General features: G+C 32.9%; 1 long non-coding RNA gene across 4 annotated transcripts; it reads right to left on the bottom strand.

The window, feature by feature from the left end:
• Positions 1 to 23624: 23624 nt before the first annotated feature.
• LOC112208961 (uncharacterized) lies at positions 23625 to 51357 on the bottom strand. 4 transcript variants are annotated; one of them, XR_002943560.3, is made up of 5 exons: positions 51152 to 51352; positions 41004 to 41074; positions 40196 to 40303; positions 26599 to 26710; positions 24227 to 25922 (listed from the first exon to the last, which is right to left on the bottom strand). It is a non-coding gene; the product is annotated as an uncharacterized LOC112208961 (long non-coding RNA). The 4 variants fall into 4 exon arrangements; XR_010156678.1 differs by lacking the exon at positions 26599 to 26710 and having other exon boundaries at positions 23625 to 25922; positions 40126 to 40303; XR_008547599.2 differs by lacking the exons at positions 24227 to 25922; positions 26599 to 26710 and adding an exon at positions 37232 to 39909 and having other exon boundaries at positions 51152 to 51357.
• Between the last annotated feature and the right edge of the window lie 20732 nt (positions 51358 to 72089).

Below are 72089 nucleotides of genomic sequence, written 5' to 3'. Positions count from 1 at the left end.
GAAAGCTATAATGAGGTGCCCTAGAGATGGCAACACTAGAAGCTGTTGCCACCACTAGGCTAATGGGGTAAAGAGAGGAGGTATTGCTACCTGAAGATTCAGAGAAGACAGACAGAGAAGCAAGCTAGTCTGCAGGTGAGATCCTGGGCTAAATTACAAGCAGGACTCTTAGTTAAATTTGGATTTCAGGTAACAACTATTGCCACTAAGAGATCATGAGTGTCAAAAATACACTGGCTTCCCCTTTTCTCCTGCCAGTGACTTTCATTGGCTGAACTCAACCAGAAGACTAATGACAAAGAATCCTGAAAAATACAGCTGACAGAGTAAAGCAAATGGGCTATAGAACTAATAAAGGATCATAGACTCATTTTTACTCAAATTTTTAACCAGGGCAATCATCTGTGGGTATTCTACAAAATGATCCAGTCAATGGGGATACTTTCTGCCAATTATATTGGTCACTGTGGAAGAAGGATGTCTTAGTCCATTCTTGCTGCTATAACAAATTACCTTACACAGGACATTTTATAAACACTGGGCATTTATTTCTCACAGTTCTAGAGGTTGGCAAGTCCAAAATAAAGCCACTGGCAGATTTGGTATTTGGTGAGGGATCACTCCTCATAGACAGTGCTTTCCCACAATGACCTCACAGGGCTGAAGGGGCAGGGCAGAAAGGATAATCAGACTTTTTCAAGTGATTTTAAAAGGGCATTTATCCCATTCATGAGAATCACTTTGATGAGTGATTTTGATGAATGAGAATTATCATGACCTAATCACTTTCCAAAGGTTCCACTTCTTAATACCATCATTTTAGAGGCTAAATTCCAATATGTGAACTTTTGGTGGGACACCAACATTCAGACTAAAGCAAGAGCTAAAACAAAAGTAAAAGACTGAAGTTTGGAGCCTATGGTAGGCTGCATAAGAGCCAAAAAGACCTGTGAATTTACCTCAAAATTACCTACATGTAGCATTGGAATCACTTTGTGTTTCTCATTGTGTATTCTGAAGATGCTGTTAATTGCAATTAACCACAAATTTTCACAATCAAGAAAATATGCAATTTTAATTAAAGATAAAATCATATGAGCTACTGTCCACTTAAATGCTTTTCAGGTAATTCATCACCCATGAAATTAGTCCTACTCAGGATTAAATCCTACTGTATGATACTAAGCCAAGTTCACATCAGAACAAATTGAAAGTAAACATCAAACTATCTTTCAAATGCATTTTAAAAGCTTTAGTCTTTAATTTTTAATATTTAGTTATTTGATCAACAAATTAAGGTTTCCACTTTATACCAGGGAATTCTTTCAAGGGTTGGAAATAAATAAAAAATCTATAATCCTTGATTTGCAGATGTCTGTGTGTGTATTTGTTATGTAAGCAAGTATCTTACAATCACAAGTTGTTAATTAGATATTTAAAATATTTACATCAAATACTTTCTATATTCTATACTGTCTCTAAGGCATAATAGAAATGAATGACGTATTTGACTATAAGACTAGACATATACTTTTAATTGATAAGCCAAGGTAAATCATTATATCTTCTAAATTGCATGAGTCCATTATGAAGCTGTCTTAGTCTGTTTTATTTTTATAACAGAATACCTGAAACTGAATATCTATAAATAAAGAAAAATTTATTACAGTTGTGGAAGCTGATAAGTCTAAGGTCTAGGGGCTGATCTGGTGAGAGACTTATTGCTGGTGGGTATTCTTGAAGAGTCCTGAGGTGGCACAGGGCATCACGTGGTGGAAAGTGCTGAGCATGCTAACATGCCAGCTTATGTCTGTTTTCCTCTTCTTATAAAACCGCTAGTTTCAAGCCCATCCATATTTAAGCATTAATCCATTAATTCAAGAATGGATTAATCGATTTCAATGACTTCTTAAGGCCCAATGTCTGAATATTTTCACAATGGGGATTAAGTTTCAACAAGAGTTTTGAAGGCGACGTTCAAACCATAGCAGCACGCAGTCATTGTTTCCTTAGGCAAAGTCTTTCTCAGGTCCAGTCACTTTCATCACTGATGTTTGGGTATGGAGCTTGTGGCATCATTGTTGTGTGAATCAAGTATATTTGAATTGAAATACACACACACACACACATACACACACACACACACACACAATTTTCATACAGCCAAAACAACCTGCAAAGAAAAATGCATTATTTAATTCTTTTTAGAGGTCATGAGTACAGAGGTTAGCATTATTAAGGTTCATTTAGTAGACCTTTTTATTTCAAATTATTTTGAAAAATGAGTGGGTAGATTGTAGAAGAAATTTTCACTATAAAATGTAATTTAAAAGTACTAAACATTAGAAGAAAAAGTCACAGTGGTAAATGTATGAAGTAATCTTGAAAATTTCACTTACTGTGGAAAAAATAACTAAAATAAAAGAATTTAACTTGCAAAATCACTGTTATCATTTGGCACAATCACTGTGCCTAAAGCAGCTTCATATACTGGTGATAAGATATACCTTGAAATTTTTCACATACTTTACAGAAAAACATAAATTTTCTTTGATATTTATTTTAAATTATGCCCAATAGTTACGTCTTAAAAATAATACTTATACTTTATTCATATATATATAAAAGGTACCCAAGTGAAAATATTGTACCTCCTCTTTTTATTTTTATTGTCATTTTAATTAACTTATCATCATTTATGGCACATTCTTCCCAGATCAGGGCATTTTTAATACTTATATTGTTTTGATTAAAGCTTAGTGACTTCCAGCATCTATCTCATCTCAGACATTTAAACTTGAGGTACTAAAGCTGAAAACTGGCTCTCTTAAGAGAACTAATACATTTTCTACTCCTTTCCATGTTATGTAATAATGAGCACATAGACACCAAAAAATAAATATTAAATGAGCTACTCAGGATTAAATAGTAAATATCAATGGCATTTCAGTTCATTAAACAAATTTTGCTGTCTAGTAACAAAAACATGCAATTTTCCACTTTTTTTGTTTTTCTAGTAGCAGATATTGCCTATTTTGAAAATCTAGGGTATAAAGAAAATTTTATGATCACTTTACTCCCTGAAAGGAAATATGTTTTCTCTAAAAAGTCATGAAATAAACATATGATGCAGTTGTTTTGTTTTTCTACTTGAGACTCTATTTCTTCTTGTTTTTTTTTTCCCAAAGAATAAGGAGAAAGAGCTTCTTTGCTTCTTTCAGTTCCCTATAGTTTTACACCTCTAGCAGAGTTAATATACTCCAGTTGTGTCCTGAAACTCTCAAAAACTATTATAGATTGGAAAAACATTTTTCTCCCTGAGCAGCACTTCATGTCATCTATTACCATCTCATAGACCATTCCTGTGATTAATTTCTAATAACAGAATTGATGGTGTGGCTATCTCTTAGAGACTGAAGTGGTACTAAACTGAAAAGGAGAGCCAATTTTGTGACAATGAGTCTATTGCATTACTCCAAAGAGTATGGTTGAAGAAAAGAATCCAAGGATTTCTCTAACCTAATTGATATTAAATAACAAAATTGGTTGAAAAAATTAGTATAACAGAAAAGTTGAGATAAAATGGCAAATTGATATTCAATAACTTTGAACTTAAGATTCAAAATACTTAAAGGTATTATAAAAAAGGAAACTGGGAAATTACAAACCCATGAAGAAATAAAAGAGGTTTAAAATATGATGAAAATGATGCTAAATACCTCCTACTCTACTAACAAATCCATAAGATATGTTAAATTCATTTGTGTTTAGGCTTTAAACTACAACACAGGAATAAAAATAACATTTTTAAATAAATACAAGTGCACAGTATATAAGCATTTAGGTAGATAGTGGTTTTGATAGGATATGATAAGATACAGGTAAGAAACAAAGACCATGAATATAAAAACAATAAAAATAAAATAAAAGGAATTAGAATGGCCATATATTAAATAGATTTTATATTCATATTCAAATGATGTTAAATGCTTCATTAATAAAGGAACAAAGCAAATCTAGTTTAAAGTAGAAAATAAGAAGGCAAAGCCCAATTGTTTATCTTTAAGGCATTAAAGATAACACTATTATATGCACAAAATAGTTTTTTTTAATGCATTTGCAAAGAGATATCATTTTTTCCCCTGGCATCTATCAAAAGACACAAAGCAAAGACAAAGGAACTTTTTCTGAGGTTTTAAAAAATACTAAAGACTGAACAATTATGTTACTTCTACCTAGGAATGTAGACATTTTAACATTTTCTGTTAAAAAGAATCATCTCTTGGTTTTATCAGTGATTTCTGCCACCTAAACTTTTCAAGACAGATATTAGACTTAAATTTTTTACAAGATTTGGAAGTAAGTTTATGTGTAAAAACATATGTGGCACATTGTGTTAATTGCTTTCATGTATTTTCATTCCTTTTCTTTCATTGGTCCTTTCTGTGGGAGGATTACACATCTTTGCCCTGTGGAATTCAGGCATGACTACATGTCCCGTTTTGGGTAGTGCAATGCCAGATGAAATGTCATTTCTTTATATATATATAACCTAAAATATCCTGCCATGACTACTGCTGATGTTTCAGATACAGGCTGCTTCATCAGGTCAATGCAAATTTTCTTTATATACTAGGAGAAATGAAAAGAAATACAAACAGTGTCATACATTCATACTGTTAAAGTAAATTAAAATGGTGACCAGTGCCTGAAGAATCCCAGAGCAGACAATGCCAGTTAGGCTTCAGAAGTGACCTTAACCTTGCTTGATTTGCAAACATAAGAGAAACTTAACTTCAACTATTTCTTGTAAATGCTTGCATTAAAGAAAAATAAAAACCAACCAAAAACCACCAACTTACTTGTAATTATATAACTAAGGACTTTCCAGCAAAATGGACCAATAAGGCATGTGCAACTGTAACCAGTAAAACAGTTTATTTGCTGTACTTCAGTATTCACTCCATAAAAGTCGGTCTCTTGTGTTTCTTCAATGGAGACTGAAACCACCTATGGTTTGTTATAACACTTTCTAATTCATAAATCACTGTTTTCTTAAGTAAATACCTTAAGATTTTACTGTACCTCAACTTATCTTTCTATAGTACACTGTTTTCAATATTTAAATGATTAGGTTATCAGAAACAAATCTAATGATATAAAATTGAAAAGTAAAATTAGAAAGAATACACAGAAGTTTCATACCACACTGACCTAAATAGGCACTAAATCTTGAAAAAATTGTACAATATTTAGTTATTTATAAAATTGCTAAATAGAAAATAGCATTTGGAACAAGAAAGAAGTTAAGTGGCAATTATTGACTATTTTTAAAATAATTTTTCAATTGGGAATAGTATTTCAGAATACATGGATGTGACCTAATCATCACACTCACAGAAAATCTCCCAGCTTTTTAACAAATTCAAATAATACATGTGAAAGAATAAAAGTATAGATAAGTAAGTGGTAGATAAAGAAGACAAAAATAAGAAAATAAAATTGTTGTGAAGAGCTGAGAAAGTTATATTTAAGCCTATTTTAACTGAAGAAAATAATCAAGAGCCATGGAAGAAAGTAAAAACTTTTAAAAAGTGTAACATGTCTAGAAGACATATTATTTTTTAAAACCTTTATCATATCATATTTTATACTTCTTATCTTAAATTAAGGTTTATGCAAAAATAACATTGTTCAAAATTAATAATGTTTATAATTAAAAGCAAGCATAATTGTAAAGCCTTTCTAAATCTAATAGCTGACATCATTTTAATCAGTAAAAATGTGAAACTTCCCCATTAAATCTAAAAGATAATTTAACATACAGAAAATGTAAAGCCAAAATAATGACCATAAAATTGGTAAATATTTAAAAATCCAGTTAATCTATGCAGTATTAAGGAGAGTGATGGGAAACAGTTGTTTTGCTTTTCCTGTCATATATAAATTGTTACAAGTTTTGTAAACATTAATTTGATAATGCATAATAAAAGACTGGAAAATGGGGCAACTTTTAGACTCTGAAATTCTGAGAATTGCTCAAAAATATTTGCGCATATTTATACATAGATATTTATGGTTTTTTGATTGGGTGGGAGATTGATAATGTTTCAGAAGACTTGTACCTTATTTTTGTGATTATAGTTTCTATTTTTCTTTAGGGCACATATATTCATATTATCATCTGAAAAACCAGTAAAGCTGATTGGAAGATAATGTTTATACAGCAATAATGCAAATACTGAAACAAGTGTTATTCAACAAGGGAAAGATAGAGAAAGGAAAAAGAAAGGAGTAAAATTCCATGAAAAATCTATACTTACGGTCTGTCTTGAATTTCTCCTCTCTCATTATTGCTTGAAAATATCCTTTCATTTAATTGCCCTTATTAAGGTTTATCTTATTTATCTCACCTATCTACTGCCTTGATCCAGGTGATCAAGCTTTTGTTCTTAACATGTTGCTTAGCTTCTCAGCACCACGTTGACACTGATTTTCTCCTCTGTCAGGCTCTCCTCCGTCCATCTTGATTTTTCTTCTCCACAGTATCTCATCACTGGCATATCCCAGGGATCTGTCCTTAGGTTTCTCTTTGCAATTAATTGTGTTTTTAGTGACGTAAATACTAGAATATCCCTCCATTTATTTAGATTATTTTAACTTTTCTCAGTAATTTAAATTTTCTATGTAGAGATCTTGCTAACCATTTTTTTAAAATTTGTTGCCATTTTAACATCTTGAAGCTATAGTAGATGTTATTTATTTTTAATTTATGTTCTAAGTGTTTATTTCTGGCATATATAATTTTGAATGTCAATTTTTTTATCTAGGAACTTGACTAAATGTGCTTATTCATTATGTTCGTTCATTGTAGTTTCTTTTTAATTTTCTTTTTTTATTTGATGTTTTTTAATGTTTTTTTAAATTGTGGGTGCATGTAGGTGCATATGTTTACGGGGTAGATGAGATGTTTTAATACAGAAATGCAATGAGAATAAGCACTTCATGGAGAATGGGGTATCCATCCATTCAAGCATTTATCCTTTGAGTTGCAAACAATCCAATTACACTTTTTAAATTATTTTAAAATGTACAATTGTTATTATTGCTTATAGTCACCCTGTTGTGCTACCAATAGTGGGTCTTACTCATTCTTTCTAACTATATTTTTGTACCCATTAACCATTTCCACCTCCCCCCAAACCCCCAACTACTCTTTCCAGTCTCTGGTAACCATCCTTCTACTCTGTGTGTCCACGAGTTCAATCGTTTTGATTTTTAGTTCCCACAAATAAGTGAGAATATGCAATGTTTGTCTTTCTGTGCCTGGCTTATTTCACTTAACAGTATGATCTTCAATTCCATCTATGTTGTTGCGAATGACTAGATCTCATTCTTTTTATGGCAGAATAGTACTCCATTGTGTATAATTACCACATTTCCTTGATCCATTTATCTACTGATGGACACTTAGGTTGCTTCCAAATCTTATCTATTGTAAACAGTGCTGCAAATAACATAGGAGTACAGATATCTCTTCAATATACTGATGCCCTTTCTTTTGGATATATCCAGCAGTGGGATTGCTGGTGCATGTGGTAGCTCAGTTTTTAGTTTTTTGAGGAACTTCAAAATTGTTCTCTATAGTGGTTGTACTAATTCACATTCCAACCAATGGTGTACAAGGGTTTCCTTTTCTCCACATCCTTGCTAGCATTTGTTATTGCCTATCTTTTATACAAGAGATTTGGATAAAAGCAATTTTAACTGGGATGAGATGATATCTCAGAGTAGTTTTGATTTGCATTTCCCCATGGCACATGTAAAACTATGTAACAAACCTGTACGTTCTGCACGTGTCCCATTTTTTTTAGAAGAAATAAAAAAAATAATGAAGAGACATACAAATGGCAAGCAGGCATATGAAAAGGTGCCCAACATCATTGATGATCTTTTTAATTTTCTATGTATGTGATCTTTCATCTAAATTTTAAAACTCTTTTTTTGCATTGTTGCACTTGCTCGGGCTTCTACTACAATGGTAAATAGAAATGGCGATAACATTGTGAAAATACTGGTTTCTATGCTGACCTCATGATATACTTTAAAATTATAGTGCAATATTTTTGTTTGTCTTTCTCTACCCATGATTACATTCAAAAGATCCATTGCATTCTCAGTTTGATAAGATTTAAAAATTTTTTAATGGGTGTTAAATCTTAACAAACTATTTTTCTGTATCTACTGAGATTACCTTGATTGATTTTAAAATTTTGAACCAAACTTGTATTAATTGAGAAAATACAGATTGGTCTTGATGTATTATTTTATTATATTCAGGGTGTTTATTATTTTGTTTAGGATTTCTGCATCTGTGCTCATAACTGAACTTCAATTTTTGGTAATCTTCACATCATGGTTAATATTTGCTATCAAGTTTGTGCTCACCACATATAGTAAGTGGCTAATATTTCATCTTTTTATCATCTTAAGAATTCATTTAAGATTCTTATTTCTTCTTCATTTAATGCATAATAGAATTCATGCGTGAAGCTATTTGGTCTTGGAAATCTCTTTAGTTGGAAGTTTAAAATTTTTATTGAGAGGTAAATTCCTTGAGAGATAGAGAAAGGAAAAAAGAAAGAAAAGAGTAAAATTCTCCTTTACTATCTGTACTATCCAAGCGTTAACAAAACTGACAAATTACTGCTTCTCTTCTTTTACACTCACCCTTTCATGTCTTATATTATCAATTGTGGTACCACCATTTTTATTTCCAGTATTAATTATATGGACTCTCAATTCTCCTAGATTGGCTGTTAACAAATTTATTAGCCTTTCCTGAGAATTAACTTTTTAAATTCTTAATTTTTTCTATTGCTTTATTTTATCCAATATCACTAATTGTTTTTCACTTACCTTGTTACAGTTTCTTCTAGTCTCCGAATTTAATTTCTTCTTATGTATCTGTATTCTTAAGATAAATGTTCACTTACTGTTTTTCAGCATTTCTTCATTACCTATTTGCATAAATCTTTTTAAATCAGCTATATCTTCATCTAATAAGTTTTAAGGTTACATATTTACCACCATAAAATTTTAAAATATTTTATAATTTCTAATTTCATTTTTTGATTCAAGGTAAATAAAAATATGCAGCTTAATTTCTAAACAATTAGAGATGTTCTAAGTAGATCAATGATTTCTAATGTTATTTTCCTATGGTTTGAGAACATATTCTATGTAATTTTTAATCTTTGAAATTTGTTAAGAGCACTTTATGATCCAGCATTTCATCAATTTGGAAAATATTTTATTTGTACTTATAAATAATATTTTTGACACATTATCCTGTAGATGTTGAGACAAATTTTTAATTGCTTAATTTAAATATTTCATGTACTTATTAATTTTTATCCTGTTTCTTCATTTATTGAGAATGATGTGTTAATTTTTTATTCCTATTTTTGGCTTGTCAATATAATTTTTTAATTCCTTCCATTTTTGTTTCCATATTTTAAGTCTATGTTATCAAATGTATGGTAAGAATACAAATTTAGAATACTATGCCTTTCAGATGAATGTAAGCTTTACTCTTAGAAATACAGCTCTTTACTTCTAGTAATTATTATTTTCCTTAAAATCTATTTTGTGTACCTTTACTGAAATTACATCAACTTAAATCAGGTTAAGATTTGTACAAAATATATTTTTATATCATTCTAGTTTAGTATTTTGGGACTCTATATTTTAGAAGAACCGGATTATATTATTTTTTTCTTTTTGAAGTATATATTTTAATCCCATTGGAAAAAATATTTGTTATTATTTACAGTATTTAGTTCATTTCAATATAACAGTTTACTTTAAATTTATCAACTATTTTGTTTTTCTTTGTCTTGATTGTTCTAAGTTGTTTTTTCACCATTTTATTACTTTATTATATTTTATTTCTTTGTCTTTATTGGCTTGTTGATTGCATAATTTTCACTCTTCCACATTTTGTTTTGTTTTTCACTATAGGTTGCGACATTCATTACTCAAGGACAACATAATCAATTTCCAAATACTTCAGCTCCACTTACCCTGGCAAGGCTTATATGTGATTGTTGTTTTATATTTTCTATATGACATATGTTTGTCATATATAAAACCAATATGTATTAATATTTCATACATTACATTAATATATTGAAATATATGTAATATATAAAAATATATATTCTACAAGACTCAATACTCTTACATAGTTAATGTTTACTTAGATTACACATATATTTAGCCTTTCTATTGCTGTTTATTTCTTCATTGTGTTGAGTTTCTTCTCATGAACAACACTGTGGTGCAGTTTGCAGTACATTGTTATTTTTTTAGTAAGATAATATCACAGAATATAAAATTTTAGACAAGGGACTATTGTACTTCAGCACTGTGAAGATACCATTTCAGTGTTTTCTGACTTCCAGTATTTTTTTTTCTGTTGAGAAATCAGCTGTTTATCTGTTTTTTCCCTTTGAAAGTAAATCTATTATTATGCCTTGATACCTCAACAACGTTTATGTTTTCCCTGACTTTTGGAATTTTCATGTGCTGTATTTCAAAATGATTTTATTTGTATTTACTTCCTGGCATTTCATAGAGTTTCTGTTATCGTGACTTGATAACCTTTATTAGTTTCAGAAAATTCTTAGCTCCAAAAATATTGCTGTGCTTTATTTTCTTTTCTATTCTTCTAAAATTTCAATAAAATATGTTCAGCTTTATCTCTTTATTTTTTATATCTCATCTACATTTTCAATCATTTTGTCAACACATGGTTAATTTTGCATATAGTCTTTTGACCTATATTACTATTTTAAAATTAATATTCTACTCTTAATTTCTGTATTGACTTTATAATATTTGTTTTTATATTTCTAGTTATGGAATTTTCTTTGGATTGTTTACCATAATTCCTGTTAGATTGTATCTTACTTCATTACACATATGAAGTAGAGTCATTTTAATGTATATGTCTAATATTTCAATTACCTAATTTCCTGTGGGTTATATTTTCAATCAATTGCAGCACCCGAGGCTACATTTCAAGCAGGCACAGCCAAACTAGGGCCCCAGGAGAAGCCAGTGGACCAAAGAGTGCTCAGGTAAGACCAGCCTTGTCTGATGGACAACACCGCACTGCAGAGTTCAGGTCCAACAGTTCCCCTAGGGCTCCTATGGGAGCAGGTCGAGCCTAGGGAGATGAGCATCCTTGGATATGCTCCACTATACAGGCTCCCACACCAAACCGTCTGGGCTTCACACTTACTGAAGTGCTGCCCCTGCCACTTCTCTAAGCAACTTTGTCTGCCAAATCAAGTGTCCATTGTCATCAAGCGGTCTCCTCCTGGTAGAATTCCAGAGACCTGTGGCAAGAGCGACTTGCTTCTTGCCAGTTCAATTCACCCATTTCCCTGGAGCCATTGGGGGCCAGGAACAAGTCCTAGTGCATGATAGCCCTGTGTAGGGTTCCCAGCTTCCTCCCCCTTCAGCCCAGATTTTGTGTCTTCCTTCTGTCCACTCACAATTCTTTCCCTCTGAAAGACGTCTTAGGAATGTGACAGTCATTTTGATGCCTTGGTGTCAGCTGTTCCAAGATGATCTAGTTGGTCATTTTGCCCTGAAATCTGGACCATTTATTTTAATTATCATTAACATTATTTGAGATAATTATATTAGTTTCATTTTATTGATGAGAAAACTGAGGCTTATAGATGTTAACATGTTGGAGGTGACGTGACTAAAAAGATTATTTCAAATCATTTGTCTCTGGATAAATGAGACGTATCTGTCTCATGGGAAAGATAATCAATTCTATCTCATGCATTTAGATTAATTTTTCGAATCATTACAATAGTAAATTCAACTTTAGATTAATTGATTAATAAATTAAAAATATAACATGATGAATGTATGAATTACTGGGCTTTATGTTTGACTTCTGAATGGGACTGTTTACTCTCTGTACAGAGTAAGCCCCAGGGACTTTTCTGGTTGCAAAAGTAATCCTGGTACTTTCTGGATTTTCACTAGATTAAAGTAAACAAGAACAATATAACAGGCAAACTCCTTAAGTTAGACATCACTTACACATATCATAAGAGGAAAATAATTTATAAATGTTCCCAAATTTTCCTCCATAATACGGAGAATAGTATAAACAGGTATTTTACCTTCAGAGTTCAAACACATACAGTTCACCCATTATTCACATATTATTGGTTGAAAGTCTTTTAAGTGCAATTTTACTGAAATAATGGGACAACTGCATGACTCTACAGTAAAGAATGTGAAGTACATTCCAAAGTATATCACAAAATACAGTTAAGCAAACATGAGTGTTTCAAATACACACTTTTTAAAAATCAGATCTGGGTAAACCTTCCATTTTTGCTGCTGTCAATCTTTTGATAAGAAAGGCTTGTCATTTTTGTTTAAGAAAGTGAAAGTGCTTACAAATGAATGCTCTTGTGACAAAGTAGACTGTTAAATTGTCTTCTGACTCTTGCTGCTGCTATTTGACCATTAATCACATTAATAGGGAACAATAGCATTGGAGATTCATGTTTCTAGCTGTCACAAACACTGGCTTGTCACAAATGTCAGTTATATATTCAGCAAGAAATATGAAAGTGACACAGAATTATTTTGGCTCTAGGAAAGGGATTGCTCATGCTGCTCACTAGAAAATCCACTTTTAGATTTTTTTATCTGCTGACAAATCTGGCAGTTTATCTTTTATTTGCAGTGTCCATATTCTTCATCATCAACCCTACATTTTTGAACCATGTGTCTATGGAAGAAACTGTAGACAATCACCAAAGATATCTTAGAAAGCTATACCTCACTCATCTGTCATTCTTTCTAATATTCACTTTTAGTACCCATACAATGCAAAAATATTTTTAATTAAGACAAAATAAATGAGAAATCTTCAGATGGAATCATAAACCTTGGCATATATTTTTAAAGGCTTCAAAGTACTGTACCTGAAAAAAAAAGACAGAAGACCACAAAGTAACTCAGATTCTTTTGAAGTTCCAGATTAAGTAATCTTAATATAAAATCTCAAATTTATTAAAGATAGAGCTCCAGAAGAATTTGGACCTTCTTGTCCTTTTTTTTAAATTGCTGTAACATCTTATTAGTCAAGCAATGTAATTATTTTACTTGCTCAAGGGAACTGGTCCATTTACATTTATATTAAAAAAAAACTCAAAAGTTTTCTACAAAGTTTATTAACCTAGCCAGTTCCATTATATTTTCTTTATTCTACTAGATTCTGTCTTATAAATGCATTGTCTTGTAGAGCGTCTGGGCACATATTCAGGCTCTTCATTTTCTCTTTGCTATTCTGGTTTCCATTTCTTTATTTGGGCATTTATAATGTAAAAACAAATGTATGGGGATTATCTTAATTATTCAACCATGTGCTCTGTTCATATAGTATCTGTAAACAATATCTAAAGTCATCCTCACCCAGGCATCTCTTCCATAGAACTTAAAATTATTGTTTACATAAATGAAGTAAAATAAATGTTATTTTACTGTAGCTTTATTTGCTACTTCAACACGTGCTCACTTAGAGGATTCACTAAAGCTTTAACATTGTGAATAGTAAACAACTATAATTTTTTCTTACTTTGTTGTAGGCAGTAAGTATAATAAAGCCATATATGAGGAATAGATTCTAGCTCTTGAACCGCTTTTCCTTTATTTTTTTATATTCTTCTCCATGCTTCCTTTAAATAAAATGACTAAATCACAATTCCTTCCCAACTCTTTCTTCCTTGAGTTTTATTTATTGTTTTCAAAAATATATATCAAATCCCAATGCATATTTTACTTCAATATAAGACAAGCTGTTATAAGAACAACATGTGGAAAAGCTTAAAGTGCATGCTCTGAAGTAATAATGGATTACATATAGTCGTATGTATTAATAAATCTCTTACAGTGTTGATAAATCTTAGTGTACCTACAAAAACACAGTTCATTTAGACTTTGCCTCTTTGCACTGCATTTGCCTACATCCTTTTATGAGAAAATTGCTCTACTGCCAAAGTAGTGAATGTAATGATTTTAAAAAAATCTTTCATTTAGATCTTTAATGTCATCTTGAGTGAATTTTTGTATATGGTGAAAGATAGGGGTTCAGTTTCATTCTTCTGTATAAGTTTAGACAGTTTTCCTAGCACCATTTGTTGAATGAGGTGTGCATTCCTTGTTGTTTAGTTTTGATGACTTTGTTGAAGATCAGTTGGTTATAGTTGTGTGGCTTAATTCTGGTTTCTCTATTCTGTTGCATAGATCTATGTGTCTATTTCCTTACCAGTACCATGATGTTTTGGTTACTATAGGCTTGTGGTATAGTTTGAAGTCAAGTAATGTGAAGCTTCTGGCTTTGTTTTTTGTTCTTTTTGCTTAGGCTTGCTTTGGCTATTCAGGCTCTTTTTTCATTCTATACGCATCTTAGAATTGGTTATTTTTTTTCTAATTCTGTGAAAAATGATGGTAATTTGATAAGAATTGTGTTTAATCTGTAAATTGCTTTGGGTAGTGTGGTCATTTTAATAATGATTCTTCTAATCCATGAGCATAGGATATTTTTCCATTTGTTTGGGTGATTTATTATTTCTTTCATAGGTCTTTTATAATTCTCCTACTAGAGATCTTTCACCTCCTTGGTTAAGCCATAAATATCCTAGAAGAAAACATAAGAATGAGTCTTCTGGACATTGGCCTAGAAAATAATTTAAGTCCCAAGACCTCAAAAGCAATTGCAACAAAAACAATAGTTGATAAATGGAACTTAATGAAACGAAAGAGTTGCACAGCAAAAGAAACAAACAACAGAGTAAACACACAACCTACAGAATTGGAGAAAATATCCGCAAACTGTGCATCCAACAAAGGACTACTATCCAGAATCTAAAAGGAATTTAAACAAAAGAACAAGAAAATAAAAAGAAATAACTGCATAAATAGTGGGCAAAGGACATGAACAGACATTTCTCAAAAGAATACGTAGACGTGACCAACAAACATGAAAAAAATTGCAAAACATCACTAATTATCAGAGAAATACAAACTAAGACCACAACGATACATTGGAAGTATATACAAGAAGAAAAAAATAAAATGACAATGATATATTTTCTCACACTAGTCAGATGGCTATTATTAATAAGTCAAAAAACAACATATGTTGGCAAGGAAATGGAGAAAAGGGAATGCTTATACACTGTTGGGAATATAAATTGTTACAGCCTCCATTAAATACAGTATGGGTATTTATCAAAGACACCTGCACTCATATGTTTATTGCAGTACTATTCACAATAGCAAAGACATGAAATAAAACTGTGTCCATCAATGGTGGATTGGATAAAAGTGATACATATAGACCATGTAACACTATGCAGTCATAAAAAAAGCATGAAAATATGTCCTTTGCAGCAACATGGATGCCATTGGAGACCATTATCCTAAGTGACTGAAAGCAGAAATAGAAAATCAAATCCCACATGTTCTCACTTATAAGTGGGAAGTAAAGACTGGATACACATAAAAGTAAAATTGGAAACAACAGACACTGGAGACTCCACAAAGTAGGTGGGAATGAGCAGGGCAAGCGTTGAAAACTGCCTGTTGAGTACTATGTTCACTATTTGAGTGATAGGTTCACCGAAGTCCCACACACAGCATCACGCAATACACCCATTTCACAAAACTACACTTGTGAATCCTTAATCTAAAATTAAAAAAAAGAATTCACCACTACAATTACTCTCCTAAAACTTAATAAACTTCCTGAACTCATTCTGAAAAAACGTTTAAAAATCTTTGAAAATTCTAAAACAATTGTAAAATATCTTTATTCAAGTTAATTAGATCTCAACGCTTCATATTCAGACCATTATTATTTTCTAGAGCAATTAAAAATATTACATCACTTTTACTCAAGGAATTTGGTAATTAAATTATATAACTCGAATTTTACTTCCTCTCAATTATTTTTAAAACCAACATGAGATAAATAAACATGATAATACAATTAACCTAAATTTAATTATAATTGTATTTTAATGTGACTTTCTAATATTATCAAGGAATATTATTCTGGTCTTACTTTAACTGCCAGAATCATAAGTATTCTAATTTTTGAGAAAAAGAAGAAAAATCTTATTTTTTTAATATTCGGAAACTTCTAATTTGTTGCTTACAACAGAAAAATAATAAATTAAGGATTAATTTTATTTTAATGAAAAATGACTTCTCTTGATTGTTTCTCCACTGACCTGGAATGAAATGAAACAGTTAAATAAATAATACGTGTTGTTTTCTAAAACAAAGCCTTTGAAAATCCAGGTGTTCACTGTTGGCTGTTTATTCATTGCATACATTCTAAATATTTAATGGTAGTGTAGGATGGGCTAGTACTAATGGACCCATATTGGGTGTTCTTTTTGATTGTTTATCTTTACTCGAGTAAAAAGCAAAATAATCTGTATATAAAAATAAATTTATGTATTTTATTTTGCCATTTTCTAGTTTATGAACTCCTTCCAGTGCATGTGTACCAGAACATAGGAGTATTAGTGTCCTTAGAATTCTACCTGCTATACTATTGGTAGTCAACTTCTTAATTTATTTTTGCTGTTCTCTTTAGGATTTCCTTCTATTTGCTTTGTTTTGAAATTTTTCTTCGTTTACTAGTTTATTAAGTTGGAATCTTTGATAGCTGATTTTGAATCTTTTTACTTTTCTGATATAATCATTTACAGCATTGCTATATCCGTATCCCACAAATATTGCTTTTTAAATTTCTTATCATTTCACTAAAAAATGTTTCATTATCATTTTTTCTTGTAACCATCAATCTTCATAGTGTTTTTTTTAAATGGTATTTGAGATTTTTAAAATTATTAATTTCCAATGTAATTCTAAACTTGTCCAAGAATATATGTGTATGCTTTAATTCCTTTATATTGATTCAGGCTTATTTTATCACCAGTAATGTAATGTGCACTTGAAATCAATGTGTATTCTGCAGTCATTAGTAATAGTGTCCTATAAAAGTAATTCAGGTCAAGTTGATTGATAGCATAGTTCATGTCTTGTATATCATCTATTGAGTCAGCAGTATTGACATCACTAAAAGTAATTATTATTTTCCTGGTTTTTTCTTTTATTTTTGTGAGTTTTGCTTTTATGGAATTTTAAGCTCTTTTATAAGGAGCAAAAACAGGATTATTATAACTTCTTGTTATATCTGTGAAATATCCATCTTCTTTCATCACATGAAATGTATATCTTTATCTCTGGGAATGCTTCTTTTCCTGAAGTCCATGTTTTGTATTACTATGGCCACTCCAGATTGCTTGTGATTAGTATTTACATATTATATCTTTTTCCATAATTTTATTTTTATCTCTTTATCCTTATATTTAAAGTATACATATTTATTGTTGACAGTTACCATCATTTTATTTACTGATAATCTCTGTATTGTAAACAGTTTTATTATTCCATTTACATTTAATGTAATTATAGATATGATTGGGTATAAGTCTAATAACTTCCTCTTTTTCTAATTAATAGCATCTGGCTTATTAAATATACTATCTGTATCTTATTTTGTATTAGATGCTCTATGATTTATAATATGCAACTTTAACTTACCCAATTTGCCTTCAAATGATAATACTCTACAATATAAGAATTATAGAAATGTATATTCACATTTTTCCTTCTCTCATTCTTTGCACTGCTATTGGCATAAAATTTACATCAAAATACATAATAACTAACTTCTTTGTAGTACAATTTTTACTTTTAACAGTCAGTAGACTTTTTAGGATTTCATAAAAATAGGAAGTAAAATATGTAGTATTAATCCACAGTTATAATTTCCATAATATCCATTCTTTGAGTAAATTTATTTGCATTTCTACCTAATAACATTTTCTTTTTATCCTGAAAGTGAAAATTTAATATTTAAATTTCTTGAAATGCAGATCTGCAGTGGAAAAGTTCTCATAGCTTTTGTTTATCTAGAAACATTTATTTTACCTTATTTTCGGAAGAGATTAACTGGATTTAAATATATATGTTGATATTTTTCCAGCACTTTAATGATGCTGTTCCATTGTCTTCTGGCTAGAATTTTTTTTTTCTGATGACAAGTCAGTGGTCATTCTTACCTTTATTATTTTGCATAAGTAAAACATGATTATTTTGACAAAGAAATTAAAGCCGAAGTGACATTATGCCAGTTTCACTGTAGGAGTTATTTCTGCCTGAAATAATCTTTCCCCAATACCTGTATCTTTCTTGTGTCTTTGATTTAGAATGCTACCCTTATACTCAGAAGTATTCCTACTAATATTTTCCAATAGAATTTGACTAAGGTGGCCAAATGGGGTGGCTCATGCCTGTAATCCCAGCACTTTGGAAGGCCAAGGCAGTCAGATCTCCTGAGGTCAGGAGTTCAAAACCAGCCTGGCCAACATGGTGAAACCCTGTCTCTACTAAAAACACAAAATTTAGCCAGGTGTTGTGGCACACGCCTGTAATCCCAGCTACTCAAGAGGCTGAGGCAGGACAATCACTTGAACCCAGGAGGAGGAGGTTGCAGTGAGCCAAGACCCGAGATCATGCCACTGCACTCCAGCCTGGGTGACAGAGCAAGAATAGGTCTCAAAAAAAATATTGCCTAAGGAGTTTATTATTTGTTTCAAATAATTCATCAATGAAACAAACTGGGTTAGACTTCTCTTCGTTGGAAATCTTGTGAATTTTATTGATTTCACAGTTGTTAAGGTATTCAGATTATCCGTTTCATATTGTGTCAGTTTGGGCAAGTTATTTTTTCAAAAACCTTATTTCATGTAAGTTATTAAGGTTTTTTATTATTCTCTTAATGTCTTTTTAAAATCTATAAGATCTCTGGTGATAACATCTTTCACTATCCAGTCCTGATTTTGTTGATTTGTATTCTTTTTCTTTTGATCAGTCTAGTTAAGGGTTGATTAATTAAATCTATCTATTCAAACAACTAAACTTTAGCTTTCCCAATACTTTAATACGAATAATATTTAATCAAATAAGTAATATTTAATTTAATTTTATGTTATAATTATATGAGAGAACAAACTATATTAGATGTGGGCATATTCAATTGAAGAATTGAATAATCTATACCCATCGTTCTTTGGAAGGCTTTCCAGGTATTCAAAGGTAATTGGGGCTGGGTGCAGTGGCTCATGCCTGTAATCCTAGCACTTTGGGAGGCCGAGGCAGGCAGATCATTTGAAGTCAGGAGTTTGAGACCAGCCTAGCCAACATGGCAAAACCCCATCTCTACTAAAAATACAAAAATTAGCCAGGTGTTGTGGTGTATGCCTGTAGTCCCAGCTACCCAGGAGGCTGAGGAAGGAGAATCACTTCAACCTGGGAGGCAGAGATTACAATGAGCAGAGATTGCGCCATTGCACTATAGTCTGGGTGACAGAGTAAGACTTTATCTCAAAAAAAATAGTGGGGTGGAGGGAGAGGACTTGAGTGTTGTTATATTAGTTTTTGATCACTGCAGCCATATCAGAATTAGGGGCACCCCCAACCCAGTAATGATGTGTCTTTTGCAGACTTGTAGAGGTACTGCCTTAGCTCTTATGATTGCAAGGCAGAGACTCTGATTCCCTTCCCTTCCCTTCTCCCATACAAATGAGGAGTCTCTCTTTGTGCTAAACTGCCTGGATCTGGAAGAGGGGTGACACAATATTCCTGTGGCCACCACTATTGGAACAGTTCTGGATCAGAGCTTAAGGCACCATGGTACTGGGTCTCACCCAAGGTCCTTGGAAACCACTGCCTGGCTACTGTCTATGTTTGTTCAAGGCCTACCTCTCTACAGTCAGCAGGTGGCAAAGTCAGCGAGGCTTGTCCACTTCCCTTTAGGGCAGTGAGCTCCCCCTGGCTCTGTGTGGGTCTAGAGATGCCACTGGGGAGCCAGGGCCTAGACTCCAAAACCTTATGGATCTACCTTTTGCTCCATTTTACTACAGCTGAGCTAGCATCCAACACACAGGAGAAAGTCTTTCTCACTAATTCCTCCCTTTCCACAAGTAGCAAAGTCCCTCCCATGGCCACCACTTCCCCAAGCTCACTGCAAGTACTGCCAGGCTACCACTGATGTTCACTCAAGGCCCAGGGGATCTTTATTCAGCTTGTGGTGAATGCTCCCAGGTCTGCAACTCTCCCTTCAGGGTAGTGAACCCACCTTTGGTTCACAGCATGTCCAGAAATGCCATCCAAGTATCAAGGTCTGGAATTGGGGACCCCAAGTGCCCACTTGGTGCTCTACCCCATTGTGGCGAATCTGGTAGCTAAGCTATAAGACAGAGTCCCCTTTATTCTTCCCTCTTCTTTTCTCAATCAGGAGTCCCTTCCAGTAGTCACCACAGCTGGGAATGTGCTGGGTCACACTCAAAGTCAGCACATGTTTAAGTCCTACCAAAGGCCCGTGATTAGTACTGCCTGACTACCAATGCTGGCTATTCAGGGCCCAAGAGCTCTTTACTTAGCAGGTGATGAATCCTGCCTGGATTTCCGACCCAGGGTGTGGTTAGAAATGTCATCCTGAAGCTAGAACCTGCAACAGGGGTCTCAGGACTCTTCCTGTTGCCCTATCCTACTGTGGCTGACCTGATATCTAAATTTCAAGACAAAGCCCTCTTTACTCTTTCCTCTCCTCTCTTCAAGCAGAAGGAAGGGGTCTCTCCCAAAGCTTTGAGCTGCACTGCCCGGCTTTAGGGGAGTGGTGACACCAGGACTCCCTTGGCCACCGTGGCTGGTGTCTCTAGGTCACATACCCCCTCAAGTACATTGGATTTGAGATCAGCATGGCACCAGAACTTGACCAGGAATTGCAGCCCTTGTTCCCTAGATTGCCTTTCAAGTTTATTTAGAACCCTATAACACTTTGGCTCATGGTGGTGGGGCTTGACGGCCCTCAGGTTCCGAGTGCTAGGATGGGTGATTCTCCTCTGGCTAGAGCTGGTCTAAAAATGCTTCCTCTGTAGGTGTTGAGTAAGTTCTGCTCAGCGTGGCTTTCTGCTGTGCTAGGGAGCGCTGATTTCCAATGAAAAGTTCCGCATTCACTGTGCTCTCTGTCTCCCTAAGTGCATAGATATCTCTCAGCACCAAGTGGCTACTGCTATGGAATAGGGAATGGGTGGAGTTGGCAATTCAAGACTGTCTTTTCTATTCTTGTCACTGCCTCTTTCAGTGATTTGAAGTTAGAACTAGATGTTGTGTTCAGTCACTTAATTTTTGATTCTTATGAAGGTCCTTTTTTTTTGTATGGATAGTTGTTCCATTTGATGTTCTTGTGGGGATAAACTCCTATTCAGCCATTTTTTCTGCCTCTCTCTTGAGCTGTTGTTCTTTTCTCAAATATTTAAAATTGAAAATATAAATAGGTATGGATGAATCAAGCTTTTTCAGGGATACTTGACTGTGAACTTCAAGTATTCTGCTTATTGTCAGTTAAGCTTCTATTTTGTTAATATTTTGATATAAACATTAAAAAGATAATGCTTCTAAAGTGCTAAAAAACTGTTTGACACAGAAAAGTTGGTAATAATTTCTACTTTTATCTTACCTTTCTCCTCAATTTTTTTCCTCTTTGATTCTTCAATTAGTGTTCACAGAGATGTAAACTTACTTTTCAGTAAACATTTGTTTATTGATTAATAGTGGTAGTTTTCAATCTATTATATCAACAGCTCTATTGTTATTGTTGAAAAATAATAAATCTATACATATTTTAAGTGTAGAATTTGATACATTTAGGCTTGTGGATATACTCATGATTCCATCAGCACAATTAAAATAGTGAACACGCCTAGTTCTTCAACAAGACCTTTTTAAATGCCTCTCTCCCTCCCAAAGCTGTCCTTCTCATGTAACCACTGATATGTTTTCTTTCATTATATAGAGTAGTTTGCATTTTCTAGAGTTTTATATAAATGATTTCATGCAGTATGTACTCTTGGTTGCCTGGTTTCTTTCATCTAGTATAATTATTTTGAGATTTATCACAATTGTAGTGTGAAACAACAGTTTATTCCTTTTCTTAATGCTGAGTAGTATTTTTAATATTTTTTATTGAAGAAATAGCCTTTCTCTCAGACCATATCTACAACACTTATAATAATGTTCTAAAAATCATGTTTTCCCCAATGTGATATATTTTGTTAAAAAGATTCATTTCTATGATTTAGCCAAATTAGTGCACTCTTTGAAGTAAGCTAATTTTAGAATTGCATTCGATAGCAGCTTAGAACATTTGATTTTTTTGTTCATGTGTAGCAACTATGGTATATTTAAGCAAATGCACAGTTAAAAATGAAGATTACAAATGTGGTCCTACTGAGAAGGCTGAGGCAGGAGAATGGCGTGAACCCGGGAGGTGGAGCTTGCAGTAAGCCGAGATCACGCCGCTGCACTCCAGCCTGGGCAACAGAGCAAGATTCCGTCTCAAAAAAAAAAAAAAAAAAAAGTGTATTGTAATGAAGTAAAGTGATAAATGGCCAAAGTAAAATAAGAGATAATTTTATTTATTGAGAAATATAACTTGGCATTGCTGGTTTTCAAGCAGTAAAATTGAGATATGTTTCAATTTCCCATTAAGATATTGAAGGTGTGTTTAATTAGTAAAGTCTATTTGCCAGAAAGATCAATGTTTTCCCAAATTTTTCAAATGCAGTTTCAGATATCAATATACTTGCCCCATGTAAAGTAGGAAAAGAAAAGTAAGTGAGATTACTTGAATTGATAATCCGTACAGGGGAACCAAAACCATTTTTAAAATGTTTCCACTAGGAAATGGTTTTGTGCCTGTTAAGCATGCAAAATGTGCCAACATCTGGCTTTTAATAATATTATGCCTCTCCAATGACTCCATGAACAAATCACACTTCAAACAGTTCAAATTAATTATAAAATCCAAACAGTCACAGATAACACTTCTGCTTTTCCATATGATAGGCACAAACTAGAATGATGCAAAATATGGCTGTGCCAATTAAACATAGCAAAATTAGTGGTTAAGGTAGAAGATGTAAAAAGGAAATGAAGGTAAGATTATTAGATAAGAGCAGCTTGCAAATGGAGTATTCAGATTTTGAGAGTTTTGTATATTTATCAAAAATAAAACAGCTATAAAATAAGAATTAAAATATACTAACAAATTTGTGAATATTTACCACAAATGCTTCATATTCTTTGAAATAAGATGCTCCAGTATTAGAATTGGTATGTGATCAATAAATCACTTGCCAGCATGTGAAATGTGTATTTTACTGGTTTGCTAACCTATATTCATTTATCAATGCAAAAATATGTTAAATTCTCATTATGAACAAGTATCAAATTAGGTGTTGATTTTACATTTCTAACTTCATAGAGTTTACAGTGTACTGGTGATTTAGGAAATAAACATTTATACATATAACAAGACATATAATATATAAAAAGTTAATACTGAGGAAGCAGGAAATAACAGATGATTCTACACTGAGCTTTGAAAGCCTGTTTGAGGAGTTTAATTTTAGCTGAGCATTGGAAGACAAGAGTGAAGGGTGAAAAGAAGGTGGAGAGTAGGAGGATGATATTTCCAGGATAGAAAACAGCTTACATGAATAAAATATAAATACAAGAAAAGCATAGCAAGAATTGTTCTTTTTGAGACAATATTTTCAGTCTATTTTCTTGTTTAGTTTATACAATCTTATTTCAATAATATGTTACATCTGTATAAATTTACCAAATATTAAATACGTAGTTATAGGTCCTTCATTAGAATTCAAGATAACAGAATATTTAAGCATGCAGGAAAATTGACTTAATTTAAAGTTGAAAATATCAAACACCACTTTTTGTCCTGAATCAAATTAATTGGTGAAAAGGAGGCTTGAGAACAGAAAGATTCAATTCTTTAAATAAGGGTGAGTAAATCAAATTATTGAAAGAAGATGCTGTACTGTTCAATCTTATGCATCTTAATATCACTTGACATTTTCAGTAAAGGTCCTTTTGAAATCCAGGATCAGATTCATGTCTAAATACTTTAAACCAGAACTAAATCCAACAGCTATCATCAACGTATATTTTCTTTTTTCTCCTAGCTAGTTCTTTTGATAACAACACCTCTCATACAGTTTCAAAGCATCAAGATCTTCAATAGCTTCTCCTTCTCTGCCAATTATAAATTTAAAAGTTGGAGAGATTTACATTTTATGTTACTGCAATTTTTTCCATTAGTTTGAATTAACGAGATCTCTAATGTTGTTAAAATCCTGTTTCTTGCCTCATCACCTCTAGCAGCAGCTTGCTCACTAGTATCCCACTTCTGACCTGAGCCTCTTCTAATAAGCCACTCACATTAGGGCAAAGTAAGGTTGCTAAATCATAGTCACTATCATTAGAACGCCAGGTTGATTAAATAATACTCCCTGAAAACACCCCATACTGTTCTGTTGTCTTGTCTGACGTTACTTTCTGTTATCATCACTCATCTATTAGGGCCCAATATTACGTACGTTTAATTCTTCCTCATCTTGACAACTTTATTATTTTTCTTAAAGGAATACATCTTTTCACTTTCAAATACCAAAAGTTTGGTATATTAATTACCAAAGGTTCTTAATTCTTACAGAATTTAAGGCTTTTCACTTGAATTATACTTATTAGCTTTCATACTATTTTCAATTAAGTTGCAATTTGTTCCAGAGAATGAATCAGAATATTACCTTGTATAGTGTATAAATCAATGATTTTTTGCAGTTAAATTTTAGGAATTAAGTAATAGCCCATGGTTTCATGAATATAAACCATCTAATATTAGCTTGAAGTAGTATGTTTTGATGAATAAAAAATTGTTTAAATGACATATAGAAGGAATGGACTTGCTAATTAATTCTTCCTTAATTTATTCAAACTTTATGTAAAGATCTCCCATTATGTGCAAGGTATTATTTTAAAAACAGATGGTCCCAGATCCTGTAATGAGTAGGAAAACACTACTACTGTACTGAAGAAATTTATAAAATTGCAGTGAAATATCTTACACAGTTAATTTTTTAATGTTTCTGCCAGTGTCCTTTGATCAACTCAGATTGTGCATATATCAAGGACTGTGTTTATTCATAATTCTCTAATATATATGTTTCTACAATGTTAACTGGAAGTTTTAGTACTAATAGAATTTAAGAACATGGGTCTCTCATGCTCTTTGTTTTACATTCAGCCTTTTCATGACTTTCTGATTCTATGAATGTGTGCACATATGTATTGCGTGTTTATTCAGTAAGGTCAGAATATTCTGCAACAACTCATTAATAGTTTGTATTCATTTCCACTCTCCTAACTACCACATGCACTTATTCATATATGTTCTCTAATGACCAACATCTTAGAATATTTGCAAATTACAAATAAGTATCAGATCTCTAAAACTGTCCCAATAAAATCATTAATTTTATAATTTATATTAAGATTCTGGTAAAACTTGATTTTTAAGAAGACAAATCTTAGATGATATTCTGATGTTAATTATATTAGTTAAACATGCGGTATTAAAGTCAATAATTTAATAATCTAAGATTAAATTATTCATATGCACATGACAAGTTTTCCGAAACACAACAGTGGAGTCGCTACAGAGCTCAGAACTGAGCAGACATACCAGGTGTCACACACTCCTGAAGATGTTGAAGTTTCAGCTTAGATAGGAAGAATGGAGGGACCTCACTGAGGACCTCAGGCATTAGGCTGAAGCTCCAGGGAAGGTACACTTTAAGAGGAAGAAATATACCCTGTAAAAAGGCCAACACCCGTATTAAGCACAAAACAGAAACATCCAGTCCCATGCCATTAAATGCCATCTCTATTCTGAGGATTTCCAAAATCATAATTACACCTCAGATCTCTCCATCAAATTTCTTCTCATGTACTTAACTTTCTTTTTGACTCTATTTAAATAATTAATAGCCATCTAATACTGAACTCTGCTCCTGAACTACTCCCCCTTAAAAAATAAAACTAAAACCAAAAAGCATCGTCTTTCTATGTTGCTTTAATTGCTGGAACTTATATGTGTTCAGGTTCAGAATCTTCATGTCATCTTTACTCCGTCATTTCTTACACCTCCCACATTAGCAAATGCAACCATCAACAAACACAATCGTATTTCACTCACTTCACTGCTTGTGCGCATCCATGACACCACTGTTTTCACCAGTTTTTTTTTTCCATCAGTATCATCCTAATATGCTCCCTACTTTCATCTTTGTCCCCATACCAACCCACAGTCTCTTTCTAAATTCAGTGGGCTCTACTTCTTTATTAAACAAAACATGTTTCTGTCTCAGAATCTTTGTTCTGCTTTGTTTTCAGCCTAGAATGCTCAGCCTCAGAGCCTACATGAATTTCCTTTGACAACCTGTGAACAATACGTCTCTTACCCTCTTTATTCTCATCCTTAGCACTTACCATCCGACAAATCATCTTTATATTAGATTATTATTGTCTTTCTCCATATGAATATATGCATCATTAAAAGTAGAGCCGTTTTTGTGTGTATGTTCTTCGGTGACCCAAGCATCTAAAACAGAACACGACACACTAGTAGAGGCTTAATATGTAACAACTAAGTATAAATATAGTCTTTGTGGCTGCAGGTTGGAGAGAGAGGACAAAATGATGAGATGGAAGTTGTAAGCAGAAAAAATGAGAAACCATGCTATGACTTGAAGCATAGAAGTGACATGATTGTTTTAGAATTCTAAATGACTGACTAGGAATGAGGATTTTCTTAGGAGCAAAGATGGAGAAACAATAAGAGCCTATTTGAATAGCTTAGTGAAGAGATGATTTTGACTCAGATGAATACATCATCTGTAGTTTCTGGCTTTTGCAACTAGCTTTTGCATGAACTGAAAACGAAGCTCTTGGGCATCATATATCATACATACAGCTCCTATGGATCTGTATAAATAAGCAATAGTGATGATGGATGTATTTATATATTCATTCCAATTGATTTATAAGATAAATGCCAAGTTATAAAAATGAAAAATATTCCCAATATTGAACTATATTATACCATTTGTATAATAAAAAGAAGGAAAAGAAAGAAATGCACTCACTTGGATATGTATATCTCCAGAATTCTATTTCTTTTAAAAAACTTAATAAAATTGTTTGCCTTTAGGTACAATAAGATACCTGTGTGAAGGAACTGAGAAGAGGGTTTTCCACAATATACCATGGTGTAACTTTTGAATTTTGAACCCCGAAAAGCATTAGCTACATAAAAAATAGGTATCTAACATTTAAATATAAAAATTATAAACCTCAGAAAAATATTCAGCATTTTGGCACTTACTTGCTGTTTATTTGCAGTTTATTTTAGAGAAGTAATTTTAACTGTTGGAAACAATATATGGAAATACATCCTAGTTTGGAGTGGAGGGGCAAACTACCCTTCTCTCTGCTCCCTGTACATTTTTCAAAGTATACCTACTTCCACTGCCTTACCCTTACAGCATTTTCTACTGTACCTCTTGTCACAGTTATTGATGTCAAATTGTTATGCTCTTAGGTTAAGAACAATCATAGTAAACAATCTTATAACTATGTATAGAGAAATATAAATAAGTTTCTAAAAGAGAGTCAGGGCCGGGTGTGGTGGCTCACACTTGTAATCTCAGAAATTTGGGAGGCCGAGATGGGTGGATCACCTGAGGTCAGGAGTTCGAGATCAGCCTGGCCAATATGGTGAAACCCCGTCTCTACTAAAAATACAAAAAATTAGCCGGGTGTGATGGCACACGCATGGAGTACCAGCTACTCACTACATGGGAGGCTGAGGCAGGAGAATGGCGTGAACCCGGGAGGTGGAGCTCGCAGTGAGCCAAGATCACGCCACTAAACTCCAGCCTGGGCAACAGAGCGAGTCTCTGTCTCATAAAAAAACAAAGAAAGTCGGCATCAATGGGATTTTATAAATTATATAATTTTGTGATTATTATTATGGTTTGCTACTGAACCGTGCTCATGGCCAAGTAAGCACTAGAATCTGATTACCCTATGAAAAATTTATTACTTATTTTGGTAGACTGTAATCAGTTTGTTGTTATTAAGTAAGTGCATAAGCAAATTTGCAAACACTGAATATAGAAGAAAATGTATGTAGAGGCTTCATACCGCATAGTTTACCCTTACTTCTGAATTCAGAAAACTTTGATTTGAGTTTAGACCATATCATTTACTGAATGAGTGTTTCTTTTTTGCCACTTGATTAAAAAAAATTAAAAACTTAATTTTTTTTCTTCCTACTGTGGTTGTGATAACATGTAAAATAAATTTTAAAACAAAGAAGCCCTATTTATATTTATACCTTAAATATTGCTTATAACATTGTTTATAAAAATTAAAATAAAACATGGTACATTTATAACCAAGATTTTCTTATGTACAAAAAAGATAAATTTATACTATAAAATATTTAAATATAAGAAAAAGCTCATATTTTATTACTGGATTTAATTTACAATTTTGGGAGTTAAATATGGAAAGGTTTTAATATAGTAAGATATTTAATATGTTAAAACATTTTCAAAAAACAAAATTCTACTGATAGGCTTTTTGGGGAAAGGTTTTTTTGGAGACAATCAGCTATTGAAAGGTCAAATATAATTTGGCATTCATGTGTGCTGGGTAATTAAAACAACTTCATAAGCAGGTTGTACATAATTATATTGCATGAATATTTTAAGTTTTTAAATATATATTTCTAGTAGAATGTGGTTTTGATTGATTTAATTCTCACAGTATTGTGGGTGTATGAGTCTAGTTGGAAATATTCTTTGGCCTGCTCATATAGCAGCAGATGCACTATTTGCATAAGTAGGATGTTATATGTGGGCTTGTATTTTTGGCTGCCTCTAGATTTATGACACCAATTCATTTTTTTTTTTTTTGCACAGATGGAAGAAAGACTGGCAATATGAAAAGAGGAGTTAATCGATTTCATTTTTAAAAATTGTTACAATTACTCTGATTTAAATCTGCATATATGTGAATCTGATTACTTCATTCATAAACATGTATGAAGCAGTAAATTTTCAGTCACATTATGATTGTGCATTATAAAGTTAGCAATTAAACTAGAGGCTGATGCAGGCACATTAATTGTGTTAAAAAATACATTCATTTAATTATGGCGAAAAAAAGTCATTTATAACACTAAACTGAAAAAATAAATGGCTTACCTTTTTCAGAAAAAAATATACTATTTTCTTACATAGAATAGTAAATGGCTAAATAAATGGCCATTTTTATGCAGAAATATATAAATTATACTATACTATAAAATATTGCTATTATATTCTTTAGAAATCTCATGTTATTTTAAAATTTTCTTCACTTAGCATAATATGTTTAGAATCCTTAGTAATAGCACACCGGCTTTCCTGTGTTTTTTCTCTGGTTTTCATACAGTATTTTTCTACTTGACATGAAACAGATACTAATTTAAATAATTTAATTTGAAGTCAGTATAATGTAAAGCATCACACTTTATAATTTTAATATTTTTTTCTAAATGGTACTTTTTTTGTTATAAAGATAAATGGAATATTTGTTTGAAAAAAATTATAGTTTTTAGTAAAGTGTGCAAATTATTCTTATTAATATTTATCTGAAAATGAAATGGTGCTCACCACTGTGGGGAAGGCTAAGAGTGAGAAAAATGGGAGTACATGGCCAAAGGATACAAAATAGCAGATATGTAGAAAGAACAAGGGTAGATAACTAATGTATAAGATGAGCACTAATGTTAATAAAATTATATGGTACTTTTTTTTTTGGATAAGTAGATTTAAGACACTCTTGTCACCAAAAAAGAAATTATGAGATGATAGATGTTAATCTGTTTCAGTGTAGTAACCATTTTACAATCAATATGTATACCATAACATCATGTTGAAAAACTCAAATTTATGCAATAAAATTTATTTTAATAATTGAAAATTTAAAAATTGAAAAACGGAGACAATTCTGATAGCTAAATGAGTAATGAATTTAATGAATTAAGACTGGAAGCGGGGATACCAGATAGAAACTGTTGCCATGAATTAGGAGAAATGTTATAAAGTTTTGAATAAGTCAAGTAGTAATAGAAGGGGGAAAAATTGACAATGTGAGAAATAGTTATAACTGTATATTAAAATTATTTTGTAATTCATTTTTTCAAAAATTAAAATATCACTTTCTAATTTCACTTGACATTTCAAAATATATTATCAACAAATAAAAGTAATGATAATTTTGAAAAAGAAATAGTTAAACTATTAGAAACAGATACGTAGGTATAGATATATTAGATTGATAGATGTCTAGCTAGATATTGATACACTCACAGAGCACTGAAAAATAAAAAATAAAAATAGTAGAATCGCGTTATAAAATTGGCCACGTTCGGGGTTGAGAAGAATATTTAATTCATATTTATTGATTACTGAAGTCAAAATACAATTTCTTTTTTTGTTTTAGAATATAAAATGTCTAAAGCACGTCTAAATTAATTCTAAAATGTAAGTATCTGCTTAGGGAGAGGATGACTGAACTGCTGTATCCCAAATTAGAAATGTCACTGAGCGCTTTACCTTTGTATAAGAAACAAAAGTTTATTTGTAATAAAAATTTGGGGAGTTCATGGTCTTGGAATAACATCTCAAGTGTAAAAATGTATAAAATATTTTTACATAACAATTCTCCAGAATAATTTTCTGAAGAAGGTCCTCATCTGTTTTAATTGCATGATAGGAAAACACAATAGAGATAATATCAAGGACTAATGATAAAAATGTAAATGTTAAATTCTAAACCATTTAGGATTTGAGATGTTAGCTCACAACTTACATTGTTTCTTCACTCTCCAACTGCTAGAATTATTACCCCAGAAAATAAGCAAGTGTTTCCAGGAAGAGAAGAAGAAAGCTTTCCATTTCCAAATTATTCTTGGGGCCTCTATCTAAAAGGAGAGACTCTTTAGTTTTCAAGGTGTCTGTAATACAAATATTCTTGCAATTCCTTTTGCTCAGAATGCCCAGACCATGCAGGAACATAAGAAATCCAGGAAGAATTTCAGCCTAACACTAAACAGAGTCCAATGTTTAATTTACCTAATAATTATTACAACATTACAAATATTTGAAAAAATATTATAATGAAGACATAAATTAATTTCTTTGCTTCATTTAATTTCAATAGTTTGCTTATTTGATTTATATATTTTATTCACTGTGGTAAGCAGAATAATGGTTGCCCAAAGATGTCCACATCCTAATCCAGGAGACCTGTGAATATGATACCTTACAAGGCAGACAAAAAGGATCCCAAAATATGATTAAGTTAAATATCTTGAAATGAGATTACCCTGGATAATCTGAGTGGGCTCAATGTAATCACAAGAATCCTCATAAGAGAAGGGTCAGAGTTGGAGAGAGATGAGAAGATGATAAACTTCTGGCTTTAAAGATGAAGGAAGATGCCCTGTGGCAAGAAATAGTGGCTTCCAGAAGCTGAAGACTAGAGAATGGATTCTCCCTAGAGCATTCAGAAGGAATACGTCTGGACACGTTGAAGCCTAGCAAAAGCCATTTAAAATGCCTGGCTTCCAGAAATTTAAAATAATAAATTTGTGTTATATTAAGCAACTAACTTGGTTGAAATTTGTTACAGCAGATAGGAAACTAATATAAAATAAACTAATATATTCATTGAGGAAAAAAATCAGAGTTGAAGAACTGTATGTGTCCTTATTGAAAATGTTTTCCTTATATTTTATTTAGCTATTATGTTAACATTTTCTCATATTGTTTGAAAATAACTCATATATATTTGATCTTTATTTTCTTTTAAAAGCTTGTGCTCAAAACTCTTAAGTTTTTACAAAGTACTGTACAGGATTTTTAATATTATTCTGTTCTAAATACCATATAATTAATATTTAATGTCTTTGTAGACTATAAATTGTGTGAAGGTATATCTCAATGAATTTCACATATGAATAAAGCCCATAACCAGCACTTAGAAAGAGAATAATGTATAAATGGCACAATAAGTACCCTTTTTTGCCCCCTCTGGCAATTTTTTCCTCTATTAGATTCATAAAAAACTTACTCTTTTATGTCTGGCTTCTTTCTTTTAACATTTTTTTTGTGTGTGAGTTTGACCTATGTTGCTGCATATAGCAATAATTTGCTCATTTTTATTGCTGTATAATATTGAATTATATGCATATACCAGAGTGCATTTATCCATTTTAGATCATTAATACCTAATTTTTTGTACATTGGAATACTTCTGCTATGAATGCCTTGTTATGACTTTTTATGCTAATAGCTGTACATTTCTATTACATATAAAATGAAAATAATTTTGTATCATATAGTGTGGACATTTTCATCTTTGATTGTTACTGACAAATAGTTTTCTAAAGTGTTTGTGTCATTTATTTTACCAACCATTATGTATGAGAATTCCAAATGCCCCATATTCTCTCCAATACTAGGTATTATTCATCTTTTTTCACTTTGACCATTCTAGTTGGTTATAACAGTATTTTATTTTTGTCCTAATTTGCATTCCACAATAAGGAATACATTTTCACATGCTTATTTGCCATTTGAGTACACTCATGTGGGATGTACCTATCAGTTTCTCCTCATTTTTCTATTGAGTCATATATCTTTTTCTTATTAATTTTTGAAAGGTATTTATATAGCCTGTTTACATTTCCTTCTCACACTTGGTGGCTTGCCTGTTTATTCTCTTTATCTTTTCTTTTGATTAACAGAATTGTAATGTACTATAATTTATCAATGTTTTTCATTTATTGTTAGTGCTTCCTGTTGTACCATTTACTAAGTCTTTTCTTACTGAAAGGTTGTAAAAATATTTTCTTATGTTTACTTCTAAATGCACACTTCTAAATACAATAGTGTTTTAACTTTCCCATTTATGTCTACAAAACATCAAAAATTAATTTTGTGTATGTTGTATAGAAGGATAACTAATTTAATTTGTTTAAATTTAAAACAAGTTTAGATTTATAGAATTATGGTGAAGTGACTACAGAGAGCTCTGGTATAGTTTACTCCAGTGTTATTAACATCTACTAACACATCCCTATTATTAACATCTTAAAATAGATAGATCCATTTGTCACAATTTACAAATGACTATTGATACATTATTATTAACAAAAAGTCTATATATTTTGTTTGTTTGCGGTGGAGTCTTGCACTATCACTGGAGCTGGAGTGCAATGGCATGATCTCGGCTCACTGCAACCTCTGTGAACCTTGGGTTCACGTGATTCTCCTGCCTCAGCCTCCTGAGTAGCTGAGGTTACAGGTGCACATGACCACACCCGGCTAATTTTCTGTATTTTTAGTAGAGACGAGGTTTCACTATGTTGGCCAGACTGATCTCGAACTTTTGACCTTATGATCCACCCACCTAGGCCTCCCAAAGTGCTGGTGTGAGCCACCACTCCGGCCCCGAAAGTCTATATTTTATTCAAATTTTCCACTTTTATTTAATGCACTTTTTATGTGAGCTCTCACCAGGATATCACCTTACATTTAGTAGTCATGCCTCCTTAGACTTTTTGTGGTTGTCATAACGTCTTAGACTTTTCTTATTTTTGATTACCCTGACAGTTTTGAGAATTACTGATCAGATATTTTCTAATACATACCTCAAGTGACATTTGTCTGATATTTTTCTGATAATTAGACTGGAGAAATATGTTTTGAGGAGGAGGACAAACGAAGTAAAGTGCCATTCTCATTACATCATATCAGGGTTACACACTATCAATATGACTAATAATTATTCATGTTAATGTTGATTATCTGAGTTAAAGTAGTGTTTGTAAATTTCTCTGCTATAATTCTACTCTTTCTTTCTCTTTCTGTAGTGTATCTTTTAGAAAGAAGCCTTTATGTGCAGCCCACACTTAAAGAGTAGAAAGTTATGCTTTATCTACTAATCGCAGATTATTGGAATTCTTCTGCATAATAGTCTGTTCTCCCCCAATTATTTATGTATTCATTCATTTATTTATATCATGATACACACAAATATATTTATTTTATTTTATGGCTATAATTGAATGTATAATTTTCTTGCTGTTTAAATTGTTCCAACTTTGCTCATTTGGAATGCATTTGTTAGGTCCCTGTATTCTTTTGACATACTGAGATCCTCATGTGTGTGTGTGTGTATGATGTTTCTTTTTTTTTTCCTTTCCTGAGCCTAATTTCGGGCATACAAGATGCTCCAATCTCATCTTGCCTATTTCCAATCCAGTGCTAGATTCAGCTTTTCTCCAAGGTGTACAGATTCCTTTAATTGAATAATGTTATTAGAAACCAAGAACTGGCAACTAAGTGTGTTTGTTGCTATTTGGGTAATGTTCCTTCTAGACCTCAGCTACCAGAGCAAAAGCATACACACACACACACACACACACACACACACACACACACACACACGTATGTATGTGCAAACCTGCGTATATACAAACATCTATAAATATTTCTATATGTAACTATGTGTATATTAAATTAAACATGAATTTATAATGATGTATCTAATCTATTACCACATAGATTATCATTCTAGTCACTGCCCATTGATTATTTGTAACTTCCCATTCTAAATGTAAAAAACATGGCTTCCAACATCTGCCATCCATTTGCTAAACTGACCAATGCCTCTATATATGTAGAATGTTTGTAAAATTGTTGACCTGTACCCTTATAGGGAATAGTTTTATTAACTAGCATACAGTGCTTATCTAAAGCTCCCATTGCCTTTAGTCTTATACATTCTATTCACTTTCAAAGCTACTAACATCAACACCTTATCCCTCATTCTATTAATTTCATACAGTTATATTACATTTAGTTTCTCTGGACAAATTTTGAATTCCATTTCGGTTCCACCGACTACTTAATTTTTTTTTAATTGCATATATTAAAGTGTACTCATTGTGCTGTAAAATTTTATGTGTTTTGAAAAATACTTAATGCTTTTAATTTACCATTATGTATCAAACACAATAATTACATTATCCTAAAGATTCCCTGTGTTTCAGTTATTTAACTGCCTCCCGCTCCAACCCTTAAACACTGGCAACTCTCAATCTGTTTACCATCTCTATAATTTTGTTTTTTCATGAAAGTCATATTAGTATCATGTAGCATGTAGTTTTTCTTTAGACTGGCTTCTTTCATGTAGTAATATAAAGAATAATAAAATAATGTTTGTAAGCAATTGTCGATGTTCATTGGATTAGCATTAGTAGTTATAAATTTCTGTCGGCAGAAGTGTGTCATACTTAAATATCTAGTTTTTCTAAACAGTTTTTGTGGAAGATAAATAGAAGTAAAACTTGAACCATATCATGTCTGAACACTGTTCTTGATAAAAGGTTACTAATGGCTGAAAATACCTAAATGAGAACTTTAAAATGTGATGCAATTTTTATCAGCACACGTTTAATTTTAAGATCTATTTGGAACCCTACCCAAACCATCTGGGGAGAAATACCTTCAGGGAAAATAAAAAAACACTGCAACATGATTCTATTTGCTACCATTAGCAGACATTGCAGACTTGTTAATAGCATCTGTCTTCAACATTTTCTGGCCATATGTTCATGCAGATGAAACATTAACACTCATTGATTGTACAATTCCATTAATCCCTATCATTCTTCTCACAAATAAAATAATCTCCAATTAGGTATCCTTTCAAGTACTATGATTCCTCTATTGATTAAATTTTCATCTCACTGACTTTTCAGTCCTGAATTTGCTATCTCCATCTGAATATCTATTGTTCTCTGAAGCCCCATTCTATGGTGAACACAGAAAAAAAAATTATTCTGTGTCCTCATGCTCTTTCCAGAATCTATGCAAAATCTCCTTGCCTTAGCAGACATTTTCCTCCTTCTCAAAAACATCCATTTGTGGTAATGTTATTTTTCTGTGAACTCCCCTTGGCCTTTGTTTAAATTCCCATGTCATCTGTATACAGCATTACAACCTTCACCCTCGCTTTTCCTCTTAGTCACTCTGTATTTTATTGAGTTTTAAAATTCTGGTCTCAATGTCTTTCTATCTATTTCAATAATCTCTTTATCTGTTTTTCTGTCTCTCTCTCCCAACACATGCACATACACACATACACATAAAATAAAAAGCCATAATTTTTACATGGGTAAATAACACTTTTAAAACTCAACATTATTTTCTCAAAAAAAGACTTTTTTTCATAGTAAATGTCTTTGCTATAGTCTTATAATGTTCTTTAAAGTGACCTTTTGGAACTACATTTTCTTTAGCATGTAAGTTTAGTGACTCAAAATGGAAATCTTGAGAGGTAATTCAAGAATATTCATTCATTTACTTATTCATGAGTTCATTCATTTAAAAATCATTTTATGAGTGATTACATTATTCCAGGTAGTTTCTGAGAATTAAAGAAAAAAAAGACACTGTCTTTATTTGAATAAATTTAATCCAGTAGAGAAATAGACATGCAAATGAAGAATTAAAATGTAATGTGCTTTTTGATGTACTGAATATATGAATGTAGTGTAATTAGTGCTCAGGGAAGGATTTTCCAATTCACTCTACAACTTTGAAACACCGAGAATAACTTGTAAAAAAAAGACACTATGATATAACTGTATTTTCACCCACAAAGACCATATACCTGTGGAAATATACCCATGGAAATGACAAGGATGATGATGACAATCATAGATTATCATTGTACTAAACATGATGGGAATACATAAAGAAGTCTAGACAATAACTAATTTAATTTTTATTTAATGTATCTATTAAATTCACTTCTTTTGTATGAAGAGCTGCTGTTTAAAATAAAATACAGTATTAAAGTCATTTTCTAACAATTAACATTCACTGATTCTGCATCTTATATATAAATCTGAGGATGAATAAAATGTTTTTTTACCTTTAAGGTCTCAGAGAATACTTGTTAAATCATACACAGAAACAAAATAAATCAATGTGTTAAAGATTACAACTTGAGTTTATTAAGCAATGTGTTTAATACACCGTGTTTTAACAATTTGTTAAGGGTTAAAAACGAGGTAAATTAAAGCATGGTTGTGGAAGCTGATTATGAGAAAGGAATGACAAATGATCTTGGCCTGGAGAGGTGAGTAGGAGTTTGCAAGAAAAATGAGGGATTGGAGGTTACTGTAAAAGTTAAAAGAATGTTTTCTAAGCTACGTAATTATAGAAGGGTATTGCAATTTTGGGTAATGGTGAGAAATTCTCTGTAGAATTTTGTGTGAGGAGTAAAAAAAAAAAATTGAGGTTGAGGTATAAGTTAGAGTCAAATTTTCAATGGGTATAATATATCCAATTTTTAGGAAGATCACTGTTTCTGTCCCTAAAAAGAAATGCAGTGGAATCTATTAGGTATTTAAATTATGTAACCGGCTATACTTTTAAACATATATGTACAAACATATATATATATATACACACACACACACACACATATATGTATATATAAAAATTGTTTGTAAGTTTAATTTTTTATCTTTATTTCCTAGAAACTGGTCAAATGTACTGGGTTTTAGATACATTTACCATTTCTCAACCTTTCTAACTATTTCTGTGAGTGTGAGTGCATGTGTGTGTGTGTGCGTGCCTATGTGTCTTCATTTCTCTCTCTTTCTCACTTTCTGTCTTACTGACAGAAGTGATGAATTGATATAGAGCACCATAAATATTTTAGATTTTCACTGTGAGTAAGGAAGACTGTATAAAGTAAATACATGCGATATTTACACAGACAGTAGGTCGTACTTGTTAAATAATTTCACAAAGAGTTATCCTCTGAAAACATACATATGGCTTTCAGTTTTCAGTCCAGCATGTAAGAAGCATGGAAGTCATCAATCTGTCCAAAAAGTAAAAAACTGAAGACATTGATAAATTAATGAGTTTTCTTAGACCATAAGAGCAGTGAGGTGACAGGTCAAACAGCTGTCCTCTAAATTGGAGACAGCAAGAGGTGAATACAGATAATCACAACATACCAGAGCAGCAATGTCCAAAGAACCCCATGCCTATGTGGAAAAACATGAACTATGATTTATGAATTGTTGTAGGTTCAGTGTGGACAACTCTGAGACTTAAAAACTCCAGGGAGACAGTCATAGGTGGTTCCTCACACTCTTGGGATTTTTGCCTCTCAATCTCTACCAGGTTTTTACAGTGAATATCACACACACACACAAAACCTGGACAGAACATATATTACTTATGTGTTTATATATTTGGATACAAAAGAATGATCAATATAAATAATTTACATAAAGTTATTGATATGGTTTGGCTGTGTCCCCAACCAAATCTCAACTTGAATTGTATCTCCCAATTCAATCTTTTCAAAAGTTTAGAAACAAAATGTTTCATGTAAAGTGGCAAAGTTCCTGTTACGCCTTTCACTGTTTAATATATGGAAATGCATATGCTTTTTACATGAATTTTTTTAGCTACAAGTGTCTGTCTTACTCATCAACTGATAGCTCATATTTGTATAAGTAATACATTTTTGAAACATATTTTGATAATTAAAGAATATTATAAACCATGTCTAGGTAGGTAAAAGTTCATGAACTGTAGTTTATGTTAAGCACTCCAAATAACTAAATTTTAAATGAATGTATTTCTTAATTTCTTATTTGTTATTGTTAGTTGTTAATAATTTTTTCTCTTCTTTCTTCTTAAATTGTGTTTTTGCTGTTATTGTTTCAGAAACATTATAAAAAATTACAGCATGGTTTTTTCATTATTTAAACCCTCTGCGTGTGATTGAAAACAAAAATCTTTCTGATCGTTTCAAACTCTAGAAGAATTTTTTGTGTCATTTCTTGTATAGAGTAGACCTAAGGTGGTGTGTATGCAGTAGATTTTTACTGAACTTGTTTTATACTGATATAAATTTTGAAGATGTTATACAAAATATATCACAATTTGAATTTAACTAGATTTAAATGCCTAACTTTAAGAGATTAAAAAATCTTAAGTGCTTCTTTTTCAAAGGACACCATATGCAAATAAAATTTTGTATGTGGAAAACACTTTTAACAAGTAACACTATAACCTATATTTACCAGTTTTTTTTTTCATTTGCATTATGGAAATTATGTTGAGTGAGTAAGAAACTGTTACTATGCTCCAAGGAAATGTCTCAGCAACCAATTTAAAATGAGAGTTATTTGAAAAGAGAATAGAACAACTTTGTAATGCATATCTTACTTTCATTGTGGCAGAGATTATCGAGCTATTGAGTGAATACCTCTCTCTTTTCTTAAGGGAACTAGCTCTATCTTTCTTGCTGTTAAGTGTACACATATGAGTGAATTCCACATCCAGACAATGGAATGTAGGTAGAAGTAATATGCTACACTTGAAGTCATTGCCTATAAAAACCCCTTTTGCAATTTTGTACTCTATCTCTCTCTTCTTTTCCAGGTAGAAATAGATATGAAATCCACAAAGTGAAGATGGTAAAGCTTCCATAGTACTGTTTTCTTGAATAACTACCTGAAGCGGAAATTCTCTAGCATGCTGATTGGTCTTTATGTAAATCAGAAATGAACTTTAATTATAGTAAGTATTCAAGAAAGTAGAGTTGTACAGTGAATGTTTCAGGGAATTCTCTCCAAATTGTCTGGAAAAAAAATACACATGCATAAAAAGTAAGAGTTTTATTCCTGGTAGCTTTCCTGAACTCAATTTCCTAGAGAACCAAAGGGAGGGGATATAAAATGGAGGGGCCACAGAACGTCCCAGCTTCTTTCCAGCAATTAGTCACCAGCAACTTTGTAAATAGCTAGAACCAAGTAAATAATTTATTCTTTACTAGCAAGGCCACTCCCAAACTTACCATATATATATATATGGAACAGCCAAGAATGGGATGCTTTACCAAAGACAAAGTTTCATAGGAAATTCACCTGAGTCATGACCCAAGCATATCTTTCTGCAGAATCCATATAGAAGGGTGCATATATTCTCACTTTGACTCTTCTATCCATGAGTATCAGCCTTAAATAAATGATGTTCTGGGGTTTAAACAAAATAATTTATTAACATTATGTGCTACTGATTTCAGCTTTTATAATTCTAATAGCATTATCTTTAGCAAAACATTATAATTAGAGAATTATAATTAGAATAAATTTTTCTATCTCGTAGTCATTAGAGTTTACTTAATTTATTGCTTATACTTATTCTTTTCTTTTTGTTACCCATTTCTTATTATATTTATAAATAATTTGCATACTACTATTGTATTTCTATGCCTTGATTTTACATGTGATTTTAGGGAAAAAATTTACTTGAAAATGTCAGACATCCTAAGAATAAAAAAAATAAAAAGCAGATGCATATAATAATATATTTTATTTGCATACAACATTCATTAGCTCTAACGCATTAATAGGCTTTAAGTAGATCATTTACATATGAAAACAAGAAATAAAAAATATAAAGGACAAAAAGAAGTTTTAAACTAAATAAGAAGAAAAGCATAGTAAATAAAATATGTTGATTAAGATTATTTTGTGAAGAACATAAGAAAGACAGCAGAATAAGAAGTCTCAGGCTTTACCCCTCACAGAAAAACTGATTTAAAAATAATATACAAACCAAAATACCCTTTTAAGAAGTCCAGAATTTTGTTAAGAAGTTGCAGTAGCCTGGACAACCACAAAATTAATAACAGCTACATTGAAATTGGTAAGAAGAGAAATTTCGCTTTACCTGCATCAGTATTTCCCCAAATCTGGCAAAACTCAGCTCCCAGTGAAATCATCTTGTCTTGTAACATCTCCCTGAAGGAAAAAGAGAGAGGGAAGTATGCATCTAATGTCTCCAGGCTTTTTGTAGTCTGCCCGAGGGAGGGACTGGCTTCTGTCTTGCCTCATCTGGAGTGCTGATGGAATTGGCATAGTTTGGATGTCCAATAACAGCTAAGGAGAGAGGAAAGGAGTGGGTGGCTTACTGCATCCAACATGGCTGTGCAAGAAAGCGGAGAAGGTGCAGAACCTGAGGCTTCTCGACAAGGAAGAAAGAAGAGGAGTGAAATATGCCTTCAACATTCTGGCCATTTGGTGTGTTATCCAAGGAACTACTTTCTCTCTCACCTCACCCTTAGTACTGATGGAACAGGCATAGTTTGGATGCCTGGAGACAGCTAGGAACAAAGAAAACAGGCAGGCATCTTGCTGCATTAGACACAACTCTGCAAGACTGGATGAAGGCATATAACTTAAGGCTTCTCCACAGGGAGGGAAGAAGAGGAGTACAGTATGCCTCCAATGTCTCAGACAGCAGTGCTTTGGTCAGACATTAGAGGGAATAAGAGATTAGAGGTTTTAGAAGAAAAGGAGGAAGAGAAGGAGGAAAAGGAGGAGGAGGAGGAGAACCAAAAACAACTAGAAAATCTCTCATTATAAATCCACGTGCACAAATCCAGACAAGACCTATCTATAAAAAGGGTTCTAGAGATTCCCAGAATCCCTAGCAAAGCTGAATGGTAAACATCTTTCCCTGTCAGTAAAGACTGTGAGAAGTGGCTTTCTATTTCAAATGCACAGAAATTGACACAAAGATACAAGGAACATGAAAAATAAGAAAATATAATACAATCAAAGGAACAAAATAAATCTCCAATAACCAATCTAAAGAAATGGATACTCATGAATTAATTGACAAAGAATTCAAAACAATCATCTTAGTGAATCTCAGTGAGTAACAAGATAACACAGATAAGCAACTAAATGAAATAAGAAAACACTTGAACAAAATGAAAATATTGATAAGGAGACAAAAAAACTGTAAAAGAGGAACAAACCAATTTGGGAGCTAAAAATACAACAAACTAAAATATTAACCAGAGGGGTTCAACAACAGACTTAATCAAAGAGAAGAAAGAATTAGTGAAGTCTAAGAAAGGTCATTTGAAATTATACATCAGAGGAATAAAAATAAAATAAAATAAAGTAACAAAGAGTAACAAAAGCTTAAAAGATTTATGGGAAACCACAAAGAAGCCAATTCATGTATTATGGAAGTATCAGGAAAAGAAGATAAATTGGTTTTGGCAATGATTTTTTTTTCTATTTTGACACCAAAGCACAAGCAACAAAAGCAAAAACAAACAAGTGGGAGTTTTTTGAACCAAAAAGCTTCTGCATAGTCAAGAAAATAATAAACATAGTGAAGAGGCAACCTACAGAATGGGAGAAAATATAATAGTTCCAAACCATATATCTGATAAGGGGTAAATAGTTCCAAACCATATATCTGATAAGGTGTAAATATCTAAAATATATTGGGAATTTATACAACTCAATAGCAAAAACAAACAAACAAAAAAAAAACAAAAAAAATCTTTTTAAAAAATGGATAAATGATGTGAATAGGCATTTTTCAAATGAAGATATACAAATAGCCAATAGGTATATAAAAATATGCTCAGCATCAGTAATGATCAGAGAAATGCAAATAAAACCCACAATGAGATATTATCTTACACTTTTTAGGATGGCTATTATCAAAAAGAAAAAAAGGAAAGTATTGGCAAAGATGTAAGAATTTGGAACTCTTGTATAGTGTAGGTGGGAATGTAAAATGGTGTAGCCACTGTGAAAAACAATATGGAGAGTCCTCAAAAAATTGAAAATAGAACTATCATATGATCCAGCAATCTCACATGTGAGTATATACTCAGTATGTATAAAAGAATTAAAATGAGGATCTTGAAAAGATATATACACTCCCATGTTCATTTCGGCATTATGCACAATAGCCAAGATGTGGAAAAACCTAAATGTCAATTGATGGATTACTGAGTATATAAAATGTGGTATATACAAACAAGGGAATATTATTTATCCTTTAGAAAGAAGGAAATCCTGTCATACATGAGAAAATGGGTGAACCTGCAGGACATCACGCTAAGTGAAATAAGCTAGTTAGAGAAAGATAAACACCACATGATCTCAGTTATATGAGATATACAAAATAGTCTAATTCACAGAAATAGAGAGTAGGATAGTAGTTACCAGGAGCAGGTGGGGCAGGAGGGGAAATGGAGAGTGGGTCAATGGGTATACTTTCAGTTATGCCTAGGGTTAACAATACTGTATTGTGTACTTAAAAATTATAGAGGGTAGCTCTCATGTTAAGTATTCCTACTACAGTAAAAAGAAATTACACAGAATTATTTGCATATTGAATATGTAGAACTATTGTTTCTTTCAACAACAAAAAATTACATCTCCCAATTCTACTGAAATGTCAAATCTTTACAGTCTGTTAGTCTCAAGTTTCTATTTTGGAAAGAACTCTATGTTAAAAATATGTCTCTAAAAATGTTATTCTACTCTAAGAAAATAAGGCATGATGTGAAATAAAAACTGGTTCTTGCCATTATTATCAAGAGACAATAAAGAGTGATAATAACTAGGCAATCAGAAGGATGCATGCCCCACCTGGAACCTTTTGTATTTAGGTGGGCTTGCTATTTTAACACTTGTTTTTAACAGCAGTGATCTGAATTTTTTCATGACATTTGACTTTTAAATATTGGCTTAAAAAATCAGACCAATTATAATATTAAAAATATTTTTCCATAATTTCCATGATTAAGGTTCAAAGAAATTCAGTGGAGAGATGTCTTTTCAACAGATGACGCTCAACCAGTTTGATATCTATGTTCAAAAGAACGAGATCATATCCTTTGCAGGAACATGGGTGGAACTGGAGGCCATTATTCTTAGCAAACTAATTCAGGAACAGAAAAGCAAATACTGAATGTTCTCACTTATAAGTGGGACGTAAATAATGAGAACACATAGACAGAAAGTGGAGAGCAACAGAAACTGGGGCCTACTTGAGGGTGGAGAGTGGGAGGAGGGAGCGCTTCAGGAAAAAAACAAAAACAAAACTATTGGGTACTATGCTTAGTACCTGGGGGATTAAGCAAACTGTACACCAAACACCCAAGTCATGAGTTTATCTATAAAACAAACCTGCATGTATACCCCTGAACCTAAAATAAAAGTTAAAATATTAAATAATAATACCCATATTCATTAGCATATCAGAGACTAACATCTTTTGCACATTTAAAGGTTAAAGACCGATGCTTTCAACCTCACACTAGGAAAAGGCAAAGTTTTTTTTTCTTACTATTTCTATTCAACATTGCACTTGAGGTTTTATTCAGTAGAATAAGACAAGAAAAAAAACAAAATAATTTAGTTTAAACAAGGAGAAATAAAAGCATCTTTAGTCATGCAAGTCATCTACACAACATTTTTTTGGAATCTACAAAAAGATACTAGAAATAATAAGAAGGTTTTTTAAGGTAGTAGGATACAAGATCAATATACACAGTAAATTTTATTTTATGTCAATGTACAATTGAAATTTTTTAAAAGGTACCATTTTAAAGCATTATAATATACAAAAATTTTGGTATAAATATGACAAAAGATGTACAAGACCCATACTTTGAAAATTATGATACACTGTTTTAAAAAATTAACGAAGGCTTAAATAAGTGGAACAATATCACCACAAGTTGATCTATCAATGCAATACCTACCAATCAAAGTCCCAGCATGCATTTTTATAGAAATTCACAAGTTTGTTCTAAAATTTATATGGAAAAGGAAGTCATCTAGAATATTTTTTTGCCAAATATTTGTTCCAAAGAACAATTTTGAAAACAAAAAATGGAGTGAAATGAGTCCCGTTACCTGAACTCAAGAATTATAATAAAATTTCAGTAAACAAGACAGTTTGGTATTGGCAACAATAAAGTAAAAAATCAATCAGTCAGTGGAACAGCCTTGATAGTTCAGAAGTAGACCCATACATATAAGGTTAATTGATTGTTGGCAAAGATTCAAAAATAATTCACTGGACAAAATAAATCTTAACAAATGATGCTGGACCAATTTAATGCTCATATTAAAAATAGTGAACTTTGACCAATAACACATAATATTAAAAATTAACCCAAAATGAATTATAGAACTAAATTTAAAAATCAAAATAATTAAGCATCTAGAAAAAATGAATGAAATTATTGTGACCTTGTGTTAGACAAAATTTTCTTACATATAATACTACATAAATAATTCATACAGTGTATGTTAACAAATTTCACTTTGTCAAAATTAAGAACTCTTGTTTTTCAGAAATCACTTGTAAGAGAATGAACAGAGAAACAATACACTTGGAGAAAATAACTGCAAATTACAAAACCTTTAAAAAGGCTTTATTATCTACAAACAACTTTCAAAACTCTGTTAAAAAATAAAAAAAAAAACAAAAAACAAGTTAGACCACCCCATCAATGAAGTATAGTTGGCATACAGGCCCTTGAAAGCATCCTTGAAATCATTTGTCTTCAGAGAAATGACAATAAACCTTTCAATTACATAATGTTACACACCCATAAGAATGTCTAAAAGTCAAAAGAAAGAACATAGTTTTGGTGAAGATATGAAATAACTGAAACTGTTATACAGTGATGGTGAAATTGTAAACTAGTACAACTATTTTAGGAAATGGCAATTTCTTTAAAAGTTAAACATACACCAACCATACAACCCAGACATTCTACTCTTAGCTATTTACCTACAAGAAAGGAAAGCATTATTTAGTAGAAAAACTTTTACATGAATATTCATATAGCAGTTTCATTTGTAATGGCCAAATCCTGTATACCATGCAAATGTCCATCAAGAGGTTAGTGAATGAATACATTGTGTTATACCCACACAATGGAACACTCTTCAGCCATAAAAAGTATGAATTAAAGGTACAAAATAAAATATGCAATATTAAGTATTGCACATTCTTAAGTATTGTGTTTTTTAACTTATGCAAACCAATCAAAACATATTTTTTATTTTGTAGGATAGCTTAATGAATTTTTAATATTCTGCAGAAATAGGAAAATATTTCACACTCTTAATAAAAAGTAAAATTTTCTCAATTACAGACACATGAAACACAGAGAGAACTTGCAACTTCAGTTCTATAGCTTCAGCTTCATGTCAAAAGAAAATTCTCATCAGCAGGTGATATATGACTGTATATATATATATATACACACACATATATATACACACACATACACACACACATATATGATTAAAACAAATACAAAACAAAATGGTTATTCATAAATTGAACTTTGTCTTAAATTTTAAAATCAAATTTTTACATTTATAATTAATTATTTTTCTCCTTTTTCACTAATTAACAAGGCAGAAAAAAACGGTTATGTGATGACATCTATGTATGCTTTTAAAGTATATTAAATTCTATTTAAATATGTTTCTAAAAACATGTCTTAATATCATCTATTTTAGAATGATATAGCTCTAATACTGAAATGATTTCTATGAATGTGTCTTTAATGTATAAGAAAAAAGATAAAATTACTTTTGTATGGACCAAAGAAAAATTTTCCCTTCTCACCTTCAAGGTTCACTAAAAATCACTGACAAGAGGAAATTAATAGGAAAAAATACATAAAAATGTATTTGATCATAGTTTTATATAACACAGGAGGCTTCAGAATATAGACTCAAAGGTAAAGGGAATATTGCCCATTTTTATGCTTAGGTATGCACAGCCATGTAGAAAAACTACTGGGCAAAAAACATGATCTAATGCTAATAGACTGAGTGGGGAAACCCAGCACAACCTGTGTGTCTAGAGTCTCTTGGCCTCTCTTGAGCATGAATTCCTTCCTTCTGGGTATGGACAGTACCCTCTCTGGAATGGGAGTCTTATGACAAACAGTCAAACAAGGTAGGCCAGATAATTTCTTTAAAGCCAGTTTTTACACAAACAAGTTAGAGGAAAAGTTAGCATATTATTTGGGGGTTTGATGGTTGGCTCTGGGGAAAAGGGGTTCTGAATACAGAGTTAAGGGGCACCAGAAAAATGACAACTAAATACAATCTTAAAGAAGACAGAAATATATCTCACCTCTGCTCTTTGATTCAGAAACTTCCCTCTCTCTCTCTAACCTCTCCTCCCTCCCACTCTTTCTCCCTTTCTCTGTTTTTCTGGATGTATTGAGCTATTGAAGCTCCTAGGAGACTCCTGGCTGCCAGTAGCAAAGTTGACTGCCTCACGAGGCTGAGGAGAAGAGAACTAGAATCAACTCATATTAGAGAGCTGGATATTCAATGTGTTTTTATTATTTCTATGAAAACATGTTCAACTATTTCGAAAACTACTTTTTTTGGTTCTCCTCCTTTCTCATTTTTTTTTCTTTTTATCTGCATTGGAAGTAGTCACTAAGTTTATGCCACAGATTGGAAGGGATGGGTAAATTTACTTAGTAAGCAAAGCAAACATTTGCCTCTTCTCAAATAGTGAATAAGATACCTGAAATTAAAGGATCATCTTCTGGCCTTTTAAAGAAGGAGGTGCCATTTTTTCAACTACTAACATTTTCAAGTCATTTTTAATTGATGATCAAGGCTCTTCCTGACTCTTCGTCAGTAACAGACATAATAAGGGTTAGAGAAGTGAAGGATTTTTATGTGTGTGTGAAGGTGAGAGATGATAGATTACAAGAGGTATAAAAATGACATTAAAACGTTACAGTAAGCTAACTAATTGTTGAAGAAAGAAAAAGTATTTTAAATACATGTAGTGGAGCCTAAGTACACAGTGTTTATAAAGTCTACAGCTATATACAATAATGTTCTAGGCCTTCAAATTCACTCACCACTCATTCATTGACTCAACCAGTGTAACTTCCCGTCCTGCAAGCTGCATTTGTGGTTAAGTGTCCTATACAAATGTACCATTTTTTAACCATTTTAAAAATATGTTGATATGTTAACAGAAAATAATAAGATGGCCCAACTTCAGAAATTTACATAACCTTTAAAGTTACTCTTTAGAGATTCTCTTTGTCATGGATTTGAGCCTGTCCCAGTATAACACAAAATATGGAACTGACTAAACATCCACTACTTTTTTTTAATTAATTTTTTTTTTTTTTTAGTGTCAAGGGTACAGGTACAGATTGGTTCTACAGTTAAATAGCATGATGTGGGGAGTTGGCATCCATACTATTTCATCACCCAGATAATAAGCATAGTGTCTGATAGGTAGATATATATATATATATATATATTTTTTTTTTTTTTTTTTTTTTTTTTGAGACTGAGTCTTGCTCTTGTTGCCCAGGCTGGAGTGCAATGGTGCCATCTCGGCTCACCGCAACTTCTGCCTCCCAGGTTCAAGCGATTCTTCTGCCTCAGCCTCCAGAGTAGCGGGGATCATAGGCATGCGCCACCACACCTGGGTAATTTTGTATTTTTAGTAGAGAAGGGGTTTCTCCGTGTTGGTCAGGCTAGTCTCGAGATAGGTAGATTTTTTATCCTCACCCTCCTACCCATCCTCCATCCTAAAGTAGGCACTGCTGTCTATTGTTCCTTTCTTTGTGTCTATATGTACTCTGTGTTTAATTTATGCTTATAAGTGAGAACAGATGGTGTTGGGTTTTCTGTTCCTGAATTAGTTCACTGAGGATAATGGTCTTCAGCTTCATCCATGTTGTTGCAAAAGACATTATCTTATTCTTTATTTTGGCTGCATAGTATTCCATGGTGTATATGTACCACATTTTCTCTATCCAGTCTACCACTGATGGGCATTTAGGTTGATTGCATGTCTCTGCTATTGCGAATAGTGCTGTGATTAACTTATGAATCCATGTGTCCTTATGGTTGAACAATCTATATTCCTTTGGATTGCTAATGGGATTGCTGGGTCAAATGTGTGTAGGTTTGGGGTTCTCCTTTGAATCAGTTATTGCACTTCACAGTTTCCTCACAATTATGTATCAGGAACACTGGCAAGAATTTTCAAACAGATCCAAAACTCATTCTTGAGTATTAAGAGTGAGAGGATTCTCTCTCCATGGAACAATTCAGTTTCATGTCTATAGACAAGAATTATTTTGCATTTCTATTAATTATCTACCACTTAACAGAGTTGCAAAGAAGCTTATAGAATCAAAATAATGTAATGTGAAATGTGCCATAAATAATGCATAGTTTTTATTGAAGCACAGATATTTTCCCACATGTCGTGTATCTATTAGTTCACTAGACCTAATTTGTAATATTTATGGAAAATATAGTCAGAGTAATAGTAGGACCAATAGTAGTTATATCAGTACTTACTATCAAATAATAACTTTTTTAAAGGTTAAAAATATGCCTTTCATTCAAATATAAAGTAAGCATATGTCAATGATTTTTAATTTCTTTATGATATTAAATATATATTATTTCTTCAAGTACTATATCATTTATAATTTATATCAGGTTTTTGACTCTCTTCTATGTTGCATTGATCAATTTGTCAGTGTATTATAATATAAATTTTTATTACTATAAAAATAATATTTTGGCATATAGTAAAAAAATAACCACATAACTAATAATGTTTACTTATTCCTTTCAATTCTTGTATGATATGTTAACAGAATAAGTTACATAGTTTTAATTTGCTTATAGAATTTAAAGGATTTTTTTTTTTTCTGATTCATGGGGTTACTTTCAGTAGCTTAGTATGGGTAGAGAAGTCTAACATTTTGTTATTTACCCAAATTGGTTTGACCTATTTTTCAAATTGGAATTTCTATTTCTTGTTAAAAATAGAAACAGAAAAATGCTGCAGATATTTCAATAGTGTTTCAAAGCCTGGGAGGCAGAGCTAGAGGATTTATCAAGCTCAGCTCACCTAATACACACACCCAGCTTCCTACCATCACTTCCACCCTGAGCCTAAGGGTCTGTCCATCTGTTTCTTTCATGAAGTCCAGGGGAAATTGTTATTTTCTCAAGAGCTTAGAGATTTTGTGTGTGCGGGTGTGTGTGTGTGTGTTTCCCTTTTCTATATGGACAAAGTTTATTATTATTTTTTTACATTTCTCTCAGCTCATGCCCACAAAGAAAGTTTAAATACTAAAGACGAAGGATCATAGCAAGTCCTGAAGGTTTAAGAATCCAAAGTAAAAATTTACGGTTATATTTGTAGTTTGTGTTCAATGAGAAAATAAGTAAAAATTAAAATAAGTCCTTCATGATATTTAGAGTTTTCTAGTAAGAAATACACACTAACTTACTGAATATTTTATTTAAATTTTTATTCTGTAATTTCATTCACTTTAAAAAGGTAAAAGACAGTACTTATTGATGAGAAGAAAATAAGGAATTTAGTTAAGCCAGAACATAAGATATATATTTACACATTTCTTATTATTCGAGAGAGCATGGAGTTAAAAATTTTAAGATCAAAGTTAGTGTTTAACAAAGGTCACTGCAATTTTTTTCTGATCTTCTTATGTTATACAAAGTCAAAATTAATGACTCATAATAAACAAACTATTTTGTGTACTTATTCTTCATCATAATGGTTTTTACTTCTATGCTTGCCTAGTATTGGAAAATATCTGCATAATCCATTTGAGAGGAAATAAAATATTTCTAGATTACCCATTTTTTAAAGCGAAAAATTTTGCAAAGTTATCAAATGGAGAAATCACTAAAGAGTAAATATTTAACAAAAATCACATTAAGAATTTTAAGCACAAGATATTAGTCTTAGCGTTTTCATATCATCCTATCCATTCCTCGATGCAAAGCCGAACTCACTTTAGGGGTATCCTAAATAAAAAAATATATTATGAATCAATATTTATTTTTATGGAATAATTGTCACTATGTAGCTGAACATTCAATCTAAGATATAAAGAATAAATATTTAAGTTCGTATATTTATTAGTTTTCTATTGCTGCAGTAACAAAGTACCACAAAACTAGCAAAGTAGAACAAATGTATTGACTTACAGTTTTGTAAGTAAGAATTCTAGAAGAGTGCAGCTGGTTTTTCAACTCCAGGTCTGACAAGGTCAAAATCAAGGTGTCCTTTGGCCTGGGCTCTTATCTGGAGTCCCTGAGGGAAGATTTGATGTTTAATTCTTTTCCCTTACCAGACTGAATGTTCCAAGGAGGTCATGTCAACAGTTAAAGTCCGCCATTTTGCCTCTTAGTGCGCATGTGTGAGCCCTCTCATCCAACTCCTGAGATCTTATCAGGAAGCTGGTGATCACCAGCTTCAGGTGTTTCTATTTATTGGGAGACGGTCTTTCCCTGGCACCAGTTGCAACCAATTATTACTTTAGAGAGACAGTTTAACAACTGCCTGACCATCACCTGATGGTCAGGTGATGGTCAGGGAGAAGTATTGTTGGCAGAATTCAATTCCCTGTAGTTGTAATGCTGAGGTTCCCCATTTCCTTGCTGCCTGCCTTTCTGGGACTTCTCTTAGCTCTTTAAGGCCACCTGCTTTCCTCATCATATTGCCTCCTGCCTTGTTGAGCCAGCAAAGGGACAAGTGCATTTTATACTTCTAAACTCTCACTCCTCCTATTGCATCTCTTCTGGCTCCAGCTGAAGAGAGTTCTCTTTTTTTAAGGATTCCCGTAATAATGTTACAGTAGGTAGCTAGTCAGGCATAAGCAGAGTGGAGAGGGACCCCACTCACTGGGAATGTCAGATGACCATCAGGTGATGGTCAGGCAGTTGTTAAACTGTCTCTCTAAAGTAATAATTGGTTGCAGCTGGTGCCAGGGAAAGACAGTCTCCCAATTAGTAGAAACACCTGAAGCTGGTGATCAGCAGCTTCCTGGTAAGATCTCAGGAGTTGGATGAGAGGGCTCACACATGCGCACTAAGAGGCAAAATGGCAGACTTTAACTGTTGACATGACCTCCTTGGAACATTCAGACTGGTAAGGGAAAAGCACCTCAAGTGAGCATGTGTGCAATTCCAGTAAAATTGGAAACAATTGGACTCAGTGAATAACCTTTAGTGGAGATATTTTCTCATAATTTATTAATAAAAAACTTTATATAGAATGTTTCAAATTTTCCAATGAAGGTTTAAAATTAACACATGTATCATGTAATTGTATGTACATGAGTTTTCTGTTTGCTAAGAATTTATATTTATTTTCTAACTCTCTTTCATAGATAATATTTTTTGGCTGCTTGGAGTACATGATCTCTCTTGAAGAGCAAATTCTATGTCAGAGGTTTATGGGTTGCCTTCCCTTGAATAATGTTGCCTTAGTTTGAATTTTTCCTGTTCTAGGGCAACATAATATGAGATAGTCCAGCTTCTTATCTGTGTGATATCTCTGGATAAAGAAAAATATAGTAAAATAATTGAATAAGAAATAAACAATGCTCTTAGATGTTTTGACAGCAATGTTAAAAGTCTCATGACACCATCTTACCTCTATTCCTTTCTGCTTTGTTAAGCTAGTAATGTTTAAATTTTTGTCCAATTCCACCATTAGAAACACAATTTTCATCATGACCCAATACAGACAAACACAAAATACTTCTGCAAGTCTCTACATTATATACATAATACATTTCCTACTTTTACGATTCATATTTTTACTGCTGTTTTATTTTACTATTTATTTCACTAAAAATTCTTATTGGAACTAACCAAACTGATTTTGTAACCTATTTATAGAGAACTACCTGTAATTGGAGCGAAAAAAATCTTCTTTTGGAAACTCCTTAAGATAAAGTCTGCCTTACTGCACCCTACTGAGGTGAGGATTTCTTCAGAAGATCCCACAGGTATGGAGTGTGGAAATAGACTTTACTTCTCAAAATTGGTGACCTCTACTCCTCTCCTGTTTCAAGCTACTTTTCCATTGAATATTTATTTTTCCTAGTGTAGCAATATAAGCAGAGTCCTTCACTGTCTTTCTGCAAATTCGACAAGTATTAAAGGTTTTCAATTTCCTAAAGACCTTTCTTTCAAAGAGGTTTTCCTTCCAGAGATTAATGGATAATAATGTAATAAGCTGTATCACCAATGTGTAAAGTAGAAATGAGGTAATCCCTTTTATCCCCACCATAAAGTGTTATGGCCAACATCCATGTAACAAAAGACAGGTTAATAAGAGAAAAGTATAACAAATTTATTACATACACAGGTGTGCTTGGGAGTCATACAAATTATAAAAACTGAAGAGAAGAACCAGATGGTTGGTGCAAAATACCCTCTTTATTGGGGAGAGGAAAGTGGGGTGCATAGGAATAGAAAACTTTCAGGGGAAATGAATGGTTGCAGTAGACATAAACATTAACTTGTAAATGATTCTCTTTAAAATTGGAATGAAACTGAGAGGCAGATACTATCTTGTGAAATAGTGCATCCAGATGTGGTTGCATTCCTCAGTCTTCTATGATAGATAATAAGACTTTAGGCAAGGGATGGAAAGCAATTTTGTTCCTCTTTGGAAGTCAAGGATCTCGATAGATAAAATAACTTCAGAGAACAGCTTTATCCTGTGCCTTGGGAGGACCAGAAGATTGAATGACAGGAAGGTGGGGGAAGATCAGAGAGATCTTGAGGCTGCTTCTTTAGTTCAATATGTAAAAACGCTGTATTTTGGGATATTGTTTCTGGACCCCAACAATTGCATACCATAATTTACCATATTTCTTACTCTTTATACCTCTGAATTTTCACTTCCATCAACTTCAAATGTTCTGTAGCTCATTTCAAATTAACAGTGTCCCTCAGAATCTCTTGTCTGAAATGCACTATAAGGCCTCAATTTTTACATCAGCAAGAAGCTTATTCTATTTAACATAATTAGAAAATGAATTTACCGGGAAACAAAGAACATGATTCAGAATCAAGAGGAAAATTGAACAACTTAGTTTTGAAAATGAGAAAGAACCAAGGGAAACTAATTTACCTCTACACAATTCAACATCATGCTAAACAAGATCTAGGCAAAGATGTTGCTGCCCTCAGTAGTGGTGCCACACGTTTAGGATGAGGCCACAGCTGCTTATATTCAAGGAATCTTTCACTGACATGCCTTTTTGAATCCTTCTGGAGTCAAGATCACGGGAACAACTAAGTTCAGATCCTATGCAGTAAAGCACCACGTGATATTTATTTTCTTTTAAATTATATCTATGGATACTTCTGCTTTTTTACGTAATTATTTTGATGTATAATCTGGCATTTAAAAATTGTTATTTTTATCCCTCTCCCTTTCTTTCTGTCTCTTTTTCTTTCTCTCCCTTCACTCGTTCCTTCCTTTTTTTAAAATCCATGTTGTTTTAATGCTAGTCACAACTTATCTTCAAGAAGAAAATAATGCTAAATAAACTGATACGTGTAGACATGCAGCAGGGGAATGATCTAGGGAGCAGGAGGCTTTGCTGCAGGCCAGCTGTCTCACAGCACATTTTCAATCACGCTGTTGTAGGTTCAACCTAGGGAAAGACGCTTCAGTTCACTGTGCATAGATTCCATGTTTTCAGCAACCCCTCAGATCATATGTTTGTGCAATTTCATAACTTAGCATTTAAATATTTCCCTTCTTCCCTAAATATGATCATTAGGGATAAAAGCCAAACGCCTCTTTCTTTCTTTTCTTCCATCCTGTCACAAGCGGTATGCAGATTCTTTCTTGTCATTTCAGCAGCATTCCTGCCCTTTCTGCATTTTCCCTTACTTACCCTGGAAAAATGTGCAAATAATATTTGCCAGAATACCCTGCCAGCTGTTTCCAGTTGAGATGCTGTCAAGGATAGATACTCGTACAAGCTTTGGAAGGCAGGAAGGGAAAAGCCATTCTTTTCTCCTATGGCAGTGGCAGACAGATGTGTGAGCTGACAGCAGAAAACAGACATGAGGTTCCCAGTAGCCTACAGGCATTTGCTGGTGAATCACCCGCTGGGGTGCTGCAGGGTGCAGAGATCATTAGCAGTATTTTTCTATGATTGATGCACACAAGACAATGATCATTAACAATGTCATCCTCAAATATGATCAATAATGTGAACAATAAAACTTAAACACTAATTATTCAAATTGACAATAGACTAGCCAGTTTTCTTCTCACAGCTTTGACAGTTCACTGAGATTTTGACAAATTATTAAATAAAATGATTTAACTCTTTCTATGTATATATATATCCTTAATGTAAACATTAAATACTACTACTCCATGTGTAATACGAAATAATTCTTTAGAATATATAGAGTTCTGAAATATTATTATAAATGTAAAATTTTCAATTTGAACAATCTTTAAATGGGTAAAATACAGACAGATTTTCAGTGTTAGTTGAAGCATAAATATTGTTAACGTAAACTAAGATTGTCAGACATTTAAAATTAATGCAGACCAATAACCTCCCCAAATCCATTATGTCTGGAAAATATATGTTTCAGTTAACACTTGTAAAAATGTATTTGTGACCGTCAACTTACAAATACTAAGAAGATATAGAGATAATTTATAATTTACCTCAAGTCTTTGAATATTTAGTTAAAACTTACTGTTTTTTTTTAATTTAATTTTTTATTTATTTGAGACAGAGTCTCACTCTGTCGCCCAGGCTGGAGTGCAGTGGCACGATATTGGCTCACTGCAACCTCTGCCTCCCAGGTTCCAGTGATTCTCCTGCCTCAGCATCCGGAGTAGCTGGGAATACAGGTGCATGCCACCATGCCCAGCTAATTTTTGTATTTTTAGTAGAGACAGGGTTTCACCATGTTGGTCAGGTTGGTCTCGAACTCCTGACCTCCTGTGATCCACCCACCTTGGCCTTACAAAGTGCTGGGATTACAGGCGTGAACCACTGCATCCAGCCTAAAATTTTAAACATTTAAGTAAACTGCAACAGGAATTGATGTTAAATTTAATAAGACAATCTCTTTTAAAGCAAAATTTATAGCAGTCACATCACTCAGTGGGATAGGTTTTAATTCAAAATTTAATAATAGGTAATTTCTTTTCTAAAAAGCCTCAAAATTTGCTGCTATTTTATGTTGCTGTAATATTACAAAAAAAGAAAAGAGACTTGTAGCAACGTTTTCTTTTCTTTTTCTATATGATCTTACATAAGAAAGACATTATAATGTAATCACAAAAGCTTTTAATCATGGAAATCACCAGTACATAATGCTTTTTTATTCAATAAACTCAACTTTTCAAGGTGTGCCAAAAGAATGTAAAACTAATTATTGAATTATAAATTAAAATTTTCCATTTTATGTAAAGAGAGAAATAGAAAGGGCAGCTAATTACTGCTGTCCTATATTGTTATGCATTTGCTAATAGAATTCCATTCTCCTGGAAAGGTCTAAAGATATCAAGGCAGTGCTTGGGTTATGAAAGTGAATTGAAATCCAATATCACTCCATGAGTTACATTTGCAAACTTAGAAAATATAATTTAGAAACACTTTGAAACTTTTAAGAAGGTCTAAGGCAAGTTCAGAGGTATATATTTTCAGGCTTTGATGAACACAATGCATAGTAGAGAATATTTTTAAAGCATCATTTGCAAATAGTAATAATTTTTAATTTTCATGTGTATGTATTAAAATCAGACAGAGTTCATGTGGAAATGCAGTATGCGAGTAATGCCTTTTATACTTATAATCCCTTCCAAATGTCATCATGGGCTCTTACTTTTATATCCTTGACATGTGGTAGTTCCTCAAAAAAAGGAAGGAGTGAAAAAATAATCCCTCAGTTATGGAAACCATTCCAATAGTTTTGTGTTTATATGATGGACTGATAGTCTGTTACAACCCTGTGGGTTCTTCTTGCCTGCCCCACAGAAAAAGTCAGTACACTGACAAAACAGGTGTTACAGCAGAGAAAAAGTTGAATAATCCCAAGGCCATCTAGCAAGGAGGAAGGGAGATGCCTCTAAAACCTGCCTCCCCAGGAATTTGGAGACTAGGATTTTTAAGGATTGTTTGGCAGGCAGGGGGCTTAGAAATGGGTTCTACTTATTGGTTGGGTTGGAGATGAAAGCACAGGAATGCCAAAACTGTCTTTGTGCACGAAGTCCCTTCCTGGGTGGGGGTCACCTGTCTGGATGGTGTCAGTTGGTCCTCTGGAATGCAAAGTCTGAAAAATATCTCAAACATCAGGCTTAGATTGTTGTGATCAATAGGAGCAATTGGGAAAGTTACAAATCTTATGACTACTGGCTACTGACTCCTGAATAGTAAGCAATTACAAAAATGCAAGTTAGAAAACAATGACTACTTATCATTTAACTATGCCTAAGTCTTAGCAGAATTCAGGCCCCTATCATCATTCTCACCTTGTGGCCTTTCATTAGTTTTGCAAAGATGGCTTCAGTCCGTGAACAAGGACTGGGGAGGATGGGGCTAGTTTTGGGAAGTAACTATTATCATCCTTGGTTTAAAGTTAAACTATAAACTAAATTTCTCCCATAGTTAGACTGTACAAGGATGAGCAAGACAATTAGCTTGTGAGATTAGAAACAAGATAAAGTTGGTTATGTTCAATTTTACTCACTTATAATTTTGCACTGGCAGTTTCAAATTCATGATTATCTTTTAGATTATTTCTTATATATGAATGTGTTTATTCCATTATACTTAATCGTCATGTTATTACCTATAGAGTTTATCTTATTTCTTCAGGCATCTTCTACCACCAGTGGTCCATATCGCACAACAATGCAGATGCTTTTTTCTCTCTCTCTCTCTTTTTTTTTTTTTTTTTTTTGAGATGGCAGACTCTTGCTCTGTCGCCCAGGATGGAGTGCAGTGGCTCGATCCCTGCTCACTGCAACCTCTGCCTCCCAGGCTCAAGCGATTCTCCTGCCTCAGCCTCCTGAATAGCTAGGACTACAGGCGAGCACCACTGTGCCTGGCTACTTTTTTTTTCTTTTGTATTTTTAGTAGAGACAGGGTTTCACCATGTTGGCCAGGCTAGTCTCAAACTCCTGACCTCAGGTGATCCACCTGCCTCGGCCTCCCACAATGCTGGGCTTACAGGCATAAGCCACGGCGCCTGTCCTGCAGATGTATTTTTGATCAGACTTTTAAAGACCTCACATCACTAATTTAATGGTGTGTTCATTTTTGTTTCTTTGATCCTTTAAATCAGTGAGGTAGTGTCTTTTCAGCCTTTTTCACATTTCTTCTCCTATGCCTTATTGTTCCAATAAGACTAATAAATCTCCTCCAAACCATATATCAGCATTTTTTTGCTTTCATTTAACTTATGTCCCTCGTTTGCTAGGATTGACAATCCACTCATCTAAAACCAATAAAAATCCTTCTGACGACCTTTCTATACTTACATGGGAGATTACTGCCTTATTGAAGATTCTTCTCAATTATTGACTTTCTCCTTTGAAATCTATAAGACATACATATCAATCTTTCTTGTGGCATTTAATTTTCTTTAACTTTTTAATGGTGCTTTCATTTTATTTTGAATTATAGGTGTTTATTAATATTGTATTGACATATTATAGCCTATTAAAGATAGCAGACTATTGTATTTAAATTAGCATTTATAAAATTTAATGTACTAAGATAATTACCTTTTATTTGTGAATCATGGCAATTACTCTTTTTTACATCTATTATGAAAAAAATCAATATATCTTTAAGTACATGCACGTGAAGGAAAAAACAATTGGTTTTTATAGTAGAGACACCGTTGTCTCATAATGATTGTAATTTCAGGTTTCACACTCAGAGAATACCTGTAGAACAAAACAGCTAGATATAAAACTAAAATTATAGACTTTTTCACCTCTAGCTTTCTCCTATATTTATTCATTTTTGATTTAAATGAATATACTCAAGATGTTTCAAATCATTTAAATGTAGAAACTATAATATCTGTTGTGTTTTTATCTCCCTGCTCCTTGTATACAGTCAGCTATCACCCTTCCTTTATCACAGTTCTAGAATGAATTGTGGGATCTTCATTTTGGGGCTTCTACTGAAATATACACTATGCATTTGAGCAAATACAAAAAGAGAACACCTGCATGGAAGGCTTAGAAAAGATTGTGATTCAAGGTAGAAAAATTGGAAGCGGTATCCCTTTTTTCTCACAGATGCAGAATGACACCAGGCCTTATTGTTTGATAAGTGAAGGATCACCTGAAATTAACCCCTTATTTGCCCTCATCAAGGTATCTTTTTGTGCAGGCCACAACATGAACAACTATACATGGAAGTTTCGTTTAACATGGCCCCTCCCTAATATTATTCCTATCCCTAATATTATTCCTATCTCTAATATTATTCTTTATGCTTACTGTTTTACAGTATTTGTCATTAGCATTGAAATGATTTTCTCTTTGACCCTCTATTAGAGTTATCACTGTAATGCACAGGTTGTTTTCCTTCTTTCATTGTAAGACCTTTGGGTGATGGTCCTCAAGTATCCTTGACAGGCTTAAATAGTTCTGCTTCATCATTCCTTTTGTTTTATTCTCTGTCTGCTTCCCTTTTCCCTGTATTGCAGTTTATTCTCTTTCATTATTCCATCCTTTATATATTTTAGTACACCCTTTATTGTCAATTTTTTTCGTTTTCAGATATATAGATTTTTAATTAGATATATAATCCCAATTATATGTTAATTAAAATTATATATAAATTTATATAAATATAAATATATAATATTTAATTAAACATATTGAGAGAGAGAGAAAAGGTCTTGCTCTGTCACCCAGGCTTGAGTTCACTGGTGCAATTATAGCTCTGCAGCTTCGAACTCCTGGGCCTAAGCGACTTTTCTGTGATGACAGACATGAACCACCTTGCCTGGCTCTCTACTTGTTATTAGCAGCTCTGAGACTGTCTAGGGGCCTGTGGCCTGCCTATGTGACTTTCAAGTTCTCTCCATTGAGGGCTTAGTGGGGCATGCATAATGGGTGCCTCATGACTCTCAAGCTGAGAGACTTGTTTTTCTTTCCCAAATTAAGAAGATCTCTGCTTGTCCAATACAGTAGCTTCTGGCAGTATGTGACATTTAAATTAATTTAAATGCATTAAATTAATTAAAGTGTCATTCTTCAGTCACACTGACCTTATTTCAAGTGCTGAAGATATCACAGATATAGAGTATCTCCAGAATTGCAATGTCTATTGGACATTACTGCTGTAGTGCGTAACATACAAAGCCCTCACATGTTTTCACCTACATTTGTTAAAACTCTTGTCATGCAATGTTGTTTTTAAGGCATCCTTTTTAGTGGTGTATTACATATTATTCATGAACTGATGATACAGACTTTAAACAATGTTTTTTTGTTTGTTATCCATAGAAGTGAGTTAACTACTTTTTACACTATTTCCCAGTAGAATACATACACAAATTCTTATGATATAATATCAATATAATTTCAGATAAGAGCAAATAACCTCTTTATAATTTGGAAATAATAAAACCTATGAGTTTACTTGTATTTAGAGAGAAGGTAGGGAAGACAGCAGTATGGGTGCAGATGCCTTTAAAAGCTTTGTTTACCTCTAGCCAATACAACTTTTGATTCTCTTACTTCTTTGTAAATGTGCTAGATTAGCACAAATTGATATGCCATATATGCCATAGTAAACCCTGCCTCTGACAAATATTTTTGATCATATATGAAGCAGGATTTGGCAAATTTAGAACTATCCTTTGTATACCTACTAATCATTCACAGAAGAGTTTAATATAAATTATTTTATTCTCATAATGTTGTACATAACTGTAATGTTATTCCTGTATGCATATAGAAACTGAGGTTCAAATTGGTTAAGTAATAACATGAAGATCATATATGCAATTAGAATACATCAAACATAGGACTTCTTTGCAAGTCTAAATTGCTTTTTTTGTATTTTAAAAAATATCAATTTTTCAATACCTTTTATCACTTTATTGACTTGTTATTCTTCAATGCAAGAAAATTACACATTTTGAAACATGCTTTCTGTATACCACAGTAATATTTGCAAAATGAGAAAAAAATTCTACTTGATACTTCATTAGCAATAAAGTTACGAGATTCAAATAATCTTTCACCATAAAGTTTAAGTTGATGTGTAAATCATTTATTCATTACTTTGACAATCAGCTAGACAATAGCTGTTTTCCATGTACTAAGCTAAGGTTTGAACATAAGAAAATAAATGATTTGCTACCACTGACCATGTAACAGCAGAAATGGGGTGACTGCTTTCAAACTTAAATAAATTCTTTCTCAATAGAGAAAGGACATTTAAATTCTTTCTCAATAGAGAAAGGGCATTTACCTAGAGAGATATAATCAATGGGGTGTTGCAATCAATACTATGACATGAACAGAAGAAGTTTATGCTGAGTGGAAAGTGGCATGCTAAACATGTAGAAAGATTTGCTTTAAGTATCACCAAAGGTACTTGGAATGCTTGGAATGTTCATAACAGCAAATTATTTTTTTGTAAAAAAGTAAAGATACTAATTAAATTACCTAACAGTGGCTTAAAATACAGCATTTTGATAGAAAGTGATGGGAAATAACATTAGAGAGATATGTCAGATAATGAAATTTCCTACATAGGAAGCAAAGGACAACTTCGTTAGCACAGAATCACTGGACATTTTTACATAGGAGAGTGATTTGATAAAATTAATGTTTTACATACATGATTCTAGACCCGAATTTAGCAAGTTTTTGGAAAAGGATACCAGACTAACACCATGAGGATTATGCCTAAGAACTTTGGAAGCTACTTCTTTTATCTAAGAAGTAGCGCAGATGCTAGCAAAGAGAAAAATTCTAGTTGAAAGACATTTAGAGGTATCTTTGGAAGTTTTTAGAGATTGGTTTGATTCAGTTGGGCATTAGTTTCCAGTTTATAAACTTGGAAAATTATTTTAAGATATTTTCAGCCACACATAACAGAGGACTCTACTCAAAGTGGCATATAATAAGGCAAAGGATCATCACACAGAATACTAAGTTCCAAAGCTGTGGTAACAGTGGATTAATTCAATGACTTAATAGAGTCAAGTGCTCTGGTTCTTTACAGTTTGTTTTCTCTGCCATTCTCTGTTGCCAGCTTTATTTCTTATTCTAGGTGCCTTCATGGTTATAGCATCTTACATTTCCTGACACAACATTCATAAAAGTAAAGCAGAAGACAGTTTGTCATGTCTTCTTCAGGTCCAAGGGAACTCTTCCCGTACAGCATCCAACAGATTTTTCCTTATGTCCTATTAACAAGAACTGCTTTATTTGCCCAGAGAGGTGAATGGCATCATTGTGACTGGTAGGTTAGTTAAGACCTATCCCCTGCAGGGACTTATGTGAAAGGAAACAATCTTTTTGTCATTTACAGATATAGTATCTGGAAATGTTGAACAGATCACTGATGCTCTTTTCATATATGTATAGATACACTTATTTATTTATAAATATATATACATTATATTTATATAATATACACATTATATATTTATAAATATAATTGTAAGTATAATCTTATATTTATATATCATATATTTATATTTAATTTATAGTATTAATATATCATATATTTATATTTAATTTATATTATAAATATATCATATATTTATGTTATACATATAAATACGTAATAAATATATATTTTAAAATATATATATTTTTTGAGACAATGCCTTTCTCTGTTACTCAGGTTGGAATTCAGTAGCATGATCACAACTCAGTGCAACCTGGATTTCCCTGGCTCAGGCTATCCTCCCACCTCAGCCTCCTGAATAGTTGGGACTACAGGCATAGTTGTAGAGATGAGGTCTCACTATGTTGCCCAGGCTGGTCTCCAATTCCTGAGCTCAAGTGATCCTTCTGCCTTGGCCTCCCAAAGTGCTGGGATTACAGGCATGAGCCATAGTGTCCAGATTATTTCCATTTGTAAAATATATTTTCTTTTTCGCTTGTTGTTTCTGACAGTGGGGAAGGTAGGTAAATTTGTTTCTTGTTACCCTTTACCTCCACACTCTATATGTTCTTATTTTATATTTCCTATAGCTTTGTCAGATAGTTTTTTTGACCTGAACTTCCACCTCTTTAATTTTAGTTTTACATTAATTTATAAACTCATATTCATGTATTTTTATGCTTTCTGATTTTCTGGGAAAGTGTATAATTCTTCATTTACTTACTCAAACATTTTGCACATATATTTTAAAAGCCTGTGTCTGATAACTGCAGTTTGTAAAGTTCTGGCTTTATACTCTCTTGACTTCTGATCATGGTAACTACCCTCGTTGAGTACTTGTTTAGTTAGATTAAGCGATACATAATTAATATAAAAATTTGTCAACATAGTTGGCCTAAAATGTTGTCACATTAGGTTTGCTTCTGTGGACCTCTGACATACAAAAAAACTCACATCATTTAATAGTATTTCAGTGATCCAAATATTTTAAAGTTGGGGTTTAGACCCTTTCAGGATCAGTTGCTTTCAGGTTTATGCTTACACTTAGTTGTATAAAAATACCTTTTGAGGTATCAATTAAAGCCTGGGATATTTAGTGGGAAACTCGTTTTTGAAAATCCTAGAATAATGTTTCAGATTGCTTAGGCTGTAGTTCTCTATCAGGTACTTTTTTTTTTTTTTTCAGAGACTATTTGGCATTGTATGGAGACAATTTGGTTGTCACAGTTTGGTAGAGAAAGTGTATGGCTAGTAGTATCTAATAGCTAGAGACCTGGGATGCTGTTAAACATTCTACAACGCACAGGACAGCACTCACAACAAAGAATCATCAAGTGCAAAATTCTAATATTGCCAAGGTTGAAAACCCCTGTCTTAGACCTAGGAGACTGAAAAGTTATTTTCAGCTTTCCAGCTTCTCAGTGGCTTCTTTTTGAATCTGCAGAACCCAGCAGAAAATATCTCCAAATGCCATGCTCACACCTCTAGCTTTCTTTATTTTTTTAGTTCCTGTCCATAAGTCTTTACTGTCTTGCTAAGTCTCCCAGCTTTTAGCCTGATCATCTATTTTTCTTTTAGATCTCCTGATTGACAAGTTCTTCTCAGTAGGAGAACAGCTACTAGACAGAGGCTTGAAGTTCTGCAGGCCCTTGGCATTTAAATATTCCCCTACACATTAAAATGCACCCATTTCCTATATCAAAATAAACTGTTTGCTGTAAAATTTTGAAATCATGTTTAAAATTTTCCTTTTGGAATAATTTGACTCTAGTCATCAAAACTGTATAAAGTAACAAATTATATAAATGTCAAATGTCATACTTTGTAGACATGTTAAAATTAACAAATTTTGGATCTTTCGTTTTTACTTTGATATTTAGAGAAAAATTTTTCTTCTTTCAAACTTCAAACATTTTTCTCCTATGTTTAGAAAATGATATAAAAACTTTATAATTTCACGGAGTTCTATTATTTTTATGTCCCTATACTAACTGCTGTATTTTAAATTTGTCACATAGTAGTACTCTAAAGGAAAATAATATGTCAGTGGCATATGCCAATCACTCAGATATGAAGTAATTTCTGTGCTGTGATTTTAAGACTTGTAACTAAATTTCATTTAACGATCTCACAGCAGCATATATCATTGCCAACATATATTTGACAGAAGTAATTCTCTTATCTTTAAAACACTAATTGTAACAAGCATGTTTCAATAAGCTCATGATTCAAAATATCTCAGGTTAGTCTGTGAATTGACTACCCAATGCATTGTATATTTCAAAGCCTTACCAGGCCCATTTGAAGAAATGGGAATTAAAAAGCTAACGTTAGGGCAAAGAATCCTTAAGTGTTATGTTATCTAAATTAGATATATGTAATTTAGAGGCACCTCATATTTGCTTACTTTTAAACTTAAAAAATTTTTTCTCAATTGTTATCATCAGTTTTCATGGTTAGAAATTCCAAAATATTATAGTTCCATTAATTTGCTTTATTTTTTTTCCAAGATGCTAGGTGCAATTATGTTGCAGACACAATTATTTAAGTGTCAATGCTTGAAACTTCTCCTTCTTGTTCTTATTTTCTTGTATTTTTGATCATATTTATATACTGTTCAACATTGCTGAGCCTACACTACATTTTGCCAATAATCTGATTAAACTCTAGAAACTCACATAAGGCTACCAGTCAATAAAATCAGCAGAAACCTGAAAGGCTAACCTTTCATATAAGTATAGCATGTGGATGTCAGTGTGTTCATAGATACCGAGTTGAAGAGTGACCTCTGAAAATTCATGTAATGTTCACTCAGAAACTTAAAAGAAGAAGGAAATTTGGACATTGAGGTCCAGACACACAGAGATAGCACAAGGTAATGGTGGAGGCAGAGACTGATGTGATGTTTGTCAAGCCAATGAATGCCAAATACTGTTAGCAAGCATCAGAAGTTAGAAGAGTCAATGCAGGCTCCTTTAGAGCCTTCAGAGAGAGTTTGGCCCTGTTAACGTCTTGATTTAGAGACTCCAGCCTCCACAATTTTGAGGGAAAACATGTCTGTTATTTTCAGCCATCCAGTTTATGTAATGTATTAGGCCATCCCTAAGAAACTAGCACAGCACTCATCTAGTATTATAAAGTGAATATTATGTTATGTTACTGTTTTATATTTCAATTTTATACATAAAATATTATGGCCAATAGAAATTTTGAGAAGTTTCTCACTCAAAGTATAAGCATGTTTATACAAATGCACATCTACACATTTGTACTGATATTTTCTGGTTCTGAAACTCAATACATTTCATAAGAACTGATTTGATTTGATTTTACCACAGATGGGCATTTTTAATTAATGACAGAATACAGTTTTTTGTTGTGGTTGAAGCAATTCATTTACTTTTACATTCAACTTCAGAATAATATACCACATATTCAAAAAATGTGTATTTATGGAGCCTTGAAAATGGAATAACAAGAAGTAATAATTCCTTATTTTATTTTATCAGAGGCTACATTTAAGCCTCACTGCAAAATAATTTACCCCAGTCTATGCTAAACCAGTTATAATCTTACAGTGAAGCCACTAAATGCAAATCAAACTTCCTGTAGGATTTCTACATCTCTTTGTTGGCAAATTGAATTTGTAATTAAATCTGTTAGTTATTTATTTCAGAGTGACTTATCCATATATTTTTCTAATTAAATATTTATATACTTAAAATTACATATTTGATCACAGTGAAATGATTTGAGACCTTACTGGAATACACATACCAACAAAACTTAAAATTTTGAGCTAATTATTAAAGCCTGAGGCAAATGACATTTGATTTCAAAATGTGGATAGTTATAATCTTTATAGTATAAATTATCTTTCTGCTTGGCCAAATATCATCATATTATATGAATATACATCATCATAAAATCAAACTATAAGCAACAATTTAATGAAATTGTTAAGTCTTTTTATTTCAGGAAAACAATTTTTTTAGTCAGCAGCTCCTTTAGATAACTATTGTGAGGAACAAAATTCAATCTCCATAGTCTATCTTCTTAATTAAGCACACTGTAGCTACCAAAAGTTTTATATTACCAGGGCACCAATGTGAGCAAGAAATTGCATAAATTTCAGGGTACCTAACAGACAGGCTAAAATAATCAATCAGTCACACAACCTGATCAACATTAGATAATTACCCAGAATGACTATGAAGATAGCTAAAGACAAGAAAGATTCACGTAGTCGTTTATAAATTGGCAAACACTTACAGGGTTAAAGGAATTAACATTTCCAAGCAAAATAATCAAATCTGTTTCCTAGGTCATATTAGCGAGATCTATGCACTGATCCTGGTAATATTTTAGAAACTGTCAGCATGACTGAAAGCTCAATGTCAATGAAATATTTTGTTTACTGTTTCACCTCTATTTCTCCTAGAATTTCCTAGTTTTAATGCCCATACTGTTACTTCTAACCCTATAGATCTAAGTGGCACACTAAAAGGGAAATAAAAGCAATTGTGTGTTGGTGTTAAGCATTCTCAGCAGGGAGCTGCTTAGTTATTGGGTCATAAAGTTTTACAAAAAAAAAACCCAAAATTTAATTTATTTATTTTTAGTTAAATTAAACTTATTGAAAAATAGTAGGCTAGGTGTGATGGCTCATGCCTGTAATTCCAGCACTTTGGGAAGCTAAAATGGGAGAATCACTTGAGCCCAAGTGTTTGAGATCAGCCTGAGAAACATAGAGAGACTGTCTCTACAGATAATTAAACAAACAAACGAAAAGCCAAGGGGGTCAGCATGTACCTGTGATCTCAGCTACTTGGGAGGCTGAGGCAGGAGGATCATTTGAGCCCAGGAGATCAAGGCTGCTGTGAGCTGTGATCACAAAAAAAAGAAAAATATTAATAAATGGTGTCAATAACTATGTATATATTTATACAATGGTTTACAAATTATACAGAGTGCTTTAATTCATGTATCGTTGAATTTTCTAAAAATAAACCAAATAGCAAAATTTGAAAAACATTTAAAATTACTGTACCCCTTCCAAACACAAGGCTCAAGTACTAAAGTTTACTTGGTAGGACCTTCATTCTAATAGTCTGCATATTAAAACTAGATCTCCTGAACGTATAGTATAGTATATTACAAATAATTACAAATACACACACACACACACACACACACACACACACACACACTAGCCAATTCAAGTCAGAAAACATACTTTTCTGTAAAAACATGGTCTTATTAAAATTTTCAAGTTTCATTTCTTCAAGCATTCAAGTTCAGTTCTGTTCTTCATCATCAGCATCTTCCCTAAAAATGGGCATTTAATGGGCACCTAGTATTTGCTAGGCATTTTTATAGTATTTTTTTCGCTTTAGTAGTTATAGTTTCCACTTTATATTTGAGGTGTCTCAGTGAGATTGTATTATTTCTCCCAAGTCAAATGAAGGGAAGAGCTATCCCAAATCAATTCAGACATCTAAAACTAAGACCATGCTTAGTACTATAACTGACACCCCTCTTAATTATAGCCCTTTTTTTTCTAGTAGGCTGGCCTGCAATCTCTGCTGACCTTGGATTCCTAGGACTCCTAGCTTTATCCTCTTAAGTTTAAAGACCACTGGGCTCTGTCTGGATTTCCCCTCCATGTTCCATGCCCTGGAGAGTGGGTCATCTCCTTGTTTCTCATTCTTTGTCTGTCATTGCTTAACACTCAATGCTTTGAGTGCTGTTGTTCCAAATATTTTGTCTTTCTTTGTTTTTGTTTTTAGGCAGCGGTGTATGTGCAGTGCCTATTACTCCATCTTGAGAAGAAATGGAAGAACTCACCATTGTCTTTTAATATTTTAAACTGCATTACTTTCATATATTATCTCACTTATATTTTAATGGAAATATCTACTCAGCATGATAAAACAGTTTTGTTTTTCTCATATTGCCAGAATACACAGTTTCTTTAATATGAAAGGCAATTTTATACATCCGCACAAAGAGTAACACTTCATTCATAGTATGCTACACGTATAGGAAGGTTGGTGAATATCTGCAGTTTGTACTTTCGATTTGATTTTTTTTTTTTAGTTTTTAATTTTGGGTTATTTTCTCTTTAATTTAACTTCCATGTATTTGTAAACTAAGTGATAATTTTTGACATATATTCAAGACTTAAGTAATATTCCATTAAATCACCCACATAGCTTCCCAACTTTGGATTTATTCTGTGAGAGTTGGCAATTTATACCACAACTGATTCAAATAAATGCACTAAATTAACAATGAAATAAATAAATACCATCAATACAGTTTATTACAGAAGGACAATAAACTCACAACACTTAATACTCTGTCGGCTGACTAGTTGATTTTTTTACTTATGTAAATTTCATCCCAATTTAAGAGATATTTAAAGGATATATATTTGAATTGAGAAACAATGGTATTATTCCTAAATTGTAGATAGACAAACTGAGATTTCAAGACCTAAAGCATTTTTTTTCACAGCCACAGAGCAAGAAATTGATGAAGACAGGTTTTGAACAGAGATCATACTTTCAATCCGGAGTGCTTTCACTATACCTTACTGCCTTTTTTTAGAATTTATATATTAAAAATATATTTTAATCTTGTTATTTGATTAAAACCCAGTTTGTACAATTCATGATACTGGAAAAATTACAAAGTTTGATAAATTTATTCTGAATAAAATTAAGATATTTAATTTGAATTGCTCAATTTGTTTGGAGTCAATAACTTAAAAGAGACCCTTTATACCATATTAATGAGTACATTTACAGTATTCATAATTCTGATATTTTTATTACTATATATAGCATTTATTTATTTATTTATTTATTTATTTATTTATTTATTTATTTTGAGACAGAGTCTCGCTCTGTCGCCCAGGCTGGAGTGCAGTGGCGCAATCTTGGCTCACTGCAAGCTCCGCCTCCTGGGTTCACACCATTCTCCTGCCTCAGCCTCCCCAGTAGCTGGGATTACAGGCACTTGCCACCACGCCCAGCTAATTTTTTTTTTATTTTTAGTAGAGATGGGGTTTCACTGTATTAGCCAGTATGGTCTCGCTCTTCTGACCTCATGATCCCCCTGTCTCAGCCTCCCAAAGTGCTGGGATTACAGGCGTGAGACACCGCACCTGGCCCTACTTTTCTTTATTTTAAAGTACAATAAAGTAATAGAAAAAAAGATACCTTATAAAATAGAAATCAGTTTAATCTACACTTACCTGAAGTCTATTCTAAATGTCCTCCAATGTTAAAGAGAAGGTTATCTTTAGATTATAAACAGATATAGTAATAGTGATATAGACAGCCAACAATATATATATCATATATCATATATATCATATATCATATAATATATAATATATATTATATATATATATTTCAGGAGTATCTTTGTTTCCAGTCATTAATTAATGAGATTTTTCACCTCATTTTACTTTAGCTGTTCTGCTGAAAGTTCTATAACTACATTTCAATGAAAATTACAAAATCTGAAAAGTTACATCTTCACCTAACAAACTATTGTTTTCTGTCATCACAACTTATTTTCACCTTTGTATAAATACATAATTAAAAGTGATTGTGTGATGCCATTCAGTTTATTCCTTTTAAAAATGTAGTTGCTGTATGTCTTGAAAGATATCATGAAAAAATTTGAGTACACAGTAGAAAACGAAAAAACATTTGAAGACAAATTTTAAAAACACATAGAAAATGAAAAGATATCATTTTTAATTTTATTAACTTTAGCAAGTTAGCAATATAATATGCTGCTATACATAGATCACTCATGATTTCCATCTTCTTCTTCTGTATTGGCCCTCCTTCTTTTCCTCTCAAATTAGAGTTCTTTGATATTGACAAAAAAACCCTTTCATACAGCATATTCTTTCCTATACCAAGTGAGCTGGCTATTGAGAGGTAGAAAAAAGATCAAGAGAATGATTGGGGGAAGTAGCCACAAGATGGCCGATTAGAAGCAGCTGTGGTCCACAGCACTAATGAAGAGGAATGAAAGGAGCAAGTACTCCCAGTACTCACATTAGGATTGATCAGGGAAACAACTTGACCCAAAGAGAAAAAAGAAATGCAGGGTGGGACGATGGCTCACCCAGGAGCGACACAGGGCCTGGGGAACCCCCATCCTCAGCCAAGAGATGCAGTGAGTGATTGTGTGACCCCAGGAAACCAAGCTTCTTCCACAGATCTTTGCCACCTGTGGATCAGGAGATCCCCTTGTGAGCCCACGCCATCAGTGTTTTTGGGGTCTTGGCAGAGCAGCTACTCAGGCACAGAGAGAGACCCAGGAGCTTTACATACTCCAGCCCCCAGAATCCCAAACAAATGTGTCTGCAACTCAGGCAAGGCAGGAGGTCTGTACATACCCCCAGGATGGGGGCTGAATCCAGGGAGCCAGACAGCATCATCCTGCAGGCCCCAATTCCATGGCATCTCACAAGATAAGACCTGCTGGCTTGGAATTCCAGCCAGCCACCAGCAATAGGGTGGAGGAGCCAGCCTGAGATGAGACAAAGTCCACTAGTGGAGGGTCAGGTCACCATCTCTGCCATTTGGTTGACTCAGCCATTTTAGTCTGAGAGCTTTGGAAACTCTAAAAGGTCTCAACAAGGAAGTCCCACCACCACCCAGCACAGCACAGCTGCTTTGCCAATTCATGGCCAGACTGCTTCTTTAAGTAGGACCCAGATCCATCCCTCCTCGCTGGGTCTGACCTCCCAGGTGGGGCCTCCAGCCACCCCTGCCCGTTTTCTATGGACAGAGATCTGATCTCTCCCTTGGAAGGAGACCCTAGAGGGATGGGGGGATTGCCATCTCTGCTGTTTCGTCAACTCAACCATTCCAGCCTGAGGGCTATGGAGAGTCCACATGGTCCGGATGAGGAAAGCCCCACCAGTGCAGTATAGCTGCTTTGCCAGATCATGGAGAAACTGCTTCTTTAAATGGGAACCTGATCCACTCTTCCTCATGGGGTGGGTACTCCTAGTGAGGGCCTCTGGCCACCCCCACCTATTTTCTACAGTGTACAGAGAGCTAATTTTTCCCTGGGACACAGTGCCTGATGGGTGGGGAAGGTCACCACCTTACCTATTTGGGCTTCTCAGCTGGTCTAGCCTGTGGGTCTTGGAGAGCCCAAACTGTTCAGAGGCTGAAAGTATCCCCAACACAGCACAGCTGCTCTACCAAAAAGCAGCTGGAATGCTTCTTTAAGTGGTTCCCTGATCCCTTTCCTGCTGACTGAGTGAGACTTCCCAAATGGGGTCTCCAACCACCTCTTACAGGCATGTTCAGGCCAGCAACAGATCAGCAACACTCTGGGACCGAGCTTCCAGAGGAAGGGGCAGGCTGACATCTTTGTCGTTTTGCATCTTTACTGGTGATAGCTCCAGGTATGGGAAAAATCAAGGCAACTAGGATCTGCAGCAGACCCCC

Source organism: Pan troglodytes, chromosome 3 (genome assembly GCF_028858775.2).
Source record: "Pan troglodytes isolate AG18354 chromosome 3, NHGRI_mPanTro3-v2.0_pri, whole genome shotgun sequence".
In the NCBI taxonomy this organism is placed as follows: Eukaryota; Metazoa; Chordata; class Mammalia; order Primates; family Hominidae; genus Pan; species Pan troglodytes.
Note: the sequence above shows the minus strand (reverse complement) of the source record. Positions and strands in the feature narration are given on the sequence as shown.